The following is a 71,499-nucleotide window of genomic DNA, read 5'->3' as shown; positions in this document are numbered from 1 at the left end:
TCCTTATTAAAGTTCATATTTTATTAATCTTGAATAAAAATTCATTTAATTGAATTAGAATAAGCTTTAAGCTATTGCTTTCTGTCTTGTAAAACAACACATAAGAAAATAAATGTGAAATTTTGGGTTTCATTTTGCTCATTTCTGAGGGGAGTCAGTGAACAAAACGCCCTGGGAATCTGACTTCAAGGACAAGGAAGGTGAGCAGAGCTGGCAGATCTTTAAGAAAGCTTTCCTTACAGCACAAGAGTTCTCTATCCCTAGGCATAGGAAATCAGGAAAGGAAGGCAAGAGACTGACATGGCTAAACCAAGACCTCCTGGTCAAACAGAAGATCAAAAAGAAAATACACAGGCAGTGGAAGCAGGGACAAGTAACCTGGAAGAAGTACAGGGATGCTGCTAGGCTGTGCAGAATCAGGAAGGCCAAAGCCCAGCTGGAACTGGACTTGGCAAGGGGTATAAAGAAAAATAAGAAAGGTTTCTACAGCGAGAAAGGAAAGTCAAAGAGGGTGTATCCTCACTAGTGAGCAACACAGGCAAGCTAGTAACAATAAACAAGGAAAAGGCTGAGGCATTCAGGTTCACAACTGCCTGTGGAACCTGCTCAAGGATAAATCCACGGGTCATAATGAGATGTATCCTAGAGTTCTTGAAGGAATTTGCTGACATAGCCGCTCTTGTTATTTGAAAAGTCCTGGAGGTCAGGTGAAGACCACAGTGATTGGAAAAAGGCAACATCACATCCATTTTTAAGAAGTGAAGAAAGGATGACTCAGGGAACTACCAACTAATTAGCCTCACCTCTGTGCCAGAAAAGACCACAAAGCAGATCCTCCTGGAAGCTATGTGTATGGGAACTTTTGAATGACAGCCTGAACCTCTGATTGACCACCTGAGGCAAGCACTGACACAGCCATGGGAGAACAGGTGAAGGCAATTCACCTGTGTGACTGGAAAGGGTGGAGACTGGCTCCATCTCTCCTAGACCCCATTTAAGAGCTGACTTCCACTAAGGAAGGATCTCTTTCTGGAGATTGCTTGCTTGCTTGCTTTTTTTTTTTTTTTTTTTTTTTTTTTTTTTTTTTTTTTTTTTGTGTGTGTGAGGCTAGGATCCAGGTGAGTATTTTAATTTTTATAATCCCTTTCCACTGCGATAATCCTTCTAGTTATGCTGCCTGTAGAATACCAGCCTAACTACACCACTCTGCTAATGGTATATTACTTGAATGCACACTGTGCTAAGGCACATAGAAGAGAGGGAGGTGATACAGGATAGCCAGCATGACTTCATTAATGTCAGGTCCTGCCTGACCAATCTAATGACCATTTATCATGGTGTTGCTCTGTCAGTGGACAATGGAAAAGCCACTGATGTCATCTGTCTTGACTTCAGTACTGTCTCTGACATGCTCCCATATCACTTTCTCCAAATTTGAAAGATATAGATTTTTTGTAATGGACCTTTTGATGGATGAGCAACTGGTTGCAAGATTGCACCCAAAGAATGATGGTCAATGGCTCACTGATCAGATGAAGGTTGGTGTCCCTCAGGGAACTGTACAGGAATAGGTGCTGTTTAATGTCTTCATCAATTACCTCAACAGTGGGATTGAGTTCTCCCTCAGCAAGATTGCAGATTATGTCAAATTGTGTGATGATGTCAACATGCCTGAGGGATGGGATGTCATCCAGAATGATCCAGACAGCTTTGAGCAGTGGGTCTGGGTGAACCTCATGAGGTAATCCCCACTATCAATACAAGCTGGAGTATAAAAGAATAGAGCACAGCCCTGCTGAAAAGGACTTGGGGGCACTGGGGGATGGCAGGCTGGACTTGAGCCAGCAATGTGCCCTAGCAGCCTGGTTAAAGCCAATCATATTCTGGATTGCATCAAAAAAAGTGTGGTCAGCAAGTCAAGAGAGGTGATCCTGTGTCCTCAGTACAGGAGAGATATTGACCTGTTGGAGTGTATCCAGAGGAGGGCCACAAAAACTGTTCAAGGGATGGAACATCTCCCCTACAAGGACAGGCTGAAAGAACCGGGGCTGTTCAGCCTGGAGAAGAAAAAGCTCTGGGGAGACTTGATAGCAGCCTTTCAGTACCTAAAGGGGGCTACAAGGAAGAAGGGTCTACTGTAATATATGACAAGGGAAATTGTCCATAACTAAAAAGAAGGAAGATTTTTGATTGGATGTAAGGAAAAAGCTTTTGAAAACAAATGTGAGGCACTGGAACAGGTTGCCCAGAGGTGTGAATGCCCAGTCCCTGAAGATAATGAAGATCAGGCTGTACCATGCTTTGAGTAACCCAATCTATCTGTCTAGATGTCCCTGTTCATTGCAGGGGAATGTGACTAGGTGATCTAAAAGGGTCCCTTCCAACTCTAACAATTCTATAATTCTATATGAAGTCATAGGTAGGAGATACATTGTTGGTTCTTTCTTCTTTCCCTATTTTTCTCTGCTTGCTGCTATGAACAGTTCATGCTGGCTTGCTACATCTGCTCAGATGACAATATTTGCATTCTCAGCAAAGTAACTGATGATCTACTTTGCCTGCTTTTGCTACTAGTGGCTGGCCATTCCTCCCTTCAATTCAAGAAAAATCAGAAAAGGTCAATGAAGCCAGAATTTGCTCATGTAAAGCAAAACCCCTTCTGAAGCCCTAGCATGAACAGTGACACCCATCTGGATTGCACTGCAAAAGCTGCAGCTGTGACTGCACCTGGAAAAATCTCACCACAGGCCCCCAGTCAGAAACAAAGCCGGAACCATGTTTGTTCCTTTTAAAGTAGGCAGTAGCTTATAACAAGGTGAACTGTTGGGCAATGACAGGGCTAAATGGATGCATGCAAACAAAAATACACTTTTTGGCTCCTTATGTAGCTGATATGCAGGGAGACTCTAGCTGAGCTTGGAGACTCCAGGTGAGCCCTTTCTCTTGTATTTCTAACAGTAGACTGTCTCTTGCAGAGAGCCTGAAGTCCTATCCTTTTCTCTGAAGTTTCTCATAAGCACCTATAAGAAAGCAGTGTGTAGCAAGCAAGCCATCTAGAACAATGGCCCTGTTTGTACATCAGTCAAGACCACTGCTATTATTTTGGAAGAAACGTCTGCAACACAGTAAACAAGCCACTAGTTCTTAATCTATTTTCTTAGGATATGCATGCTCCCTGACAATACAGATTACTGTTTCAGGACTACTGTTATAAATACATATCATTTCAGTAATTTGGTTTTATAACAAGTTTCACATAGGAAAACATATCTAGCCCTGTAATCCAGTTCTGAATTTTCTTAACTCCTTCAGTTATTCCTGAGTTATTCAGTTATTCCTGAACTTAATTTGGAACAATTTTCAGGAAAGATCTCAGAAACCAGTACTTGATTATGTTAACTGTATTTCTTGAACTTCAAGGACAAGCAACACCCCGCCAGTCAATAGTAGATATTTGCTATTACAGTTGTATTCACAATTGTAATAGAAGCAGATTTGGATTAAGACAGGCCCAAACCCATTTCCAGAAATGAGGAGCTACTGTGAGAGTACACAAAAGCTCAACATATGCTGCTTTCTATCTGCTGCCATGTAGGGAAATCAGAGCATGACAGGCACCTGAATCTGAAGGGGGGGGGGGGGAAGGGCAGCTCAAATCTGCATCTCTGGAAGATGGTTTCCATTCTGAAACAGTTTAATATTTCATTAACTTCTTTCTGCCCCGCCACGGTGAATCCAAAGAGATGACTATAGGAATCTAGATGTAAGTCATGACAATATTGCTAAGGCTATATTCAAGATAGTAACAAAAAAGCTGAGTGGACTGTGTAATCCTGGCAATATATTCTTTTTTGCTCAAGTACTTGCTCTAATTGAGTAAGGTGCTGACACCTACAAACCCAAGAAAAGCATGGAACCTGTAGCACTACCAGCACTGGCTCTTAAATTTCCTCACAGAGTCCATCAGCTATTGGCCAAAAATGTTGACTCACTGTAGCTCATACTGCTCGAGAGGATGAGGAGGAGTACTCCCAGCATGGGATTGGACCTCTTCTGTTCATAATGTGGTGCTCCAGACATGCAGAGTTCTAAAACAAAACCACTTGTACTGCAAGGGTGGCTAAACTAGTACAGGTTGCTAAGAGAAGTCATGGAGTCTATGCTCTTGGAGATGTTTAAAACCATCTGTTCTGATCATGATCCCGAGCAGCCTGCTCCAGCTAATCCTGATCTGAAAGGGGAGCCTGAGCTGTCTGATCTTCAGAGGTGCCTTCTAATCCCATTGATTCTGAGCTCATAGCATACTTATTCTTCACTGACCTTTCTTTTGTGCTACTGATGGAAGAAGTACCTCAATTGCATTTCAGGAATTTTCATGCAGGCACACAAGTTAAGTTACAGAAGGAGAGCTGTCCCACGGAAGGATGTAGATACTGCGACACCGAGAGCTGCATGTTATTATTTTTAGGCATTTCTTCCCCTTAGACAACACACAAAGAAAACTTAGGTGCTCCAATTCCCTGTGCAATAGATAGGGAAAGCAAGATATCTCAAGATATGATTCACAAAAGCAGAAAAGAAAACTGCCTCTAGAGCCACTGGAGGTGCCAAGGAGAAGGATGAAGGTTAAGCCCTTCTTAGACAATAAATCATCCTTTTCTGGATGACAGAGTGCCATTTCTTAGTAGCTACTGGAGTGGGGTTGGAGCTCCATCCCACTGCCTACTGCTAGTTGCTTATAAAAACGCAGCAGGAAGAATCATTGCCTATGTAGATAATGGTCCAAAGGTTTGTGCAACAACCCAAAATACACACCATCCAGAGTTGGTTTCCCTAGTCTCATTTGGGAATTTGGGGTATACATTTCTTCCTAGTTGACTGTAAATGCTGTGATATGGAACAGAAGTCTCAACTGCATAAGCTGCTCCACTATGAAGAAATTATTCATCCACACAACTGAAGGAAAATATTAGTTGTATAAGAAAGCAGTACCAAGCACAGGTAGGATTATCACAGGCTGGGTAGAGGTTTTGCCTGGCCACTTCTGAAATGAGTTTTCCTGACAGAGAGATCTTGCGGGGAAGGGAGAAATGAGGAATACTCAGATGTGGGCTACTGAGTTTCTCAAGTGGTTTGCTCAAACTTCCCCTCTCTTTTGTTCCACAGTGGCCTGGTGGATACGCATCAGCAAGCCTTATGAAAAGGAAAAAAGATTCAGGGAAGGGACAGTACTGAATATCAGTTCAAGGAGACTGCAAATGTATTATAGATAACTCCTTCCTCACTCACCTGTCTAGCAAAATTCTTTACAGTTTTGGATCTAGTCATACTCCTCTTTTCTCTACTGGCCTCTGTCCCACTCTGCCAAGTCAGGGAAACTTCCCTACAGTCTGTCCCCATGGCTACAGTTGTGCTGGTAGATAATGACAGAACTTATTTCACTGAGAACTGATATGCTGTGCCATTCCAGTGCACAGTTAAACATGACAACCACAGTAACCATAGAAAGCTTTTATGCAGCTAGGTTTCCCAGGGATATTTATTTGTGTACTCAGAAAGACAGGATGCCTGAGAATGACTGTTGTGGATTCAGACTTTTGGTACAAATTAGTTTTTCTATTCAAATGCTGCTCAATTTCATCTTTAGTAAGCTGTTTAATTCACTCACTCCTATATGACAGTCCAGGACATAATGTTAGGATCTCTGAGATCTACTGCAGGGGCTGAGCTGTTCTCTATGCTGTGAGGACAACAATTCTAGTACCTGGTGCTTTCCCTTGAAATCCTGGCCATTCGTTGTGGGGAGGAAACACAGAGAAGGGTTCACATATGCAAGAATGACGACCTTAAGCGGCAGGAAGAAAGACTCGGGTAATGAAGAAGGTTGTAAAAAAAAAAAAAAAAAAAAATGTCATAGTTCGTGTTTCTGGAACCACGGATGACAGGGGGCAGGTATGCTGGCTCTGCTGTCGCCTTCAAGACTGAAAAAACAAAAACAAAACCAAACAACAAAACAAAACAAAAACCAAAAAAACAGCGTTAAGTGTGTTTTCCACTCCGAGTTACGCAGAGGAGCATTTTTCGTCGTGCTCCGAACCACCGCACAGCCAGCTCCAACACCGAGATGACTCCAGTGTGAGAGCTCACCAGGAAGAGGACGAAGACGACTCTCCTCGCGCCCAGCCCCGCACCCACCAGCGGGGGTGCGAGCCCCGCTGTCAGCCCCGCACGCCAATCAGGCAGCCTGCCTGCCTTCCTGTAGGTGTGTCCGGCTCACCTGGGAGCCGCGGTGCTGATGACATACCTGCAGCCCTGCGGGAAGCGCAGAGATCTGAGTCTGCTGTAGCCCAGGGCAGGGGGGTCCCAGCCTGAGCGGTGCTGGGGGTAGCGTTGGCCCCGGCCCGGCCGCCGCAGGTAAGGGCACTGTGAGAGTGGCGTTGCTGTTTGCCTGGAGATGCGAAGGCCTGGCGCCGATCCCGCACGGGCCGGGCTGAGACCGGGCTGGAAGGGCGCTGTTCCTGGGGCCGGTGCGATAGGGAGAGGACGGCCGAGAGAGCGGCCCGCCGTTTCAGGATCCGACGGGGAGGAGGCGTAGGAAGAATCTCGGGGGAAGGAAGTCGCCCTCATCCCGCTGTGGGACGACGGGCCTGCTGCCCTCCTCTGGGACGCGGGGCTCGGCCTGATGCGCGTAGGTGTGGATGAATGTGTGGGGAATCGCCGTTCGGGGAAGCCCCGCAGAGCCAGGTGCGGGGATGCCCGCTCTGGTGCCTACAGGGAGAAGGAGCAATGAGCTTATACCCTCGGGGGGCCTTCCGCAGCCTTTTCTTGATGCTCCTGCCCCTCACAGGTAGAAATGTGGGCCCGACCCCGGGCCCGGCAGCTGGAGTGCTTTTCCGCACTGCCGCTGTGCCTCCCACATGAGATTTAGGTCTTGCGCTGGTCACTGGACTGTGGACTTCAGAAACCTTGGTGTCTCAGGGCTGCATTTGAACTCTGGACACCTTGTTTTTCTCTCTGGTTTGCTCATTTGTGTCTTGTGACTTTTATGGCCTGTCATGGAGGAACGGAAGATGAGACGGGTGCTTGCTGCACATTTCCCTTCTCCCCACTTGGAGCTTACCCCAGAGCTGTGGTTACACCCTTGGTGCCTCAAGCAACTTGCCTAGCCTTTCAAGCTCCTGCAGCTCTTCCCCGGCCCACCCAGCACCCTTGTTATCCTTATGCTTTGTGCTTTAACTTACTTTCAGAAGTTGGATGGATCAAATCTGGCAGATAATACAAGGGCAGGGGAGCACCTTTGCCAAGGGATTACTGGATATGGATGCTGTTGCCTTGTCCTTCCCCCTCATTTGCTGGCCAAATCACATCCATAACATGCTACTGAAGTTTTGTGACAGCATTCACTGATGTTTTAGAATTTCTTGAAATCTAAAAGGCTTATTGAAGGTAACTTGTATAAGGATAAAGTCCTCTTAAAAGGTTGCATAGGAGGGAGGTGGCTTGTTTTGGAGTGATTATATAAGTGACCTGGGTTTCTGAAGTGCAGCTGAACTGGGTGAGGAGAAGGCATTGAAAACATGATTTGAAGTTGTTCTACATCTGAATTATTCTTAAGTCTCAGTTGTTAATATTTGGTTTCCATGCACAGTCTCATTTTGCCAGCTCATGGCTGATGAAGTATTTGTAGTCCTATCCGTGCAGTAGCTTGGTAGTCTTGATTAATCTGAGTGGGAAGGGGGATCACATGCTATAATCACTGGTGGCAGCATGGACTAGAACTAAGCCTGGTGCTACTGCTGAAGCTCTGTCTTCTTAATGTCTGAAACTGAGACCTGGGTACTTCCTTTGAGGAACTCTTCTGAGAGCCTTTGATGTTTATAGCCTCATTTCTGGGCCTTGTTTTTTTCATCGTGTTAAACTTGGATATTCTTGCTCTTGTCCCTTGAGCCTTCTTTTTTTTTGTGGATTACTTTTTTTTTTTTTTTTTTTTTTTTTTTCAAGTCCTTTCCAGGTGTGAAAAACAAAATTTTCCTGAGGTTTTTATTTCTTATTTATTTACTTATTTTGTATCATTGCTCCAACTAAAAATCAGCCCACATCCTTGGGAAAAAAAATTGTCTCCATGGCCAGACAGTGCTGGTGCAGAACGGTAGCTTGAAGCCAGGCATGAATAGCCCTTGTGCTAAATTGAATAAAAGAAGGAATCATATATTTAATTCCTATATTTCTGGGCTGAGGCAGTAGGTTGTGGTTGCACAGATCCTCTCAGCTAGCACTGCCACTGGAAGATGCTGTTATGCTACCATTTGTCATCTGTGCCAGTTCCTCAGTCTGGTTTGTTGTGAAGCTACATGTGCATGTGTGCCAGAAGAGAAAGAGCAATGTCGGATGGGAGTAAGGAGGATGGCATCTGTGTCAGTTTTTGACAAATTAGGGAATTTGTGAAACTAAGGCTTGAGGTACAGGAATTGTCACAAGCACAGTCTACCTTAAGTATTTATGGAAGATACATATTTTTCTTTTTTTCTTTCAATATTTCCTTTAAAGCAAGTGTTTAAAACCAGCTGCCCGGATTCACTCATTAGCCCAAGTTTACTCAGTTGCCAGACTTGGTTGGTCAGATGAGTTTAGGTCTATTGCATGGAAGTCCAACCTTTTGGTTTGCCTGAGTTGAACTGAGTGAAGAGGAATTGTCTTGGGCCACGTATAAAACACATGATATCATTAATGTGGATAAGTAACGCAACTTATTTTTTAATGTATTTTTTATTAAAACACGAAAAAGAATAACATAAATATAAGACTAGTGGGATATTTTTCCTTTTTCAGTGGAAGTATTTGCAATTCTTTGTGAGTTCTCAAAGTGCTCGTCAGAGATTTCTGATGAAATATTACACTTCCTGTGCTTCATCCTTGAAAACAGTTGTTCACAAACATATAAGCCACTGAAAGGCAATGCATGAATAAGTTGTGATTGTGAAGTGAAGGTTATTTTTCTCTGGTAAAATAGGTCTTGTAAAAGTGTAGTAAAAAGACATAATCAAACTTTTATTTGCAACTTGATACATTACATGTGAGAATTCACAGGTAACGTATTTTTGTCAGCTGAAAAAGGAGTCAAAATACATTAAAAAATCTGGTTTTGTTTTTGTTTTTTTTTTTTTTAAATCTTCAAACCTATCTCAAATTTCTTTATCAAAATAGAAAGCATGGCTGTATATTTTGTACTGTTTACAAGAATGTATTTAGCCAATGCATCAAAATGCTCATTTGCCATAACTTGAACTTGCTGTAATTTTGAACACTGTTATGATTTGAAATAAGCACAGATAAGTGGATTTTCATCTTGAAGACACGTTTAATTCATTCAAATGAGCGGTCAAATCCACCAAAAGTGGTAGACCTCTGAGCCATTTTTCATCTTTAAGTTCTGGTGCAGAATTTCTTTTTGATTCCATAAATGACTTGGTTTCATTTTTCAAATCATGAAATCTTTTTAGCATTTTACCCCAACTTAGCCACCTCCCTTCAGAAAAGTAAATGATATTCCCATAATCAGCATCCGAATTTTTAAGAAACTCCTGGAACTGGCAATGATTAGAATTCATGAAATTCTCGGATTTGATGATCATTTGCATTATGTTATCCATTTTTAAAGCTTGCACATGTCAATTTTCTTCATGTCTGATGCAGTGCTGTTTCATCAAACACGAACTGCTGGTGGTAATTGCATTGTCTTCTATTAATCGTGTAGGTCCCTCTTTTTTTACCAGTTATCTATGTGGAACCATCAGTAGCTATACTAGATATATTGACAAAAGTTGAAGAAAATTGCTTTAATGTATTTTTTACTGCTTCTTACAGATCAAGATAATTATAATCTTTGAAAATTGACACAGTTTCCTTGCAAATTAAGTATAGTACCATATTATTTATCTTGACAAGAAAGAACTCATCAGTCTATTTTTTGTTGAACACTCTTCCTTCATCCATAATTTTCCTTTTTTGGGGTTCTTGTTTTCTTTTGAGACACCATTAGGTATGTTGAAATATCAGTATCAGCAGTCACTATTTTTTGTTCAACAAGTGACAAAAGCACATGCCACGTGTAATACATGTGGGTTGAGTGCATGTGATGGGTGTAAGAAGAAAAGTTTGTTCTGCACTATGCCCCCCCTGTTTTGGTTAGTATATGAAAAGTGAACAGGAGTAGCTGGCTGTAAATTAACTTCCTGAGACTGTATCCTGTTTGCAGAAAGTCACATAGAAGTGTGTGATGACTAGGACCACGGAAATATTCAGACATCAAAGTACTTCTGTAGCCTCTAATTAAATGTTTAAGTTCTTATTGAGTGAGAGCTTTCTTGGAGCTCAGTTTCTACCACTGGAGTTCTTGCCACTTATTATACACAAAAATTCCCAAATCCAATTCCACTATATCAAATGGGAACACAGTATTTCCAAATGGAAATACTAGGTTACAGCCTAAAACAGTGGTTGAGTACCTGGTGGGAAGACAGGATCAACCCAGTGCATGCAATGCACCTGAGTGACCAGAAGGAGTAGGATGGGGATCCACTCCTTCCCAGACTTCATTTAAGATTTGGCAGTGCAGGGCAGCTATTGCTGTAGATCTCTGCCTACCTGAGGCCTTCTGAATGTAAGCAGCTCTTTTCTTTCATTTCTGCATCCGTGGCTGCTGCATTAGGGCTCATTCTCATTTGCTGGAGCCAGAGACTTTGCCACTCTGCTATTATCATCCTGTTATAGCATTACACTGGGTCATGCTGCGGTGTCTGTGGGGATTCACAATCTTAGTGGTCCCTTGCATGTGTGGGCAGGGCACAGTCTTGCTGATGAGATTAAGCCTTGCACAGTGTGTCTGAAGAGGGAAGGATGAATGCTACTTCATCCAGTGGTAGTTTGAGGTTTCAAAATATTCCAATCTAGAGGGAAGGATTAGGATTACAGGATTTCTTCATATTAGAAAATGGGATTCAGGTTGCTTTCCCATAGCAGATGAAATGGGGAGTTGGAAGCACCTCAGTGTGTTCCAGGTGACTGGTTCCATCAGTGAAAAAATTGATGGGTTAAACTGAAGAGCACACTAAACACAAATCCTGCCCCACCTAAATAGTGTCCTCATAACGCTGAGTATAAGGGGTGAAGGGAGAAAATAACCACTGGAGATGCATAGTCACAGAGGAAAGCTACTAAATAACATATGAAATTTGCTTCAGTTCAGACTAGAAAGTGCATCTGCCTGAGGAAGCAGAAGGTCAGATACAGTACTTTTGGATTGTGGGAGCCCTATGCATGTGGCACAAAGTCTGAGCTGAGTTCAATGCAGTGACCTGTTGGACATGGTCATTGTTTGCAGCTGCTGCAAGATGGCTACAATGGCTACATCTACATATTCACTTAATGATAGAAATAGATACATAAACCAGTGTTAACTAATGCACACTAGGCAGTGGGAGTAGGAGTGACAAGAAGATTCTTTGCCTTCAGATATTGCTGAGCAGCTACAAAAAATCAGAGGATGCCAGCTAAAGTATGTACCCTTTATATTCACAGAAATTAGAGGTCTGGTAATTAAAAGTGCCTGCAAATACTCTTTGAATAGCCTGAGTCTTAACTAGAACCTTACTTGGTTACAGATTCCTGTCCTGTGAGGTGGTGCTAGTGGAAAATTAAGTGTATAATAGCAAGAGTATGTCTTTGCTGGCATACTTTATTTCATAGCTGAAGGAAAGGTACAGCAGCCTTACTGATGCCTAGCAAAGCACTTGATGTTGTCTTCAGAGGACCTTTAAAGGGCTATAAGCAAGATGATTTTGGTATAGATTAAGCCTGTGCTGCTGTTAAGACATACAAATTGTACTGTAGGTATTCCTTAGTACAAGTGTATAAGGGTAACTAGCCCTGTGAAATATAATCTAGCTGCAACATTTGAGTCAGCCTTCTTTCTAAAGTGCTCAGAGATTCCTATTCAGGTTTACAAGGTAAAGGTTGTCAGGTTGCATAACAGCAAAGATGAAAAGGTGTGGTGTGCATGTTTCCCTTCTAGATTTATACAAGAATAGATATTACAGGCATACTGTCAGCCTTATAGGATGGGGTCAGTGTCTCACTGCACAATATTTTGGAGAGCAAGTGTTAAATCACAGAATCGTAGAATCGTAGGTCCTGATGATTTATATTCTATGTGGCTTGGATAAATCTTGCCACTGTCTGTTGCCTTTCTGTGTCTGTTTCTGTAACTCGCTTTGCCCTGTCACTCTTCCTCATCTGTGGGCACTGCTGCGAAGAGGGGACCTTCTCTTAGTACATCTGGATGGGGGATTGAAAAGGAAACTAAGATAGTCACAGAGTCAGTGCTACCTTCTGTTGTCTTGCTACAGGTTATTTCAGCCTATGTTCTGTGCCGTATTGCTCTGTACAGTGTGTAAAACAAGCTGTTTCCTTCCAAAGAGGTGCAGAGGAAGGTACATGAGCAGCTTGGACTGCACTGGAGCAACAATCATGCTGCGACCAGTCACATGGCAGGGCAATAAGAACCCATGTGAAATTATGTCTCCGTGTATATAAAAATAATAGCAACTGTATTGTCAGGCATATTGGAGCTCTTTACTTCAATTCTGAATGTTGCTTCATGCTTACCTATTTGGCTGCTGAGTGTATAGTAACAGATACTAAAAGAATAAAAGTAGGCATTGGAGTGGAAAATGGAATAGCTCTTTGATAGTCACAGCAAAATAGTTTTAAAGAAAAAAGTATAATAAGAAAATATGGGGTTTTATGGACTCCACATGCAATGAAAAAAAATCCTGAAAATGAGGAATTTCAACTTCAGCAGAGCAGTATGAAATCAAAGCTGCCCTGAAATACGTTATCTTTTACTAACATGTTCCCTTTGATAAGTTAATTTGTAATTCAGTACTGTACAAATTTTGATTGTGACAGTGGAAAATAGTGTAGTGCATTTGAATTTTTTTCATTTGTATTCACAGAATTACAGTATTGCAGAGGTTGGGAAGACCTCAAGAGATCACTGAGTCCACCCCCCTACTAAAGCAAATTCCCTACAATAGGTCGCACATCCAGACAGGTCTTGAATCTCCATAGAAGGAGACTTCACAACCACTGTCGGCAATCCATTTCCATAAGCTCTGTCATGCTTACCATAAAGAAGTTCTGCATGTTTATATGGAACTTCCCATGTTCAAGCTTTAGACCATTGCTCCTTGACCTATCACTACACACGAATGAGATGAGCCTGGCCTCATTCGTTTGCCTCCAGCCTCCCTTGAGATTTTTATAAACATTTATCCATGTCCCTCCTTAGTTGTGTTTCCCAGGCTGAACAGACCCAGGTTACTCAGCCTTTCCTCATGAGGGAGATGCTCCAGGCCTTCAAGTACTGAAAATAAGGCCGAATTTCTCCAATTTGGAAGCACGGTATTATGATACATAACTCTCCAATGTGTATTATTACTTCAGTAATATATTGTCTTTAAATAATTGTCTGGGGATGTGGTAGAACTGCAGTTTTGTGCTGAAGTGATGCAGTAATCCTGAGCGAAGAGTTTAAGACCTGAAATTAAATAGCTGGATCTATTCAAAACAATTAGATATACTCAGTCTGCCCAAACAATTCCAATGTAACCAAAATATTATTGGTTTGTGTTCTGTGGGCTTCTTAAAGCCATAGGTTCAGAATTATAGATTATTTGAGAATAAGAGTGGAGGGGGGAGTGTTGGATTTTGGTGGTTTTGTTTTGTTTTCGAAAAAAGAAACCCTTTAACTGTCTTGATTGTGGGAAAGGTTTGAAGTGGGACAGAAGTGTGATATGGCTTCTGCAGCAGAAGACATTTAAAAAGTAATCCCAAACTTCCTTTGTCTCTCAGATAAGAGATTTAAAAAGAAATTGTATAGGAGAGACCTATACACCTAAGTTCAAGTTTATTTGTGAAGAGTTGGTTTTCAAGAATGGTTTGGTGGAGATACTTGTTTTGTGCTTAGAGATGCCAAGAACTATTTGATGCTGTATGTCTTGAGCTCATAAAATTGTTGGAATTGCAAAAGTGGGTTTATCTGAATATGGACAGAGTGAAAAATAAGCTGCTGTGAATACCTGACATTCGTGAAGTTATCGGGCATGTACTTTCATCATGCGGGTCACTAGAATGTAAGCATGATAAAAGAGTAAAACTGGTCCAGAATGAGTTGAAACAATTAATTATGAATACTATATCTGTATGTATCTGTTGTTTATGTAAAGCATCTACAGTACAAAAGTAAAATACATTAGGAACACCTTTCATATCTTGAAGAATTTGGAGGCAATAGACAAAGTGAGGGATCTGAATGAACAATTAATACTTTTTCTGTTGGTGAAGGGATGGTTTAAGTAAGACTTTACTTACAATTGCAGTCTGTTACAGAATTTAAAACAGGGCTTTGTGTGTTGATCACACTGAGTGGGCACTGACTTACTAATCCTGAGAGCACATCTCAGCACTGTGAGGTAGGAGGGGTTGTGGTTCCCTCAGCTGCTGAGGTGGGCAGGAGCTGCTAATCAAAGAGCCAGAACTGGGAATTCTGTTGGGGAGAGTTAGGGGGTAAAGTTGCGGTTCTCAATTGCCTTGAAAAATCACTGATCATCCAAGCCATTTATAGATTTTTTTTTTTTTTCTTTTTTTTTTTCCTTTTTTTAAAATCAAATGGTAACAGTGGGTAATTGAAGGAATGAGAACTCCTACTATCCTAATGTGCACAGTTCCATTTCCGTTATGTTACCGATGTCACCCTTTGTGGACCCATCAACTTGAACTTTGTGGGTGACCACAACTGTTGAAGTGTTCACGGGCTATAGCTGTAGATAGAAGCACGATTTCATGAACAGTCATGTTAGTGCATCTTTATCACTTTTTATTAGGATAAATGCTAGCAGAGCAGGAGTACATAAACATTTGCAGTGCAGGGTATTTTTCTTTTTGAAACAAAAGCAGGAATACTGCTAATTCCTGGTGTGAGTATAGCTGTGATCATTCTTTGTCTACTTTCTCTCTGTTTCTTGAGAGCAGGTCTAAAATCACCCATTGTAACTCCTGCGTATGCCAAGGGGTACAAAAGTGGTTTGTTATCTCATGATGTGTCACTGCAATTGTTCTCACTAGCATACTGAAATAACGAGCTTGTACTGTCCTTCAGTCCTGCAGTAGGCAATCATAGCCAGATAGAATGCGAACCTGATACTGAGGAAAGACAAAGACCTCTGAAACAGTGGCTGGATGTTGGTTGTTAAGCGCCCCTGTCCTGTGTGGGTGAGACCTCACTTGCTGCAATGTTAGCTCTCAGCATCATGTGTGCTGTGGAGAGCGGGCGATGTGCAGAAGTTGCTTGCTTCTTGCTCCTACCTGACCACTGATACACTGTGACACATGAGAGGTACAGGGTTCATTAATTGTCAGCAATAATTTGTTCTTTGAGCTAGGTTCGCTAAGACTGGCAGAGGAAAGATGGAAGACCTGTTCTCAGTACGGGAGTACATTTGAGAAGAGAGATTTGACTTCCCTCCCTTTCTGTCATGGTCTATGGACTACACCAGCCGTTTCTTCTGTGCCATCCTGATCTTTCCCCCTTCAGACATCCCCTGTAGCTTGGCTTTCCCAAGACAGAACTGCTGTACCTCACTACATGCTGCAGTGACTGCTAAGTGCAATAAAGTGGTTTGCTATATATCAAGTCTGATAATCTGTGAGTCTGATGAGCAGTGTCAGGAGTTAGGACAGAAAGCTATCTAAGTTTAACTCTGCTAAACTCCACTGAATCTAGGAGAGAGAGGATGTTTGTGTGTTGTTTATTTATGCCTCACTGATTGAAGTTTTTGCAGGTAATGGGAAAGACCGTGAGCTGAGCCTTGGATTTCATGAACTACTGCCTGTAACTTCCCAGGGGAAGTTACTTATGCTAAAGTATGCACAGTCCCAATTAGAATATAGTATGCATGCTTGCGTAGGTTGGTGGATCCGAATACGTCAAGGATTTTGCATTCCTTAGCTTGACATTACTGTATGATAGTGTTGTGAAAGAGGCAGAGGAAATGATATAAATTTTCTGTTGCACAATTAGTCATGATGACTGTTAGGAGACAAATTGTCTCATGTTCCAACTTCTCACTAGCATACTGAAATTGTAAGCTTGGGGGTGAATTTAAGGCGCAAAGGACTGACTTCTCTGTATTTCTTTTTGGAGGTGTGTGGCCTAGGAGGAGAAAAAGAAGCAGTTTTGTGTGTTTTAGGGCTGAGGACAGAGAGGCTATAGGTCAGTCAAGAGTTGGAGCTGTTTTCTTCAAAGATTGCCAAAGGGCAATCTCAGGATTTAAACTGTTTAGTTGAAGAGCTGTGGAGCTGTAAAACCATATTGTTTTAAGGGATCTTGGTGGGTGAAAATGTGAAGCAGACTCTGCCTCCTCATTCATATGCAAAAGAATGAAAATAGATGAAGGATTAAAATGTCTGTAATTGTTCCTTATACATTTAAACTTATTTAATTATTATTGTAGGAAAAATACTATAATTAGTTAGTGATAGAAAAGCTAGAAATATTTCTAGCTGGTATATGTTCTGTGCATTGAAATAATACAATCTAATTCTATCATTTTTCCCCCCATTTTTTCACTTTTGTTCCCCCACTTCTTTGCTTGCTTCCTTGCTTCCCCAGCACTTCCTTTTCTGCTTTTTTTTTTTTTTTGCCTTAATCTGTTCTACACTGTACATACAGTGTGTCCCCCTTTCCTCCTTCCTTTTCTTTTTTTTTTTTTTTTTTTTTTGCCTTTTTATGTTCTAATTCTACATTCAGTGTGTCATGTTGAGTCCTAATCTAAATTCACTTGGACCTGTGTATCCTTTGTTCTAATTAGTCAGGAATGAAGCCTTAACATTTTTTGGTTTAAAAGGCTAAGATAAACCCAGACAGTAAGATCTTGTCTTTGAGCCTTATTTATTTATTTATTTCCCCAGACCTTTTCCAAACCGGTATGTGGGGAAGTCTCTGGACTCTCAGGACGCACTAGAGACATAACAGCACACCAATGTGGTTAAAAGCTATTAGTCTGCTTTATTGTTAAGCACTGCTCTATTTATACACGTTAACAGAGCATTCTTCAAAACACTCTTCAACCGTTCACACAGGCACTTAGCCAATCAGAGCCGTGAGATGTTCTTTCTTCTTCCAAAGGTGTCCTTGGTTCTCATGCCACTATCTTGCTCCACAGCTTCTGCTCTGAACAGTTTTTTCTTACATTCACACATTTCCCCCTTTTTTGTTTATTCGCAAACTTCTACCATAATATAAAATAATAATTATATTAATAATACAATCATTGTAACTCAATCAAGGCCTCGATTGATGATACTATAAGTGTGAGAAAGGAGACAAGGCAAACATAGTATCATGGCAAGAAATACTGTTGATCTACTAAGAAGAACAAACACTTGTTCAGTCTGCAGCTCAACTTTCTGCAACCCGGAAATAAATCCCGGAGGGCCCAATTCTGTGTTAATCTCTTGCTGCCTTGAAAGAGGTCTTCAACTTCTATGTATTCTATTACATTGATTTTGAAACATCACTAAGAATTGTACAATAGATGCTTTTAGAGTGCTCATAATTATGTCTTTGGGCTAATAGAGAATTAATAGTTGGGCAACTTTTGCATGCCAGATAGAACTGGGGGCATTATTACTTACTGACCCTCGAGAACCAACAATCTGCAGAAAAAGAGAGAGAAAAAACATGGTGGTGGTGAATGCGATAGGCAGTGCCAGCAGGGCATCCCCTGCTTCAAGGTGCTCTTTTCCTCTCTCATTCTCTCACCCACCCCAGATTCTCTCTTATATTCTTCTCTGGGTCTGAAGGGAATTTTCCATTTGTACGCTGCATCTGTATGGCCAGTGCGTGATACAGAGGCCAAACGGAATGCCTGCTTGCAAAACAGAATAAACTATTGAGGTTAACTCTCTTAGCATGCGCCTTTGGCTCAGGTGTTGCATGATCATATTTTAAATTCCTGATTAGTGGGATGAAAGAGAGTTAATCATTCTATATAATATAGGGTCATCCCTTTGCTTGGGATTCCTTTTCAGGTTTTGTCTCAGCACTACTAAAACATTAAAATAGCTATTTCCATAGATTCCAGCATTGGTAACATTAAATCCTGTTAATTCACATTCAATCTATTACTAAAATAAAAAATAATTTAAAAAAACCCACACAACAACCATTACTACTGTTGCTATTTGCAATACAACAAGTTACAAAGCAATACCAAACAACAAGAAGCACACAATCCCAATCATTATGAGTTCATGGTCATTTCAAGCCTGGTTTCAGTCTTTCTCATCGTTTCACATCCTGACACTGTTCTTTTTGTGGGTTCCGTGAGCTGCAATGGGGGTATGCACAACCATTCCCCCCTTTTCCTTTTGTGCAAGCAAAATAGTAGTGGAAATTTTGTTAAGTAAGCATTTTACAATACCAATAACTATACTAATAGTTATAATACCTATTCCCAGCAACAGCCCCTGGTATAAGGACAGCTAAAGCTACATGTGTGCTGCATTTAGGGTGGATGTCACGCATGTCCTGGAAAGTGAGAGAAAATATAGTGAGTTTAGCAATGTAACATGGACCCCCAAAAGCATTTCCTGGTATTTCCAAACATAAAACATGTTTTCTTCCATCCCTTAGATGTGTTACTGATCTGTTGAGTTCCAAGATTTAACTCCTGTAGGTCCCAGGGTATAGTGGTATTTAGACCACTAAAGAAGCTTGAAAGAACAATCATCTGGAGTATCCGATACATTGCAACTACCTGTGGAGTAAGCAGAAAAGTCAGAATCATTGAGAAACAATATCCCTATAAAACAAGTTTGGAAGGGATCAGTGGCAGAAGCAAGCTCTAAGCAGAAGTTGGTCCAGCCTGTTGATTTAGCCTAAGTGACCCACATATTTTGGGTTGATTTGGTGCAGTTCAGGTAGTGCTTCCGCGCCAAGGACAAACACTGCAAGCATGAATCCAAATAGGGCCATCATCTGTGGAAAGACAAAAATAACCTCTTCCTACAAATATAGTACTTGGGCCCTTCCAATCTTCTGCCAGCGGATCTTTGTAAGGTACTTTAGCAGACTCAGATAGCACTCCCATGCTAGAACCTGAATGATACAAGGCTATAGCAGATACCAATGAACCTCCTTGTACAGAAAGGAAATTAAGGGAGAAAAGAGTGCTCATGAGGAGATCTGATACATCACGTATATCGCTCATTTGGTTTAGTTGTGTTTTTAGTGTAGCATGTGTGCGTTCTATAATAGCCTGACCTGTAGGAGTATGTGGGATCCCGAACTTATGTTGAACTCCCCACTTTTGCAAAAAAGACTGTACTGAACAGCAACTTATAGGCTGGCCCATTATCTGTTTTAATTTGTTTCAGAACTCTCAAGATAGCAAAACATGCTATCCCATGTTTAATGACATATTTAGCAGATTAACGTGCTAATGGAAAAGCCCATAAAAACCCAGAGTAGGTGTCGATAGTGACATCTGCATATCACAGTCAGCCAAACTGCAATATGGGTGACATCTGTTTGCCACACTTCCAATGCTTGCAAACCTCAGGGATTAGTCCCGAGCCCAAAGCCACCGTTACGGTGTCAGCACTGTGGATATGTTTGTACTATCAACCTTGCATCATTCACGCCAATATTAAACTGTTTTATGTAAACCACGGGCATTTTGATGAAACATCTCATGAGAGCTACGAGCAGCATCAAACAGATTAACAGGGATCACTATAACCAATTTATCAGTGACAGCATTACCCTCCCCTAAACCATGTGTGTTTAGTGGTTGTGAATATGGATGACACAATATGTTTCCTTTCTTTGCTGTTATGTGTGTTTAAGATGTAAAAAACAGAGATAAGGCACACGTTATTGTTATCTCTAATGTGAGCATCCTCAGTTCTTTGACATACGCGAGCTGCGTAGAGGGAATCAGTTACAACTTTAAAGGTTCATTTGGCCACACAGTAAAGGCCCATGAAATTGCTTTTAGTTCCATAGTTTATAAACTGTCCCGTGGCTCCGTTGGCACAAACTGATGCTTCCAGCTATTGTTCCACCACACACAGACATCTCTGTGGCTCCAGCATCTAGCATTAGTACATACGGTGCGACCATCCACTGGTTGTCTCGAATATTGGTATTCCAATCCAGTCAGTTTTTTCCAGGAACTGTGCTACTCGCTGATCTGGGCGTTCTGTATGCAAATGGCCACAATACCCTTTTAAAGCCAACTGTAAGGAGAGGGAGTTATGGTACACCCACTCTGCCCACCACGAGGTAAAGGATAAACTAATATCGTCAGGTTCTCGCCCTGCTATTTAGAGAACTCTGTCTCTGCCCATACAAATCAGTTCAGCTACTATATTGATACAAGTCATAAGGATGACCGAGGCTGAACAGGGGAAAACAACCATTCCAGCAAAAAAAAAACAAAAAACAAAAAACAAACACACACACAAAAAAAAACACAGGAGAAGCAGAGAATTGTTTATTAGGCCTGTTTTGAGGAGAAGTGTGCCTTTTTCTCTGTTGACAAATGACTGCGAAAGCATGCTTCTCCTGGACATACACAACAAGGGAAAAGTCATGAAATAAGGATTGATGATGGCTAGCTGCCGATTGAATTTGGACAGTAATCTGAATTACAGCCTGCTTAGCCTCAGGCGTCAGTATGATCGCATCATTAGCACATTTTCCCCTTAACAACTGAAACAACGGCTCTAGTTGAGCATTAGAAATGCCAACCGATGGCCTTAGCCATTGTAAGTGACCTAAAAGAGTTTGTAAGTTGACGAGTGTGGAAATGTCAATTTTCAATTCTACAGTCTGAGGGTATATCATAGCATCTGACAATTTCCAAAAACCCAGATAAGGAAATGTGTGTTGCACTTTCTCCAGTGCCACCGGAAGGCCAAATTGAGAGATGGGAGATTAATTGTATTTCCCAGCTATTATCAAAAGCCTGTTCCTGTCAGCACAGTATGCCATCCATGTAATAATAAATGATCACATGAGGGTTTGCTTTACGAGTAGGTTGCAAGGCTGTGGCTATGAATGGGTGACACACAGTCAGAGAATTCTTCATGCCTTGAGGCAGTACAACCCATTCATACTGAGAGGCTTTATTGACAGATGGCACAGAGAAAGCAATACGCTTACAGTCTTTCTTGTGGTGTGCCTCCCATATTCCCCCTTTTTTGTTTATTAAGAATGGATTTCAATGTTAGATGAGTATACTCAGTGATAGCTTGTCTAGGGGGAGAATGAGGAATGCCTGTAATATGTCTAACACCCTATTCTTGGAGGAAGGTTCGAATGGCTTTAGAAATATAAGCAGGTCCGTTATTGGCTCTAAGTAAGTTACACGCAGGCTGCAGAGACGCAGCAACAGGCGACGTAGGCGGCGCGGAGGAAAGCAGCGTCACGGTGAGCAACGGGGGCGGGGCGGAGGGCGGGAGCGGCGCGGCGAGAGTCAGTGGCAAAGCCGAAGGCGAGAGCGGGATGAGCTTCGGGGGCGGAGCCAAGGGCAGCAGTGATGAGGGGGGTTGTGATTTCTCTTCCCCTCGGTCAGGGGTGGGGTAGTAGCCGCGGATCGAATCCGGACCAGGGCTGCTTTCTGCACGGAGGGGTAGCGGCGGGGGTGGGAGGGAGGGGAGGTGGGAGGGCGGGCGGCTGATGGGGAATAGTCGGAAGAAATTTTTCCTTGTCGGATTGGTTTAAGCCCATTCATAATTTGGTGCCAAACAGATAAAAGTTTAGCAGCTGTTTTGTCTTTAGTAATAGAAGCTTCCTGGAGTTTTGTGCCAATTTTGTCCCGAAGCTCTCCATAAAAAGAGAATCCAGTTTTCGGAAATTCAAGGACATTTTTGCTTTACCATTTGAGAAAAGTAACTAATGCTACAGTAAATACAGGCTGATTCTGATTCTGCAAGATTTACCTGCTGCTTCCTCTCCAGTGAACGCCCCATAGTTTCCGACTGCTAACCCCCTGTCCCGCAGAACGGTGTGGATGCGCAAAACAATCTCTGCGTAGTTCAGTCAGGCGGGCGGCGCTGCCGGATGAGTCGATGGAGCAACGGGCGCTATTGGTAGGACAGGACCCGTAGAAGGCACTAGATGAGAGCCTCGGTCAGGCCCTGTATCCCTTTTTTTTGCCACATACAGATTTCCAGATCACGTAATCTCTCTGTTAATATTTTAACCTTGCAATCCAGTTTTTCCAGCCCCTCGCCCCCGTCGTCGCTCACTGATTCTGCACGAGACTGCTCCTGGCAGTGTTCATCAGGGGTGATGTCAGGTATAGCCCCTTTTACCTGCTGCAATACTGCAGATGACTCAATAGCAGTGTTATTTCAAAGATCAGGGGCTGCTGCCTCTACTGATGCTTTTACCTGACCTGCCAAGGAACACACATGGTGTGTGATACCCTGAACAGGCACGTCAAACTCTGAAGACAAATTAGTTGTTGTACCAGCCAGTGCCTGTAGCTGCAGCAGCTACCTGTCATTCAGCTTGCATAGCTTTCAAAGAGTTAATAATAGACCTACACAAGGGGTCAAGGGTCCGCAATAGTTTTTCTTCCTTTCCACCATTAATAACTGAGTCCCACATGCGGTCCCCAATATCACACCATTCATCGATGCTGAACAGCAGTGCCACTTCCTACAAATGTCCCTTCTTCCAAGCCCAATGCATGAGGGTCTCAGTCATGCCTTTAGGAGATGACTGCTCCTCTCTCTTAAAGAGTTAACAGCAATTTCACTGCAGCTTCCCACTCCATCATGGGTACAGAGGGTGAGTTGCGACCCTGCTTCCAGCTAACCGCAACACTTACGTCGGTGCCTAATCCAGCTACCACAACACGGTGCCAACCTCTGTCGCGACCGTCCTGACATTGTCCATTTCTCTGAATTGTCCCACGAAGTGTCCCTGTTGGGTGCCAAATTTGGGGAAGTCTCTGGACTCTCAGGACGTGCTGGAGACATAACAGCACACCAATGTGGTTAAAAGCTATTAGTCTGCTTTATTGTTAAGCACTGCTCTATTTATACACGTTAACAGAGCATTCTTCAAAACACTCTTCAGCCGTTCACACAGGCGCTTAGCCAATCAGAGCCGTGAGATGTTCTTTCTTCTTCCAAAGGTGTCCTTGGTTCTCATGCCACTTATCTTGCTCCACAGCTTCTGCTCTGAACAGATTTTTCTTACATTCCCACACTGGTAGAGGCCAGACATACATTTTTCTTGATTGTAAGCCAGAATTCTTGCATATCCACATGATTCTAGGAAGTATATGTAAAACAAAATACTGTGATGCACACAATGAGCTTATCCCAGTTGTTACTCACAGTGCAATGCCTGAGCATCCAAGATTTCCATGTCTTTGCATTAGTACCTTCCTGTTCAGCACCCACACAATTCCTGTGGCTTTGGGTGTGTGATGCTGTTTTTTCCATGGGGAGAGAGAGGGGGTCCTCACTGGTGCTTTCCCACATTTACATTGTTTGAAACATTTTATTTATATCTAATACTTGCATCAGACAGGATAACTTCAGAAGCTCTTTCTGCAAGGGAGGACAGTTTGTTCAGGTTGTTGAATATTGTTCATCCTTATCTGTCCGTAGCTTAACTGTATTCAAGACTGGTACAGGTAATGTGGTGGTAACTGTGCTTAGCAATGATTCCACTGAGCAGCTGGGGCAAGGCCACACTTTCAAGTCTGTTTCCAAGCTCTTTGATGTTTTAATGGCATTTCTATATGTCAATGTGGTTTTAGTATAAACATCAGCATTCTTTAATCTGAAACTCAAAAACAGCAGCATGGGTGCATGTTTCTGTAACGTAGTAGGAGACTGTGAAATTTCGACAGCTAGCTGGAGATCTTCTTACATCTAGGTCCTGAAATGCTTTGTTTAAAGAGAAACTGGAACTCCTGTGATTTATAGCAAAACTTTTGTCTAGGAATGTGTGTAGTGTGTAGCGTTCATCATAGCATACATTTCAGAAGTCCTTGCTTCCTTTTGGGCACCAGATGTTTCTGTTGGTTGTTTTGTTTTGTTGTTTGTAGAGACACCTGTATGGTGCAACTGGAAGTGACTATACATTGCTTTCACTGATGCTTCCTCTCTGAGTCCAGTAGTATAAACAATCGTACTGCTAAGCTATGTCAGTGAGCACTGTTTACTGTTCCTGTTTATTCTTAAAGACTGTACTAAAGATTACGAAGTGTCAAGACTTATCCAGAACTTTTATGAATATAAAACTGAAGCTCTGCTTCAAATGAACCAATTCTCCTGATGTATAGATGGCCTAATGGTTGTCATAAGACTGAATCATTTTACTTGGGAAGTGCAATATGCTGTCCAAGCTGCGGGCATCACTTGCTGTTTAGATTAACATTCTGTAGCAATTTCTGAGGTGAAATTCTGTACTACTAATTTTGTTTCTTTGATATTTTTAAAAATTTATTATTTAGTCTTATAATCCATTTAAGAGAAAACAAATATAGAATAAATATCCTTTTTCTCCCAGTTAGTGAGTAATTTGATAATTAATATGCTCAGTACATCTTCAGTATGCCTACTATTGGTGAAAAACAGTGAGATACTGAATGTTAAAACTCATCAAACTATACCCATATGACAGAGGTCTTACATTTTCCTGAGGTTCAGTAGCAACTTGGATGTATTTTCCCTTTTTTTTTTTTTTTTCCCCTGCCCAAAACATTAGAGGAGGCAACTTTTTCCCAGCATGCCAGTAGCACACAGGCTTTTTAGCATAGTGGAAGATGCTACATTATCTTGACTCATGCTTTTTATGTAACGACCTTTTATTCTTTATGTTATTTCCTTTGGCAAGCTCCAAATCTGCTTTCCTTCACTCTAGTGCTCTGTGAAATCTCTCCCTGAGTTCAAGGGTTTTGACCCTGCTACTTCACCTTTCTCAATGTACAGTGCAGTAGCCTGATGGTTTGCGAAGATCATGAACTAGGCCTCAGCCTGGTATCCATTTTCTGGTGTGTTTTTGTTGTTGTTGGTGGTGTGTTGGTGTGGCTTTTTTTTTTTTTTTTTAAACATTTATTTATTTATTTATTGCAGATGCACATATGCAGTAGGCTTCATACAAGAAGCATTGAGCTGTGGAAATGGATTAAAGCAAGATGTTTAGTTATAGGGGTGCCCTTCTGGGGAACAGCCCACTGAAAACTGAGTTTTGTGGTGGGGTAGGTTTTGTGCTAGCACAGCCCTGGCCATTGTACTGAGTTTTTTCTTGAGTGCCTCACCAAACCAAAGGATATGCAGCCTCCAGGTAGAAGTGGAGATTTTCCTACATGGATCAGGATTTTGGATGGAGGAGGCTAGAGTGAGCCAGCCTCTGCCATCCTGGCTCCTTTGAAGTATGCTTGAGCTGTGTGGCAGCCCAGCTGGGGCCAGACATCCATTCACCACCCATCAGGAAGCTTGTCTGCCCCATAGGAAAGGCACAGCAAGATTCCTGCAGACCTTGTGGGCTGCAGAGGGCCAGTAGGCCAGGCAGACAACCCAACTAGTAGTGTGTGTTAGTGCAGCTCCAGTTGTCAGACCTGTAATTGCAGGGCAGGGCTTTCTCAGGCGTGAGGCTGTTTACAACAACATGGGTGTATGCACCTCGTGCTGCCACCTCTATGCACCTTGTGCTTCTACCTCTCTGCCCTGGCACAGGCTGGGGAGCTGGCTGGAAGCACTTTCAGATTCTCCGCAGAGGGAAGGCAAGGTGAGGGCACAAGAGGCGGAGTCTATCCCCAGGTTGGCAGGAGGAGGATCTCAGCACTCATCTAAGTCTTGGTTTTCTTAGGATTAGTGCTCTATTTAGTTCCCTGGAGTTGTTGCACCTTGTTTCCTGGCTGACTGTAGAGCCTGTCTGTGCTAGACAGCACTTGTTATTTCTTCTTTTTTTGTTTGGGGGAGGAGGTGGGGAGGGGGAGTGAGTACTTTCTGTTTAAAAACTTAAGAGTTTGTCATCTCCATCCAGGTAATAAACACAGGCTGGAAAGAAGACTGATACGTTGTTTTTTGTAATCTGGGAAAACTGCATAAACGTACCATCACAGAATTGCCTTGTCTGCTAGTGCTTTCACTGCTATCTAGTTTTGAGTAGCTGGCCAACTTATTCATCCTTCCACCCTAAAATTTAGTGTTGCCTGTTGCAGTAAGAGCAAGTATTACACCTTTTTTTTCCCATGCTGCTCTGCAGCTCACTGCCCTCTCATTTCCAGCTTGTAGCTGTTTTGCTAGCATCTGTTAGCATCACTGTGCACTGTTGTGTGCATACAATCTCTGAAGTCTTAGAGTTTTAGGTCCTCTTGGCAAAAAAAAAGTATGCTATGCTTCTGTGCTGGAGTGTCTTCCTGATGCTTTTGGAAAGGTAAAAGATATAATAAGCATTGGCAGCAGTAAGATACAACAGAAGCCCTCTGGGAAAGTTTTGAATGGACCTATCAATTTATAGTTTCAAAAAACAGTATGTTTTAAATATTTACAGCTATTCTCAATTTCAGAAATCCAAATGCTGAGGGATCTATTTTTATCTGATTTTGGAAAAAATAAGTTTTCAAAAAAGAAAACCCACAAAAACAAACATGGAAAAAAGGAACAAAGTTAACTGATTAACTCTTTTTTTTTTTTTGTAAATTTTTCTAAGCCTTAAAATGATGAAAATCCCCACGAAGCTGCATCAGCGAGGGTGAAGTTGGACATTACGAAAAGGTTCTCAGCTGGGAGGGTGGTTGGCCACTGGAGCAGGCTCCACAGGGCAGTTTTGGTGGCTGATGGAGTTCAAGAAGCATTTGTACAATGCTCTCAGAAGTATGATTTAATTTCAGAGTGGTTTTGTGTAGAGCCAGGAGCTTTACTTAGTGATCTTTGAGGGCCCACTTCAGAATACTCTGTAACTGCATGATTGAGATGTATACATGTGTATAAATATATATGTATATATATAAAGCTTCAGGTCTGGAATCACTGATTTCAGAGCAGGTATGCTGTTTCACTTGACATAAGAAAAAATATTAGTGAAACCAACTTAAAGGTCAGGTCAATCCTGGCCATGGAGTTGGATGGGGCAATTAGTCCAGATATAATCATGCTCGTAGTGCTTTTACCTTCTGTATGGAATAAGCATAATTAAATTGTCACTGATCTCAAAGACTGTGCTTTCCATGCAGAGACTTATCTTGCTCTGTGAGTTTCCCTAGTTGAAATTGTTGTCCCCCTCCATTGCACAAAGCAGTTGAATTTCTGGAAAAAAACCCAAACAACAATAGTCTTAAAATTGGGAAAAGGGAAGGTGGAGAGCCAGAGAGAGAAAAAGTAATTTAATGAACTCTGCACACTCTCCGGACTCAGGCCTTAGAGCTATTCTACTGCTAAACTGTTAGTAGGTTTTTATGTGAAGAAGTGTGGAATGGTTTGTTTGATCAAAAAGATACAGAACTATGCATCTAGAAATCTTAACAGGATGAAGGAGGAGAACACTGAAGCTTTGTTCAGGGAGAAATCTTCACTGTGGTTACATGTTGCAGCAGATTCTTGAAAGATAATTTACAAACTAGTGTGACTGTAGGTGTACCTAGCGCACATGAAGCAATGTCAACGGTTTACCAACTGGTTCGACCTGATTCTGTGACTATCCATTTCTGATAAGCAGGGAATTGAAAATAGGGAAGAAAGCATGGAACACGAGGAAGTGCATCCCTGAAGCCAAAGAAAGGAGGGGGAGCCACTCAAGTTTGTCTGTTTCTTACATCTTTTTAAATTTGAGATTTTTGATCATGGGATAAGCAGAATCCAGAAAAAGTAAAGCAATGAATCAGATTCTACCATCGTTGTAATAGACATTTCTCAGATGCGATGTCTGAACTTCAAATGCAGTAATGGATAGGAAATTCTACTATGTCCTTAGAGAAACTGTCCAACAATCCTGTGATTTTTTTTTAAACTAAAACTGATAATGTGAATTTTCATTTTGTTTCTCTTTGTTATCTGTAGTTATGTCTGTGTGCATCAGGAGTACTCCTCTCCACCTGTATAGCTTATACAGCCTTCAACTATCTTATGTCATGTGCTTGTTATGTATTAATCACATTCTTATATTCCTACTTCTTAATGAATTCCTGTGATGAGGTGCAGTAAATTCTTCTATTTCACATACATACAAAGAGATCTGTGAAGAGATCCATCAGTTCCACAGTACAGGTGCTGCATTGCTGAAATCAGAGATTTTAAATCTCAGCAAGTCACTACAAGAGATGGTGAATAGTAATCCATTCTGTGACAAAAAAATTAATGGAGACTTTTATTATATTCTTGTCCTGATTTCTGAGTTTCCCTTCTGGGTTTGAGAGGAGTCACCACAGCCAATACTTTTCATAAATTGCACTTTGCCCATGTACAGAATGATCAGTATCTTTACTCCTGGCTGAAGTCACTTTCTGCATTTGCATTTAAAACTTAAAAGGCACTAGTAGTTTTATTTTGGAGTTATAATCCTATACTGCAAGCTCACCTCAAGTGTTTGCCTGTAGTTTTTGCCTCAGTCAGTTTTTTTCAACACGTAAGTATGTATTTTGTTTTCTTTTCCCTCATCAGTGTTAGTATGTTTTTTAAGTCTCTCAAGCCAATTAGTTCTACTAATTCATTCTGCAGTACTAACATAAGAATGATTTTTTCTTTTTTATCTGAATGCATCATGGATGGTCTCTGAAGAAATCAGCAAGGGAAGTATCACTCCCTTGGAAGCTTGCAGCACTGCTGGGGAAGCCTGGAATTCTGCAGTAGCTGAAAGACAGCATCATGCCTTTCATGCATCAGTTGAAATGAGCATCAGCCCACTGGATTCTGCAGAGGGAGCAGAGCTCAGCACACCTGCGGACTGTCTTTCTGCTCCAGGAGAAGCAGCAGAAATGCCAGGCAGACCCTCAAATCCTGTACAAAAAGTGCCAGCAGTACTGGAACAAGAGCATGGTGATGCAGATCCTCATAAGAGACTCTCAGAATGGGATGGAGAAATGATTTTAGAGGGTGGACTGGATTGTTCATTAAAACTTAAGCAAGGGGAACTGGCTGACCTGGAAAGCAACCAGGACTTTTCCTATCTCAGCCCAATCCAGGATGGACCGGCTAATGGCAGTGCCATCCCACAGTCTGTGGACCTCAGCACTGAATGTTCTCATTCCCATACAGAACTGGCTTTTCATGTCTCAGATCCTCAGGCCCAGTATCAAAAATCTCCTTTGGCTGATAACATTTCCTCTCAGAGAGAGGCACCTAAGTGCTTCTTGGTTTTTAAAACGATTTCGGAGGGGCACTATAAGGCTGAGCCATCTCTGGATAAGGTAGAATCTTTGCAGGAGATTGATGCTAGTGCAGAGCAGAAGCAAAACAGCAAAAAGGTGGCACTGGCAATTGATGAATGGCCTACCTTGGAGATAACAGCAGAGGACATGGCTAAACGTTGCACTTCTGAAGATGGTAAGGAAAGAAGAAGAGTGCTCCAGAGTTGGGAAGAAAATACAGAGTCTTGCTATCAATTGACTTCCACCTTAACAAATGACAGCCAAATAAGCTCACTACAAACAGGAGGAAACATCTCAGCTTGTGAAATAACTAGTAGCAAGCTGTTCAAAGACCAGCAGTCAGTAATGATTCCTAAGGAAAACCCATCCACTTCTGAATGCATTCATATTGAAGATGATTGCAGAAAAACAGACAGCAGACCTACCTCTTCAGTATCATGTGTTTTCTACAAAAAGGATACTGCTAAAAAAGCTAAACGAATGAATACTTCACAACATAAGGAAACAGCACAGAAGGAAGCAGTGGCTGAACTTCAGCAGGAACAAGAGAAGAAAGAGTGCAAAGACCAGAACATGCAAGAAGAAGGAAAATTTTTGAAGCCCAAAAAGCAAGAAAAAAAGGAACAAAATGAACAGGAACAGCAACAACAGAGGGAAGAGCTCAGACTGAAGACACTGGCATCAGCTCTCCTTTCAGAGACACTTTATATGCCCAGGCATAAAGTGGACTTCTGTAGTTTGGAAAATGTCTTCTTGGCTGAGCAAACTGGAACAGCACTTCCTGGGGAATGTGATTTCATGAGAGAGCATCTTGGTGAGAGTGTGCTGCTCAAAGCTCAAGTCACAGCAGTGAGTTCTAGATGTCAGACACCTTTTGCCAGCCCTTTCCCATCAGAGAGCCTGAACCTAATGGGTGAAGTTCCAGTGGTGCCTCTGCACGTGTGCCGTATCTCTGACCTGGAAGAGCTGGAAGACACTGTCCGCTTTTCCATGACCAGTCAAAATAGTGTAGAAGTTGACAGGGATGACAACATAAAGCTGGGTGGGAAGGGTGAGCACAGTAGTGAACCTGGAAAGGCTGCCCAGATATTTGACAAAGGAGAAGCTCCACACTGTGGAGGAGTGGCAGCACCTTCTAGCATAGAGGGCCATGAGGCTTCTGTTCAAGTATATTCCTCCACTGGTACTGAGAAGATGGACCCAAATGATCCTGTGGATTCTCATCCCATTGCAGAAAACTTACGAAAAGCTGAGTTTTGTGACTTTGTTTCAAATTTACCCTTAAAGCTCACTTTTGTGGCTTCGATGTCTGGCCCACAGCAAGAGGACGTTGGTGGAGGAGCCCTGGTGAACCCTAAGGACTGTCCTAGTTCCAGCTTGAATAAGTTGTCATACTCTATAGAGAAGCATGCTAACCAAGCTGTTTCTGTGTGCATGCAGGATTTGGCATCAGTGGAAACTATTGTTTTAACTGCTGATCCAGAGGAGGGCAGTGGTTCCTATGAACTGCTTGCTCCTGAGGAAGACTTTCATGAAGACCTTAGTGTCTCATCTTCTTTCTCTGTAGTATATACAAGCTCTCTTCCTGCAAAGAAGAGCCTTCCTGGAGACAGAGAAACACTGTTTTTTGTTACAGAGCCTCTGGAATCAACTCAAACATGGGTCAGGACTTCCACTACCTTGAACCAACCAGGAACAATTCTTCAGTACCAAGATCCACCAGAAGAAAGTGCCATTATGCAAGAAAATGAAACTGGAACAAATGTGTTTCACAAAGCACAACAGATACCTTTATTTGATCAGTCTGACTGGAATCCTGGATCTAGAATCTCAAGCATCCTGAGCACCCTAACTTGGCCCCCTGAAGGAGATACGGTCCTTGCTGTAAACCAGGGAGGACGACCTCTGTCTCCTAAGCCTAACACAAGCCTAACTCTGGTGTCTGAGCCTGATGCCAAACACCTTCCTTCCCATGTCCCAAGCCCTGTTCAAGCTCAGGCCCCTGCACCTAATGCCAGTCACTGTGTCCAGGCTCTAGCTCATGAGAGTCATGAGACACTGACTCCTGTACCCAACTCCAAGCCACATCTGAACTGTAATATGGACGATCATGACTTACTAGCCCTTACTATAAGCCATCCTTTATGGACTGCTGCTATTGTATCTGATGCTAACACTGCCAACTTTTCTCCTGATAAAAGTCTTACAGACGAAGTTGTCTTTGTTCCAGCAACTAAAGAGCACAATTTCTGTGACTTGGGTACCCGAGATACAGAGACTTCTAATGACTCAGGGGTCAGTTTGTTGGCCAAAGGCTTTTCTGCTGTTGGAAATGAGGCATTGGCCAGCTGTTCTGACACCAGCACTGAAACAGTGATTCAGCATGAGGGTATACAGTGTGAAAAATCCTCACCTGACCACCTTTCTTGGTCCTCATTGGAAGATTTGGGAACATTCACAGACTCAGAGAGCAGAGACTCTGTACAGTCCCTTCCAATGCTAGCATTCACCAATCCAATTCACTTTCTCCAGCTAAGCCCTCCATCACCACCAACTGCTCAAACAATCTGCCAAGAAGATGAGGTATCAGGAGAGCTGCAGTGGGTGCAGCGGACAGACCTCTTTGATGTGGACACAAAGAACATCCGCGCTTCAACAATTACAGAGAAAGCAAAAAGTGAGGGAAGAGTAAAACAAAGGCTAGAAGGACAAGAAAAATACCGTTTGGTATCTCAATCAAAAGAAGTACCAAAACATTTACCTTTGGAAAAATCATCAAGCTGGCCAGACAAAAAAACAATTGGGGTAGTTGCAAAAGAGCCAAAAGCCAGTCAAGAAAGTCTGAGTAAGTGCAGAGTGAAAAGCAAGGACTGGCACCGTCAGGGCCTAAAAAGGATATCTGTACCACCAGACATCTTTCAGGGTGAGTCCATCCTCCATCTCTAGCTACTCTTCTTCACTCTGCAAAACTTAATGCAGTTATCAAAAGCCTGTAGTTAAATAGGCAATGTGATAGAAAGTCATGAGAGTTGAAAGTGTGGCAGTGTTTTTGTGCATTTCTGGCAGTACTTGGAACTGCAGCCCCTTGTGCATCTCCTGGCTGCTATCACACTGCTCTCTCCTAAACTCCTGTCTGCTACCCCATGATAGGTGCTTCCTGCTGCACACGGGGAATTAGTTCCCCTGCTTGCACTAACACATGCAGTAGAGACCTTATTTCACTTCCTATTCCTTCTCTGTCTTTATTGATCTGCTGCCCTTACACAGTAACGTGAGCAATTTTAGCCTACTTGCTAGAGCTGGGTTTTTTGTGGGGCTATTTGCAGCTGTTAATCACCTCTGCTGCCATCATATAGCCATTGTGTTTTGTTGCACTTAAATAACAGCCCCAGGGTCAGTGACTCCACCCTGGGCAGCCCATTCCAGTGCCTGATCACTTTTTCAGAAAAATTGTATTTCCTAATGTCCAGCCTAAATCTCCCTTGGTGCAGCTTGAAGCCATTCCCTCTAGTTCTATCACTAGTTACAGGAGAGAAGAGGCCGACCCCCTGCTCACTACAACCTCCCTTCAGGTAGTTATAGAGAGCAATAAGGTCTCCCCTGAGCCTCCTCTTCCCCAGACTAAACAATCCCAGCTCCTTCAGCTGCTCCTCATAAGCCCTGTGCTTCAGACCCCTCACCAGCTTTGTTGCCCGTCTTTGAACCTGCTTCAGGGCCTCAATGTCTTTCTTGCAATGAGGGGCCCAAAACTGGACACAGTACTCGAGGTGTGGCCTCACCAGAGCTGAGTACAGGGGGACAATCACTTCCCTGTCCCTGCTGGCAACACCGTTCCTGATGCAAGCCAAGATGCCATTGGCCTTCTTGACCACCTGGGCACACTGCTGGCTCATATTCAGCCAAGCATCAATCAATACCCGCAGGTCCATTCCCTCTACACAGTCTTCCAGCCACTCTGCCCCAAGCCTGTAGCGTTGCCTGGGGTTGTTGCAGCCCAAGTGCAATAGGGAATGGATCTAAATCCAGCTGGCGACCTGTCACGAATGGTGTTCCCCAGGGGTCGGTGCTGGGGCCTATCCTCTTCAATATCTTTGTTGATGACCTGGATGAGGGCATTGAGTGCACCCTCAGTAAGTTTGCAGATGACACCAAGTTGCTCTGAAAGTTCCTCCTATTTATTTGAAATGCCTCCTATATATTATATGTATATTATATGAAAATGCCTCCTATTTATTTCCATGTAAACTACAACAAAGAGAGCAATAATGCTATTTGATAGAGCTAATTCTTAGCTGCAAAACACTGTTTTTCAGTATAGCCACCACCAATAGCTATGCATTTTTGCCAGCAATGAACGAAGCCTGCATGATGCACTTGTAAAGTCTTTACTAGTGGAGGTGACCCTGTTGTGCCTGCTTTAACACACCACCCACTGCCTCACTTTGCTAACATCCATTGTTCGATCTCCATAAACATGAGCAAATGTCAATGAATATCAGAAGGTGCAATTTTTTCTGTATGAAAGAATTCAGTTCCATACCTTGGCATCTGACCTGGAGCATATGAAGCCATTTTATCAGACTGCCCTCTGCTGCCATCTACTACATGGCAACAAAATGTAACAGAATATTGGTGGAAAGGTTGAATCTGGATTGAATCTCTATATCTCTCACACCATCATGATCTGCCTTGGATGTTGTGGGCCAGCATAATAAAATAGAAGGCAGTAGTTTTGGAGTAGCCCTCATACAATATTTTAAACATGCTGGCTTTTTTTCTTAGAAATTAATAAGTTTATTTTCCAACCTCCACAATGTGCTGGAGTTCTGTTATGGAGGGAAAGGAGGGAATGGCTGAGGGGTGCAAAGAGTTTGGTGGCACACTCAAATCAAAATTTCTTCATGTATTCGACCTGTACATTTTTTGTTCAATATTTTAAAACATTCAAAGCAGCAGTTCTTTTCCCTGACTTATATTTACAGCTCAGTCTCTAGTCTCACTTCCTTTTTCTGCTTCTGATGAATGTATATGTAATTTCTCCACTCATTTAATTAAACCTCTCACAGAATGAAAGGGAAGCCCTTTTCTTCATTTTATAATATAAACAGATGCTGTCTCAAACAGCAGTTTGTAAGCAATCAGGGCACATAAATGCAAGTTTTGGATAACACCTATCATACTCATGCAGGTGTCATCCTTTATAAGACTCTAGGAATGTGTAATTTTGTTAGGTGTTTGGTATTTCTGTTCTGGATGCTACTGGGAGTTTTTGGAGCTCAACATCTGCAAAAGCAAGTCTAGATTCTCACATACTTGGCCCAAGTTGCTGAAAGGCAAGGAAAGGAAAAGGCATCTTGCAAATATAGGGCCTGCAGGCAGTAGCTTTGCTTAGGCAACTGAAAGTCTGTGCTCTTAGAGATACTGTCACTTCTGAAAGTATCAACCTTTCTATTGGTATGAAAAGCAAATGTAACTAAGTTATAGTTCTAAAGTATAAGTAATGCCAAGGATTACAAAAACCAGAAATAAAGTTCAGGAGGGCATTTGTGCTGTAGACTTAAGACTGTTGCATAGATAGGGTATGATAAGGGGTATCTGTGTCTTTTGTGATTCTAGCTCGACTCTACATTTGTATTTGTGTTTACCTTCTAATTATCTTATGTAACAGAAGTCTGTCCTGTTCATTCAGAGGAAGAAGTACACAAGGTGCACAGGGAACCACCAGTCAATTCAGAAACAGTTATATTGCGGTAAGTCTCTTAAAGGCTCCATGCTCCATTGATTTTGGCCTCATGCCTGTGTAGCACAGATACCTGATGCTCTACCATTGTTTCTAAGGGATCCAAATGAAGATAATAAGTAGAACACTATGCTAAAGTGACTTACAGCTGTGTTCCTCTCCATGTCCTGTAGGAGAGGACTCCATTGCAGCAGAAGTATTTCTGTCCAGTGGACAGTATTTCCATCAAGCCAAACTTTGTTCTTTCTAACGTAAAGTATGTGGAGCTTGAGCTTGTTAGAGAGGGCCTTGTGTCAGATCCATTACTAAGATTTGGGTTATCCATCACTGGCACTGTGCTCTTCATTTTCTCTGTGTTTGCAAATCCTTACTTCCTAACAGAGAAAAGAAACCTGCAGATACAATGGGGACCTTCAAACGTCGGCACTCCAAACTCATCAACTCCTGTAAGTACCTTCTGCTTGAAGTGCTATGGCAGACCACTATCTTCTGTCATCTCCCACCCTTGCTGTTGGTTTTGTCACTTGGGAGCATTAGAAAGGAGTGTTTAGTGGAGGCAGTGAAGCCATAGTCATGGTCACCACTTGGCTGATAGTAGATACATATGGTTTAATGTTATCCTAACAGTTTTCTCCAGACTGAAGTAGAGGGCAGATAGCTTCATAGAAAGTGTAAAAATATATGCCTCTCTTCACAGCAAAGTTGCTATATCAGGAGTACAGTGATGTGGTTCTGAACAAGGCCATTCAAAGCCAGAAGAGAGTGGATTCTTTTACAGAGGATGCAGAATCGAGTTTGCCAAGCTCCCCGAGGCTACGAAGGAAAGTGTTGTCTCCCCAGGACTCATATTTGCAACGTCTGTCAGTGTCATCAAACGCATCCCTCTGGCAGGATATCCCCATGATCCGGGGCAGCAGAATATTACTCAATATGTCCCGTGATGAGCAGAAGCTGCAAGAGGTAATGGATAGATGTAATAAGGTAGATTGGTGGCTTGTAGTCAAGGAGGATGGAGGACGGTGGTTAAAGTGGAAAGCAAAAATGCCTGATGTGGGAATGCAGTGGTTGAATGCAGAGGTCACCGTGTCATGTAAGCAGTTTGGGAATGTGGTGTCAGTACTTATGAAGTAATACAATGCTGAAGTTCTGCATTGTTGGTAGAAGAAGCACAGAAATAAGATAAAAATTCTATCACTTAACTTCATGAAAACAGATGTTAGGAAATTGGAACAAGAGAAAACAAGGAATTTTGAACAAATTTGATGCAAAATAGAATCTTAAATAGAAAACTGAGCTTTCTCCCACACTTAAGCTTATGAGAGAATTGACCCACATGTGCTGCAGGGCTGAGGGGGAATGAGAAGATATATGTATGTATTCGGCAAATTGGTACATGGAGTAACAGGTTAAGGAAGATTGGAGGGACAAACAAGTGGATGGGAGAACCCTGAGAAAGAGGAAGAAAACAACAGCATGTGAAACATGAAGGAGAAAAAGAACATAGGCAGTGTTGATGCTGGATAATTTATGGGAGCACATAACATAGGGGAAAGTGGAGTCTAAGAATGAAAACTAAAATTAGAACAGGTAACTATTGTTTTAAGTCATACTGCAAGCTGTCTTTCATTCCTGAAGTTTCTCTTCTTTTGTAATTAATTGCACACATCGCATACTAAAAAGTTTTCTTGCTTTATCCCATCTCCACCTAATAAGATTCCTTGCAGGCTTGCCTGGTCTGCTGATGTTCTGCTCCCTTTTTTCTTCTCTCAAGGCCAAATTTGAGTTGATAATGTCTGAGGCTTCCTATCTGCGCAGTTTAAATGTGGCAGTGGATCACTTCCAGCGATCAACAGAACTCCAGGCAATTCTCAGCAATCAGGAGCGTCAGTGGCTTTTCTCACGCCTTCAGGATGTACGTGATGTCAGTGCCAGGTGAGATTACAGCCCCTTACTTCCACATCTAACACCCTCCATGAAGTGCAAATTACAGCCTTCAAACAACTGGAAATGATATAACTGTGCTCAGAGATCATTACAGAGTCAGAATATTCAAAATGCTGCCATGTCTTAGTGGCACTGACTGCAAACAAGTAACTAGACCTCAGTCCAAACCAAATGCAGCTTTTACAAAATATATGTGCAGACGGTGCAGCTGCACAATCCTGAATCAAATATAAGTAAATAAGATTACAGACATAATATGACAGTACCTGATTTGAAATCAATTAAATGTAAGTCATTAAACATAGATTTCTCTCTCCTTCTATGGCACCACAACTGTGTGCTGCAGTTTCCTTTTTGACTTGGAAGAGAAGTTTGAAGAGGACATGTTCACCTTCCATGTATGTGATGTGGCTCTGAAACATGCTCCTGAGTTCCGCAGGGTCTATCTACCGTATGTAACAAACCAGACATACCAGGAGCAAACCTTCCAGCGGTTACTGTAAGTTTTTAAAATTTGTTGAAACCTTCTACAGCCTCCTGTTTGCTTGCTGCACTTCTGATGTGCACTGTTTCAAGTGACAGGCATACAGCAAGTATGATCTGTTGTACATCTGCTGGTACATCTGTTTGCAGTACATCTCCAGAAGAAAAGGTAGAAGCCTTCTTCAATTCAGTAGCATTTGGAACAGAAGGTCTGAGATTCTGTAAGGCTCCTCTTTTGAGAGGAGAAAAAGAACAACTGAGATAATGTAAGAGAATAACATTCAGTAGAAATACTCTATTGAAGGCAATTGCCACAACCTTAGAGCAAAAATGATTGTTCTAGACAGTTGTTGTCAGTATGTGGTTTTCAGACTATTAAGAACCTGAAAGTGATAGTTAAGAAAAGTATGGTTGCTGCCATTAAATCTGAACTGGCTATTCAAGAGTGTTTGAAATGGATTGAAAATCTTAAGGCCAGAGCATCATGAGTTTCTCTTGCTGTTGTCTTCTGCACTCAGTGGCACAATCAAGCACTGCTCAGGCTCAGTCATGAGCAAAGTTTCCTTAGGACTTCTGCACTATAATCAGTAAAAAAACAATCCTAGTTGATGTCACTGTTTGAAACAAGTCATTCAGGCATTGGGTGCTCTGGGTGCTGCTGACTGGGAGACATTTAGTCTTACCATTGGTTTCCTTCAGTGAAGGCTCAGTTCTGCACAGAAAGAACCTTCAGAATATCATCTAGGGTATTGTGGGCCCAATGGCTACTTGTGAGATACTACTGGGCATAAAAGCTTCTTTTCCAACTCTTCAGGGATATAGAATTTGACTGTTCTGGCAGTAGATGCCACTTGCGTACCATTGTTCTTGTATCTGCTGCTGCTGAAGACAGAAAACTGGATGGCAGTGGCTGTTTCTAAGACATTAAGCAACACATTAGAGAGGAAGGCAGGTGTAATACTCTTCCCAGCAGTAGCAAGATTGTGGGAGCAGCTTTTCCACTCCCTGGGTAAAGCCCCTGGAGCTAGGCCATTTGGTATTAAGAAAGGATACAAACCACAACTATTTTGTGAAAGGTACCCTTTTTGTAGGTGAGACTGAAACATAGATGCTACTTCTGGTTGTTCCAGAGTACTAAACCACAAAGAGGAAAGATCAAACAAGATCTTTATTGTAGTGCTGCCCTCCTATAGCTGTTAGAAACCTATACTTATTCTGACTATGCTGAGTGGTCCAGTTTCTTGACATTTCTTGCTCCAGGACCAAAACATGACTGCAGTGACTGGCATACCTCAACATTCACTGAAATCTGGTACTCTTTCTCTGCTAGAAAGACTATTTATTTGCTCTGATGCCTGCATATGCTTTCTCATTTACTTTCCCACAGGAGTGGAAATGCAGGATTTCAACAAGTCCTGGAAAGATTGGAAAGTGATCCAGTATGCCAGCGCCTCTCACTTAAATCCTTCCTCATCCTCCCTTTCCAGCGCATCACTCGACTTAAACTCCTCCTGCAGGTTACTGCTCATTTATCAGTTTTTCTACACTTTCTTTTAATCTGACCCTTCTTCAAGTCCGAAAGTCACTAAATATGAACTAGCATCAAGCACTAGCAGGACGGGCTGCATAGAGCTCTTCATGCTCTGTGTGATAAGCTTGGCTAGATGCACTAAAGCAACTCCATTGCATTTATTATGAATATGCATTTCAAAAAATAAAGCAGGCATTTGTACAATGATAAATGGGTGTGTGTTAGATCAATGCCATTAATTGGATACAGTCTCTCTTGTGAGGCAATATATTTTTGTATATTATTAGGACTTAGTTGTAACACTACAACAATTACATACCAATGAATAATTAATTGAGTAACTCTGAACGTGTTTTAAATTTTTTTTTGTCAGTTTTTTTTGTTTTTTTTTTTTTTTTTTGTTTGTTTGTTTTTTGTTTTTTGTTTTTTTGCTTCCTTCTAGAAGGGACATGTTCCCTGGCTGCCCTCTGGAAGGCGGTCTGTCTCTATTCTTTGCCTGCAACACTGTCTCTCTGGGACACTCCTATTAAGTCAACATGCAAGTCCCCAGTGAATCAACCTTGAGCACTTCCATGGAACTTTTTTTTTTTGTTATTTGAGCCTCTTTTGGAAAGGAGAAAAGGGGTATCAGGCAAAGAATTATTCTGCACTTAAGACTGTGCTCAGAGTAGTGGTTGTCTCCTATATCATGTAACATACAGAGGATAGTTAACTCCATTTAAATTTTCAGGGATGCCCTGTTCAGTGCAGCTTGTCAACTGCATCCTGCATCTTAAATTTCTGGCCTTGTTATCTCCACATCTCCTACCACTACTTCAGTCTCTCTTGAGGCTATATCTTAATGTCTCCTTGTTTCTTGAGCCCTTCTGAGAGCTCTGCTCTTCTTGTCTACATTATGAAAAATGCTTTTTCTCATGCAGAATATCCTGAAGAGAACTCGGCCTGGGTCTGAGGAGGAAGTGCAAGCAACACAGGCCTATGATGCACTTGAAAAGGTAAGGCTGTCAACCTGTTCTCCACAGCCATACACAGTTGGAGAGCTTCAGAATGTCGGTATATGCTTTTTCTATTGACTCTCACACTTGTCACCCCTGCCAATGGCCCATATTACTGATTGTCACCTATAATAAATTACTATGTTCCTGTGCATCTTCTGCATTGAGCACTAAGACAGGACCTAGCTGGGATGCAACTGAATCTTTGCCAATAACACTTAAGTCAGGATTCATCTTTCCAGTTGTCCAATCAGTGGGTTGCAAGGGAGGTAAATCTTTGGAGACCCCAAAATAGGGCACTCCCTTCTCTGCATGAGTCACCAAAGCGGTGGAGTCAGATAGTTACTCACAGGAACTATGCAAGAAGATTCATTGAAGTTTCAAATAACAGTCCAGGGCAAAATTAAACAAGTTTCTAACAAGGATAAATCAACTACTTCAAGTCAAGATTAGGCAACTTTCTAACAACAGTTAATCAATGTTATGGGTAAAGGATACTTTGGCACTTATCAAGTGTTTCAAGGTAAATTTAGGCAATGGCTACTAAACAAAATGAGTAAAAGAAGATCAAGAGGAAAAAGAAGGGGAGAGAGAGAAGTAGAGAAAGAATGAGAGACAAAGAAAGACATCACTGGTCCATTTCAAGGAGTTCTAGTGCTTGCCCACCAGTGCTGGAGAATAGATGAGGGGAAGGGGTGAGCTCATCCAAAGGTTGAATTCTCTAACTAGAAAATAGAAGAAAGTTAAAAGCCCCCTGAAGCTTCTCTCAGGCATCCTTTTATGCCTGCTGGACTTGCAGGTACACCATCCCAAGGTTGTAAACAAGCAAGTTTGCAACAGTAAGTTTGTAGCAAGAACTTTATTGTGGGGAAAGTAGGTCTCTTTTTTGGACAGAGACTACCCTGTTATTTCACATGATCCCATACTTCGCTGTTATCAGTCTTTGGTTTGTAGTCATAGCCATGGCCTTGTCCTAAGGTGTTGGAAACCTACCAAACATACCACAGGAAGCCTGAAAGCATTTTTCACTGGTCCTTTATACCAGTCTCCTAAATGTTATCTCTCCTTGTGCTCTTTATCTTTGTCTCTATTTAGCTATCAACTTATCACTCACTTCTTCAAGAAGATCTTGCTCTTTAAAAAAAAAAAAAAAAAAATCTCAAGGTGTTTAATTCATTCATCCTTACTCTCTGTTTATTAAAGAGGCAAGACTTAATGTCTTCTGAGAGTATTTGTTACCTGCAAATTGTACTGCAAAATTGACTTTTTCCTTGGTAGCCCTTGTGCCCTTGTTTTGTCTAGTCTTCATTTGACCTTCTTGGAGTGTCACTCCCTTTCTTGTAATTACTCTGCAACTATACCACAAATCTAAAAACCAGTTCTACATGATGCATAGCTCCTTAAAATCTGAAGAACTGCACTTGCCTTCTGCACAGATCCCAGAATACTACGGTCTGAGACAGGTGAGTAAGATATCATACATGGAATTCTGCAATTTAGTTGTGTTTAAGCCACCTCTGCTACGCTGTCATCCTCCTGTCTTTACAGTGGAGCATCAAATAAAAGCTCCATCCAAATAACTGGTAATTAAACTTCTGTTATCTGAAAGGAGAAGGAAGTCTCTACTATCCCTCCTAGTATCCCCAAGTTAAAACAATATGTATAGAATATCCTCAGTTGGAAGGAACCCAGAAGGATTATTAAGATCACAGAGACTTCTTAAGAAATTCAGATGAAAACTTCAATGAAAAAAAAAAAAAACAGTCATTGTAGGTATGGATAAGTTTTAGTATGCTTGCCTGAAATTTTCTTTTTTTTTTTCCCCTCAGGAGGATGCCCAAGAATTGTAATTTAATGATTCTTCATAGGTTCCTGGGAACAATACTGATTCCAGTAGGCAGTGCTGCACCTCACTATCACCTGTTTTCCTCTGCAGCTCATCAAGGACTGCAATGAAAATGTTCAACGCATGAAAAGCACTGAAGAGTTGATTTACCTCAGCCAGAAGATAGAATTTGAGTGCAAGGTGAGATTGTCCATGCCCTTGGCCTTCCTCTAGCCTACTATCTTTCATCTCATTCCTTACAAAGTCACTTGTGCTTTCTTTTGTTTTCCTCCCTTGTATACATTGATATGCTGGTTCAACAGCTTACACAGCTCAATTCTTCATCAGTGCTTCCCTTACCCAAACACTTGTGTCAGAATTCAGTTGAAGGTCTCTAGACAAATTGACTTGGTCCAGCTGAAGAAATGAAAGTATGCTTCCTCTATAGAAAGATCAAAATCCAAAATTCATGGATACTTTTTTCCTTGCATACAACTCACATAAATATTACTTCTGTCTTGTAGATATTCCCACTCGTTTCACAGTCAAGGCGACTTGTGAAGTGTGGTGAATTAACAGCACTGGACTTCAATACTCCAAGTCCAAAATGGAAAGTCACCACGCGTCCTATCTACCTACATCTCTTCAATGACTGTCTGCTCCTATCTCGGCCAAAGGAGTGAGTGCTTCAGCCACAGTTCTTGCTGTCCCTTCTAAAATGCATCCTTCTGGGTCTGTGCTTTAATTAGAGTCAGTTCCTTCTGGCTGCCAGCAAGTGGCGGCATTTGTCAAGTCATTTCCTAACCTTGCATTACGTGAGTATCACTTAAGTGACATTCCTGATGTTTTATCAAAATATAAACAAAACAATATAACTGGGCACTTCATTGTACAATATTTCCATTCTGTCTATCTCTACAATATGAAACGCTTTAATAGCAATTTATTATAGTTATACTCTGTATGGTAACTATGGAGTTATGGCCTGAACCATTGATTGAGCACCTGGGGAAAGGACTTGGTCAGCTCTGGGAGCGCAGGCACAGACAGCTTGGCTCCACCTCTCTTAGACCTCCTGTAAGGGCTATCTGCCACTGTGGAAGGATCTCTTTCAGAAGATCCCTCCTTTGTGGAGTTTTCCCCTGTGAGCCTAATCTTTGAGACAGGTAAGCAGTCCTTTTTCATTGCCTTACAACATCTTTCTATTGCATTAGTCCCCCTGTCATTATACCTCCAGTATCACCTTTCCATCTTGTTGATCTTTCTGATTGTTACATACTCAGAGAATAATTTCCTCCTAAATGATAGTATGAAGTCTCATGAATGTACAAATTAATGAAACAGAAAAAGTAGTTTAAAAAGGTGGGTGAAAAGATGATGTTTTTATTATGCTGTAATCTATTACATAAAATCTTGACAGAGTTTGCAAAGGTTGTATTTCTACCCTTTTAGTTAAATCTTCTCTTGCCTTCTCAGATTTCCAGCAAAAACAAAGCTTACGGTGTCTGAAGCAGATCAGTAATCATTAAAAGCTTCTTGCTTTCCTAACATCAGGCAATTACATGTACTTACTTGTTAGCCTTTATCACCTTAATACTCACAATTTTTGTTCCTCCTCTTTACCTGCAGGGGTGGACGTTTTGTTGTGTTTGATCATGCTGCTTTCTCAGATGTGCGTGGGGAAAAGTGTGAGATGAAACTGCATGGAACAAACAAAAATGTTTTCCGTCTCTTTCTACTTCAGAATTGCCAGGGAAAGAGAGTGGAGTTTCTATTTCGCACAGAGACACAGTGAGTTCACTCAAGGTTACCTTAATATGTCCCAATGCCATAACCAGTCACCTCCTATGAGCCTAGTGGTTGTCCCTTAACTACCAATATGCTGAAATATAAAGCACAGCTGCTGAATGGAAACTCAGAAATCATCCTTTTGCCATAACGAGTTCCTAATGAATCATGTTGCTCCTCTCTCATCACAGCTGCTTATAGAATACTACAATGTCATTTCATACCATCAGCCTGAAAAAATGGGAGTTTTGCCTTGTCCCACCCTTTTTTCCACTTCTTCCCCTACTTCTGTAAGGACCCACTTGCTGACCCTCCTGTGAGGATGGACATGTGCACACATACACGTGCACTCTTACACTGCTGTCCCTCACACTGAAATCTGACACATACCTGGTGATGTTTTTCAGCAGTGAGAAACTGAGGTGGATCTCTGCTTTGGTTCCTCCACAAGGGGAATTGGACCTCCTGGAATGTCCTGGTAAGACTGCTCTGCTATTATTACCAAGGAGAGTGGGCAACTTGGAATTACTGCAAGGTGGATTATCCCAGAATGACTCCATGGCAGAATATTTTCCTTTACGTAATTAAAATATATTCATGTTTTTTTCTCCTCAGTTCCAGGTTCTGTCAGTCATTCTACTTATTTTTTATTCCTCATTTGGTAGAAGATGTGTATTCTCCCATCCAATTCTCTGCTCTTCAGTGGTTGGGCAATCTTTTATCCCCTTCCTCATCTGGGCTGATACATAGAGATTTACTGTTACTTTCTTGTATACTGTTATGATCTTTCCTCTCCTATTAGATGCACCACAGGTTCAATGCATAAGGATGTACAAAGCTCGGGAAAATGATGAGCTAGCTTTGGAGAAAGCAGATATCATCATGGTTATGCAATACAGCAATGATGGTGAGCAGAATGAACGATATCTAAAATTATGGTTAGCAAGTTACTTAAGTAGCGTAAAGCTTTTAACAGCACAATCCAGCTTCAGAAGGAGCTTCACATTTGTGGTTGTTCATCTGAAAGAATGAAGAGACTTTTTATCTTCATTAAAGAATTTTATATGGAAGCTGAAAGGGGCTTTAGGGCTTTGTTGGAGTGAGGTTTGAGGGAAGAGTAATGGAAAAATCCTCACCTATTTTGCCTCATGTTGTGTTTGTCCCCACTCCTACAGGATGGATGGAAGGAGTGAGACTTTCAGACAGGGAGAGGGGATGGTTCCCCTCAGAACATGTGGAGCTCATCTCCAGCAAACATGCACGGCAGAAGAACCTGAAAGAAGAACAACGTGTGAAGAATGCCAAGCAGCAAGTCTTCTGCAGGAAATAATTCTACCTTTCTTGAACCTGTGCAGTCTCTCTGCTACAGAGAAACCATCTTTTTTCTATTGTTTCTAGGAATAAGCACCTCTGCAAAGAGTGTATTACAGATGAATCTTTTGCCAAAGAAAGTGGGAATTCAACCGGGAAAATATATTCACTTCCTTCCTGTCACCAGAATCACAGCAGCAGAAGGGAAAAATGTTGCATGTATTGCTTGCTTTGTGTTAGTAGGGAGTGACTTTAATTGTACAGAGCAATGGAATCTGGATTCCTGGAAATGTATTCTGATTTTACCACTGGCAAGTTACTTCAGAATTCTGCCTTAGTTTTCCTATCTGTGAAATGGGTTTATACTTACCTACCTCACTGGATGTTGTGAGGCTAAATTGATTATTATTAGCCTACTGAGAGCTTTGAGTTTCTGAGAAAGAAGGCGCTAAGCACAAAGCACAACATAAGATGAGGAAAATTTTCCATTTGAATATCCTCTTCATGTCTTGAGAGTATTGATCTCCTTTCTATAATTTCTACTTGGAACAATGGATCTATTTGATCATACACATCTACTGTTTTCTTTTCTTTTTAAAAGGTACAGATACAATGAAGCGCTAAGTCTTAGCATGCTATAAAGAATCCTCAGTAGCATTAGAATACACACTTGAGTTTTAGAAAGTTTTTGGAAGTCACTGTTATGATTTTCTGCACCTTAAGAAGTATAAAGCTGAATTACAGAATTGTAGGAGCTGGAAGGAACCTCCAGAGATCGAGTACAACTCCCCTGCAAAGCAGGTCCCCTACTGCCAGCTACACAGATAGGTGTCCAGGGAGGTCTTGAATATCTCCAGAGAAGGAGATTTCACAACCTCCCTGGACAGCTTGTTCCAGTGCTCCATCACCCTTACCATGAAGAAGGTCCTTTGCATGCTAGTACGGAACTTCCTATGCTCAAGTTTATGGCTGTCCTGTCCCTACTGACTGCTGAAGAACCTGTTTCACAGCAGTCCCCCTCTTTCCTGAATCAGAGTTCCACTAAGCCATCTGAAATGGCCCTGTTTTCTACTCTACCTCCCACTCAAAGTAGAACAGTTACTTTTTATAAAGATCTGACATGTAGGTACATGCACTGTACAAAATAACCATGTCTCTAGGCATTTGGAATGAAGTTGCATTTTCCTGCTGTCCTAACTATTACAGCTGATATGATACTGCATGCACCATTTTGCACACTTGTGGTAGACACTGAGATATTTTGCCACTGTAGATAAAGTCAAAATATGTGCCAGGGACTCTGTTGTATTTGTAGAACTCTCCAGTTGTAAGTCCAGTTTACATGTAGTCCTGCTTTTGTGCAGAACCTGTCTGAGCACATGCCTTCAACTGTAAAATATTGTTGCTGCTGCAGTTATGTTAATACAACATCACGTATATGAATCAATACACCAAAGAAAACTCTGTATCTTTCTTGCATTTAATATGTTTAAAGAATTATCTTCATATTTCCAGCTTTCCTTTTGTATAACATTCTGCCTTTACAGAATCACAGAATGGCCAGGATTGGAAGGGACCTCAAGGATCGTGAATCTCCATGCCCGCTGCCACAGGCAGGGCCACCAACCTCCTCATTTAATACTAGACCAGGACCCCATCCAATCCGGTCTTGAACACCTCCAGGGATGGGGCATCCACAACCTCTCTGGGCTTGCAGCACCTCATCACTCATAGTAAAGAACTTGCCCCTGACATCCAACCTAAATCTTCCCTCTCTCAACTTAAAACCATTTCCCCTTGTCCTGGTGTTATCTACTCTTTAAAAGACTTGATTCCCCTCATATTTATAGGCTCCCTTTAGGTATTGAAAGGCTGCAATGAGGTCACCCTGCAGCCTTCTTTTCTCCAGGCTGAACAAGCCCAGCTCCCTCAGCCTGTGCTCGTAGGGGAGGTGCTCCAGTCCCCTGATCATCTTTGTGGCTCTCCTCTGGACCCTCTCCACCAGCTCTTTCTGGTACTGGGGGCTCCACACAGTTGGACACAGTACTCCAGATGGGACCTCACAAGAGCAGAGTAGAGGGGGACAATCACCTCCCTGTCCCTGTTGGCCATCCCTCTTCTGACAGAGCCCAGGATACCATTTGCTTTCTGAGCTGCAAGAGCACACTGCTGGCTCATGTTAAGTTTTTCATCTATCCAGACCCCCAGGTCCTTCTCTGCAGGGCTGCTGTCTGGAAGGACCGCTCCTTCCAGTCTGTATGGATGCCTGGGATTCCTCAGTCCCAAGTGCAAAACTCTGCACTTTGCTGTGTTGAACCTCATTAGGTTCACCTGGGCCCATCTTTTGTGTCTGTTGAGGTCTCTCTGAATGACATCCCTTCTTTCCTTCCGCTGTGTCTACCACACCACTCAGCACTTGCTGAGGATGTACTCAATTACATCATTGATAAAGATGTTAAAGAGCACTGGTCCCAAGACAGCCCCTGCGGGTGCCGCATTTTACCAGCCTCCACCTGGACATAAACCCATTAATCACCACCCTCTGTCTGTGGCCTTTCAACCAGTTTTTTATCCATTGAGTGGTCCACCCATCAAATCCACATTCCTCCAATTTGGAGACAAGGATGTGGTGGGGAACCATGTCAAAGGCCTTGCTCAAGTCCAGGTAAGTGACATAGGTCACATTTCCCTTGTCCACCAAGCCATCACTCCATCATAGAAGGCCACAGATCGATTAAGCATGACTTTCCTCTGGTGAAGCTGTGCTGGCTGTCTCCGATCACACGCTCATTCCTCATGTGATCCAGCATGTCATCCAGGATGATCTGTTCCATGATCTTCCCAGGTACAGAGGTGAGACTCACCCACCTGTAGTTCCCAGGGTCCTCCTTGCTCCCTTTCTTATAAACGGGAGTGACATGACCCTTCCTCCAGTCATTCGGGATCTCACCTGACAGCCATGATTTTTCAAATATGATGGAGAGCAGCTCAGCAACAACCTCAGCCAGCTCCTTCAGAACCCTGTGTTGCATGCCCCATAGACTTGCATACATTCAGTCTCATGAGGTGGTCTTGGACTTGCTCTGCCCTTACAGTGCCCTCCATGGGGATTTACCATCCTGGTCCCCACCTAGAGGTTTAGGGATGCAGGGCTCAGGGATGTGAGAAATACTGGAATCCTGGCCACCAGTGAAGACCAAGGCAAAGAACTCATTCAGTACCTCAGCCTTCTCTTCTCCCGTTGAAGCCAGTTCTCCTTTTACCAAAGGAGGTACACTCGCTTTGGCCTGTCTCTTCTGGCCAATGTACCTGTAGAATGTCTTCCTATTGTTTTTCACATCCCTCTCCAAGTTCAGTTCTGCCTGCACCTTGGCTTTCCTAATCCCACCTCTGCAAGTCTGGACGGCATCCCTCTATTCTTCACAAGTGACACGCCCTTGCTTCCAGAGCTTGTACACACCTTTCTTTGCCTTCAGCACACCCAGCAGGTCCTTTGCCAAGCCATGCCAGTTTCCTACCTCCTCAGCCCACTTCCTTATTCAGAGGGACGGAGAGCTCTTGTGCTCTCAGAAAGGCATCCTGGATTCTTTACCCTTTAATTCCCATGTGCACTGTGGTATAGCTTATTTTAGCCTATTTATGTCAGTAATTGTAGCTGGATTAATAAATAAATAAATAAATAAATAAAGTTTTCATCCTAGTAAATTCATGCACTTCTCCCATTAAAATAAAATATAAAAAAAAAGTCTGCTTCCTTGATTTTAGATTTTCATATTAAATGAGAGTAGCTGACTATTTTCTGAATATTTTCAGAAATATATTCAGTATTTTAGTTTATTTTTTCCATAAACACTCCTTTCTAAATTAAGTACAAATTGCTATACTTAGCAAAGTTAGTTAAGAAAACTTGCTTTACTAGCCGTGGTAATGATTTCAAGAGACTTATGGTGTAAGTTTGTGAATGTTCTGGAATAGTTGCTGCTGCAGGTTTCCTAGTGGTATTAGTCATCAGCATATAAGGATAAGCTAAAAGAATGACCTAGAGAAGATGGGATTTGGACCTACTAGTAATGTGGAATTTTTGAGCCCCTCACTAAAAGAAAGATACTGAGTTACTAGAATGCTTGCAAAGAAGAGCAGCAGAGCTGGTGAAGGGACTAGGAAACTAGATATACAAGGTTACGGAACAGGGCTGTTTAGTCTGGAGAAAAGGAGAGTAGGGGAAGACCTCTTAGATCTCTACAACTACCTGAAAGGAGGTTGCAGCAAGGTGGATGCTGGTCTTTTCTCAAGTGACAACTGATGGGGTGCAAGGAAATGGCCTCAAGTTGTGCCAGAAGAAAGTTAGACTGGATATCAGGAAGTTTCTTCACAGAAAGAATAGCAACACATTAGAACAAGCTATCTGATGGAAGTGGTGGAGTCACGGTTCCTGGAGGTATCTAAGTGATGTGTGGATGAGATACTTAGGGGCGTGGTTTACTGGTGGATTTGTAGGGTTAAATTGATGGTTGGACTTCATGATCTTAAGGTTTTTTCCAACCTGAAAGTTTCTAGGTTTGTCTTTTTAATTTACGGTCCAGACTACAGTATGCATACTTTTCTTGCCTAGAAGAACTGAAGCTGATTCATAACTTTGCTCAGAGCAGAAGTAAAGCCCTATCTCAAACTACGTAGTGACATAAGAAAAGTTATAAGCCTCACCAAGATCCACAGATGTTTAAAGATCCAAAATATCTACTAATTCAAGTCTTATGAAATGTAAAGCGATCACAATCACTGATGTTTCAACCGTGTCTGTGTAAGGTCATCTTTTACAAGCAGTCCCAGGCGTATCGTATTTTATCAGCTTATTCTTTGTTACCTGTATCTTGGAAAGAAATGCTATAGATATTGCCAATTTCAGTTAGAAGTCATATTGTTAACAATGTGTAAACCAAGAATTCTTTACTCTTTCAACTTCTGCTCTCAAGAACAAGTGGGCATATTATTTGTTAGTCTTCCAAGGTGGTTTTTAAGTTAAACTGTGGAGACACTATTGTTGTGAGGGATAGAATGCTTATACTGTTTAACTATTTGTATCAAAGGTTAACTTCTCCCTTTTAAAATACACGCATCCTGTTGTCATGATTTTGTTTAGGAATATTTAATTATCTACTTATGCTTTTAAGTGATTGTATCCTGTTTTACTTTGCTTACATTTCAGATAGTTCTCAGCTTCTCACTGTCTCTAATTAACTAGTTAGCTGCAGCACCATCCTACCTCTAAAATCCATAAAAAATCTCCACTGACTTGGTTCATGCTTTTTGAGACTAACTTTGTAAAAGCCAAGGACTTGTTAATTAAGCTACTGCAATTCTTCTCAACAGCTCTTAGCACCTTCAACTGTACATTCAGTTGATCAGAATCAAGTTGACAATCTTCTGAATCCTATTAATCTTAAGTCAGGATCTCTCCCTTACATTATCTAAGAGGGCCAGCCTGCCTTCCCAGAAAATTGATATTAAACAGGCGTAGGTTAGAGCTTATCTGCTCCTTCTCTATACTCTGCTTATAAGCCAAAGAAGGTCCACTGAACAAGAACACTGAATGAGAAATGACCTTTAAACATATGTCAGCAAGATCTGGGACTCAAACACCAGTGCTGTTTATATCTGGTCTCCTGTGTAATTAGCTTGAGGCATCTATTTGACATCACAGAGGCTACAGAAAGGAGTAGCCATGTGCATAAACAAGAACCTTATAGCCATATGTAGAGCCCATCTGAAGAGCCATAAAATACGTGGTTTTAAAACACATCCCTTCCACAGAATCACAACACACATCCTAGTAAAATCTATTATTTGAACAAGAATCTGCTAATGTTTTACACTATAAACCAGTATGTTTATTGCTGAAGCCTGAGAAAGAAAAAAAATTTCTGTTTCTAAATGTGAATGGTTCTATTTCTAAATGTGAATAATCTTAAGAGGTAACCCTTCTTGCCTCCTTGTCATGGCTCCAAGTGCACCAACAGGCTTCTATTAACCTGAATGGTTTCCTACACCAAATAATTTATTCCTTATTGTCTCTGGAAGTATATTTGAGCTTAAGCATAGGGACATAGGAACCACATTCCTATGTAGGCTTGTAGGCCTGTGCCTACAGAGACAGAAATACCTGCCTCTCACTGCAATTCCTTCTACTTGTGACTGCAGCCTCCAGACAGACCAGGGCCATGATTCATCACCTCACCCTGCCTGAGGCTGTCAATGGGCCCTGCTATCATCACCCTGCTCTGACGCTCTAGCTGCGCATTCTGGTCAGCAAGGACACCACCTCTGCCTGTACTGGGGTCATCCCTGGCTCCAGGCTGGTCTTCACTTACAAAGCTGCACCAATCTTGCAATCTTGCTGTTCCCAATGTGCTCTATCAGCTGGAAAGATTCAAATTCTCTCATAATCTATCCAATTAAGTGTTCCTGTCAATGTCAGACATGATTCTAAATGCCATATAAGCTAAATTTCTCCAATGAGTTTCACACTGTATATATATATATATATATTCATTTATATATATATATATTATAGATAGATAGATATAGATTTTCATTTTTTGTTATATGGTACTCCAGCACATAGAAAATTTAAGGGTAATCATTAGAACAATTAAGATCTGGAAAGTAACCACATGGAAAGAAGAAAAAATTGAGACTGTAAGATTCAATTCTTAATTCCAACTGCACAGAGCCAGTGTTCACTCACTGGGAACCTAAAACCCATTTATTTGGAATAAGATGCATCTGACAACAGCAAACTAAAAGTAGTAAGGTTTACAGTAGATAAAAGAACTTTAAACCAAATATAATGGAACAACACTCGACAGTGAAAACAAACACATGAAAAGCAAACACATCAGCATCACCTCACTAACAACAACAACAAAAAAAAACAAAACAAAAAAAAACACCTTAGGTTTTGCACATAAGCATAGTCAGGAAAGGGACAAATTTATCTATAGAGAGCGATTCAAGACAAAAACCTAAATTAGGGTTCCGACAAATCAGATTAGGATCAATCATAATGATTCTCTTTTGCAGACTTTCCCACTACTGCTACAGGAACAGCTGGAATGGTGATGGCCGTTAAAGATTGTGGCTTGAGTGAAGGAAGAAATCAAACTCAGTGCTAACTTACTTTAAAAGGTGGGCTGTAAAAAGAAGCATGAATCTTTCACAGGAACCTTTTTAGACATATCTGGACAAAAAATATAAATAAGTAAACCAGCATTTCCATGCTGATGTGAGAAAAAAAGAACTTTAAAGCTAACCCACAGTAGAGGGCAATTATACTTGTTTCTTTTTGTGGTAAGAACAGCAATGAAATACAGGCATGAGCTACATTTGAAAAATTTTGTCAAGAACCTGGGAAAATCTTGGTTTATGTCTAAAAATAAAACGTTTTAGGTGACGGAGACCAGCTCAAGATGCCTGGGACAGATGGGCTTAAGGCTCTGGTGGCGCAAAAGCAATCTTTATTGTTGTTACAGAGTTTTTATATCTTTTAGCTACAGGAGTATACAATACTTAAATCAGATAACATTCATGCAGCTGACAGCAATACATCATTACTTAATTAGCTCTTTGTGGATTATGGTCAGTACAGTGATCAAAAGGTGTTCTCTTCACAGTATGAAGACATACTCTTCACGTATTCTGCTCTTGGTCACGGAACGAAGAAGCTGTAGCTTATGCTTGCCAGTTTCACATGGCAGTCCTTCCCTTTCAGGAGGGGCCGTGTGTTCCCTGTTTGACCCTTTCAGGCCAGCCAGGTCTGTTTTGCTTAACAGTCTTCCTCATTTAGGTACTGTTTTTTTGATTTGTTTGCTTGGGTTTTTTTTTTCATTTTTAAAAAGTTTGAAATACATAAATATATACGTTGCTCTAAAAACTAGAGGGTCACAGCCCTGAAAATCTTGTATTTGCTCCTTCTAAAGAAAGAAAGCATTCTCCATAGTTCTTTGTCTTCTTCAGAATACTAGAAAAAGCTAATATTTGAGCCAGATACCAGAGTCAGCCAAACTTCATGCAGTAAGTAAACACAGTTTTGATTAGAGACAAGAACCTCTAAAGCAGTCTTTATTTTTTATTTTTTATTTTTTTATTTTTTTATTTTTTTTTTCCCTTTGGTTTAATATTTAAGAGGTTCTATCCACTCTAAGATCAGATTTGTCAGCTGGATGCCTCTGAGAAATTAAGCATCATTTTAGCTTCGTTAACACTCCAGCCAGCATGCTTTACATTTACTATCTGAATCAGCTGTACTATCATACCAATTGTACTTCATTTACACAACGCTGCTACACCTGCTTCATTTTATACTCATTTAACACTGTAAAATTACTCTTGGGTCAAAGCATCTCACCAGCAGAGGATAGAAGAAGGATCACTTCTTTTGACCTGCTGGCCATGCTTCTTTTGATACAGCCCAAGATATGGTTGGCTTTAACTGGGCTACAAGAGTACATTACTGCCTCTTGTCCAGCTTGTCATCTGTTAGTATTCCCAAGTCCATTTCAGCAGGGCTGTGCTCTATTCTTTTATACCCCAGCTTGTACTGATAGCGGGGATTATCACAACCCAGGTGCAAGACCATGCACTTGGCTTTGTTGAACCTTGTAAGATTCATCTGGGGCCACTGTTTGAGTCTCTCTGAATGGCATCCTATTCCTCAGGTGTGTAGATCACACCACAGAGCTTGCTGTCATCCACAGATTTGCTGAGCATGGATCCCACTGTAGTTGATGATGAAGATATGAAATAGCACCGGTTAGACCCATGAGTGGCATCAGCCTTCACTCCATCCAGGTATTGAGCCACTGACCAACTCTCTCCAAGCACGATTTTGCAACCAATAGGAGCCGTGCCTCACCACTAGCTCCATGTCAGGGATTTACTGTTGCCTCTCCATTACATGTGGTTCTATTGGGAGTCCTTGCATCTGCTCAGGAGTTGCCCGCCTACTGCTACCCCTTCCTTGGCCAAGTGGCTGAGATAGGTCTCTCAGATAGCGGCTTCTGGGCAGCGCTTTCCCATCACTGGCACCGCAGCTGGCTTTGATTAGCTGGCTGGCCCCGCAGTCCTCACAAGTCTTGCTGCTGGGCGGGGCACTAACAAGGTCGTGCCTGGCTGTGGCGGGTTGGATGTGCGGCAGCTGTCCAGCCGGCAGGGACGCGGTGGGCATGGAGGAGGAGCGAACGCTGAAAGGGACAGGTAAGGGTAGAGTTTCAGGAATACAGCGCTAGCTCATGTTATTCACCAGAGAGAAAGCACCCGACAATAAACCTAACGAGCAGCCCCAGGAGAAAATAACAACCCCGGTTGTCTCCTCCTCCAAGCTGTTATCTGGGCAGTAATCCCACCAAACCTGGACCGGTACTTGCAAGATGGGTGATAAGAGCTCTTGCCCTAGGGATAGCTGCCATCTTATCCAGTGTGCTGTCTCGAGGCTATGGGCTTCTGTCTGCTAGCTCAGTGTCTGTGTGTGGCCATGGAGTCACAGGGCTTGTAAAAGTATAGGGCAAACTGGTGAGGAGGCTGAGGTTGCTGATCTTCCCGTTTTAGCTCTCCAGTGTGATCCTGCTACCTCAGAGTTTCCAGGCTGGTGGTGCTTATGTCCCCAGTTCTCTTTCTCTTTGTCTCAGTTGCATGGATGTTTATGGTTTTCCCTGCATGCCTGGGATGCTTTGCACCAAATGCTCAAAGCACCCTTGAAATCTTGCTGTCACTGTGCAAATGCTTACCTTGTTCTAGGAACTCTGAGGAGGTGATTGCAAGAAAAAAGGACAATTTTGCCGCTTGTTCATATGACTTTAGACTTTCTGAACTCCACTAGTATGATCTACCTGTTCACTTAAGATCTCTTTTATTTCAGATTATTTATCCAAAAAAATGTGACGTTGAATCAGGTCTCTTGCTGTAGCAATGATGAAAGGAGAGGGCTGGCAACCCTCTCTGGTTGTTACTGCGAAGGTTTTTTTTTGTGTGGGTTTTTTTTTTTTTTTTTTTTTTTTTTCTTCCCAAGTTTTACTTTCATTTCAGGTATCTTCATGTTGATACCAAGTTTTGAGTTGTTAGGTCTTTGCTTTGTGTCTAAGAAATAGAGGTGGCAGATTTTCTTTTTTTTTGATGAAAGAATTATTCCTGCTGGTGGTGCAAAAATCCTTGCTTTTGATCCATCTCTACTAAGGATACAAGGAATGGGCAAACAACTTCAAAACAGGTTTTGTGATTTAAATGCATACTAGTTCATAAAAAAAAAATAAAAATTAGTTGGAAGGGTCTTTAATCATGAAGCTGAAAGTATTATTTCTAATTTGAGGCACAGTATGAGAGGATGAATGATGTGAAAATACTAGTTTTATCATGTAATCAGCAAGAACAGGACTGAAACAAGATAAAGCAGGAAGGACAGTGGAAAAGGGAATTACATAGCATATGTATACATGGCTTTTCCCTCCCTTAGTTCTTAGCCCCTCCTATCCGCGCTTGTAATTTCATCTCATCTCATGTAATAGCAAAGGAAACTTGCTGCTTAACAAGTACATAGTTTTTTGCTACTGTCTTTTTCCTATAGTACTGATTCAGTTCTCTTAATCCTGTAAAAAGGCAAATTGAGAGGTCTTGGAAGCAGTCTGGTGTCTATTTGTATGAATGCTTTCCATGAATGCTTACCCAATTGACTGATGTTGTGAGTTTCCTACTCAATTAACAATTGTTTAAGAAAGAGGCTTTGGATCAGAAAGCAAGTTCTTTATTTTGACATTGTGTTATTGTAAGTAAAAAGTAGGAGAGAATGAATTTTTTTTTTTTTTTCATCTATTTTTGTCTTCAGGTACCTTCTTCACTGCCCGTTCTTAGGTCTGTTATTCATTACTGTTGTGTCTGAAGCTGAAGAAAGTTAAGTCAGTTAAATAAATAAATGTTCATACAATTTGTTTTTTGTTGTTGTTGTTTTTTTTTTAACTTTGATCAACTTCAGTATGATAGAAACAGAAGCCTCTATAATGAAATGTGGTGCCATTTGTCAGATAATCCCTGCTGACAGAATAGACCAGACTCTGGCTTTCATTTGTCTTTAGCTTATTTTTGTAAGGAGTCATTTGGTGTCTTGACATATCATAGATTTTTTTATTATGTTCTTTATTCCAAAGGCCTCTGTTATTCACAGTGCTGTTTTCCTTAAAAGTACTATTGTTAGTTACATACAGCTTTCTCTTGATTTTTCTTTTTTTTGGTGTGCGTGTGTGCTTAGTATTAATTACTCCTATAGTTTGCAGTTGAACGTTTTTGCAGGCATCTTTTCTCTCAAGACAAGGCTTTTCTAAGATCAGATGTTTAAATATCTCTATGTTGACCATATTGTATTCTTTTTTCTTTTTCTATCTTGGTCACTGTCTTATTTTGAACACTCAAAGTATGTTTGTCTTTGTTTACACTGTTAATTTTTATTGCAGTGTTTCCCCTTTTCCATGACTGAAACTTATCTTGGTGCACCTGGGTAAGAAAGCATACATGTGAGTCAGTCTGGGGAACACCTTTCTTTTTTTTTCTTCCTTGTAGAGTGTAAGAACAGCAAGGAGAGCGTATCACTGAACACCTTTGTGATTGATGCTGATCCTCTTGGTGGACACAGTACGGGGAGTAATGCGCTAGTTACATTCCAACTTGCAACTATAAAAGAAGTTGGGGATACCCTGGGAACAGAAGATAAGGCTAGCCTTGTGAAGGAGAAAGATGGTAGTTACTGCATGCTGCAAGCCACTGAGTCAACTTCTCAAGACTCAACAGCCCTTCCTCTCAACCTTGCCTCAGTGTGTGGGCAGTTGTCAAATTTCCTCAGCAACATAAATTCTGTGCCTCCTCTTCCTGTGGTTATGTTTGCACAGGCACCCACGGATAATTCAGGGTCATTCAAAAAGAATGAAGGTTATTACTCTGATGTGACTGAAAATGTGGCAAAGAAAAAAAATAATTGCATAAGTGGAGTATGTGCTGAGAAGTTACCTGGTGCAATCTCTGGAGATTTCTGCAGGCTAGCACTGTTAGAGGATGTATATGGCCCAACTAATTGCAGGTCAGTGCTCTGTACTTCAGCCAGTATTGGAGGTCAGCAGTCCTACACAACAACTTCATTCCTGAAATCTGGAAGTAGTCATGGTGAGAACAAGCAGAAAAAAGATTTATGTGAGGATCCAGAAATTCTACTGCCAGTCAAGAAGAAGACACGCACCTTCTATAGCTCAGGTAGATAATGCGGAACCCAGTGGCAGGCAGTGATACTTGTAGTGATAATGGCACTAATGTTTCTTACATCATCCTGAAGGCACAGCATGGAGATGCTGAACTGCCCTAAATAGTATTTTCATTGCATTTTGCAGTACTAGAGGTTGAGAACTTCAGTTAAAAAATTTGCCAAGTCTTTGTGCTTGAAATATTGCTAGCAATACTATTTGTTTTACTGTGGAAGGAGACATTTGCTTACTTCTGTGGTTTGCTTTTAAGAAAATACCACCTATGTTGTTCATGTATGGCTAACTACATAAAAAATTTGGGGTTTTATCTGTTGTTTTTTCTTTTTTTTTTTTTAATTGTTGTTTATCTTCTCCTCATATGCTTTCAATCTCTCTCTGTGTCATTTCTAGAGCAACTAGAAGAGTTGGAGAAGGTGTTCCAGGTAGATCACTACCCTGACAATGAAAAGAGGAGGGCAATCGCAGCTGTAGTTGGGGTGACACCACAGCGTATCATGGTAATAATGCCTGTGTGGGTAACAGTGACTTATGGGATTTGTGCCAAAAAAAGTGTCAGGAGGAGGAACTGAAGCAGGGAGAAGTTAATTTTGCTGATGCTCTGTGGAAGCAAGGCTCTTCAAGAGTTCTGGATTCATCTGAGCAAGCTTGGAGGCAGTCATTGCTGTTTCTTTGCCTGTGTTCCTGTGTGTAGATAATTTTCCATCTGAATGTTTCTTTCTATTGATCAGGTGTGGTTTCAGAATCGCAGGGCAAAGTGGAGAAAAACAGAGAAGTTGAATGTCAAAGGCAGCAAAAAATACTCAACATCAGCAGCTCTGGCAGTCCATGCTGGGTCAGACATTTGTGGGTGAGGGACTTGCTCTGTTTACTCATTTCTCCACAATAGATACCTAATGAATTAAATCTTCACCTATTATTTTTAAGCCATGGAGAACTGATCATTGAGATGGTTTATTGCACATCTGTTTTCTCCAGCTAGACAGGTTCCTAGCAAATTATTGTAGTGCATCCTCTTAAGAGAGCTATTGGACACAGTGTAGCACTGTTTTACTGAAGCCATGCAGAGAGCAGTGTTGAATAGAAAGGATAAACAAAATCACTCCTTCGTTTTTATTTTTGTTTTATGTGTTCTTTAGGCCCTTTGTGTGCACACAGGAAGCTTTTTATTTCAGACCTCCTTCCATCATCATTGAACATTTTCATAAATTTGTCACTTGGTGATGGAAAAAGTGCTTGCATGTAACAAATATCATGGAGACATTCTCTGAAGAAATGAAAAACAGCATGTTTCAGAGATGAGGGGGGAACAGAGAGAGAAAGAGAATCTGTTAAGTGACAGATAGGAGACCACCTGATGGATTTCACTGCACTGTCCCTGCTACTTATCCTTTCCACACAAGTAGTCTGAGACTGCTTCCCCAAATATTGGTCGATAGTGTTCCTTGCACTCGTAAGTGCAAAGACAGTGCTTACTGATCTAATGATCTAGGATCTATCTGTTGTAGGATAGCTAAAAAAGTGTGTATTTTGTGGTAATGTCTTGCATTGTGTTCCAGTTCAAGCTCATACCTCTTATGTACAACTCCAGGGCACCTCTTCTGCCAATGCCTCCATTGCCTGATCAGTCTGCCATATTAAGTGTAGACACTACAGCTGGGAACTGCTCCAGTAGGGTCAGTGAACATTCTGCGTTGCTTGCTTCCTCCTCAGGTGAGATCCATATCAGTGCAAATCTTATTGTTGTTATTTTTGGTGATGTTGGCAGGCTCTCAGACACTTCAGAGAGGTCATGTTAGAGTTCAATCACATCAGTACAAAAAGTGACATCAGATTTAGCAGTTCTCTTCTAATCATGTTAATGGCTATATTGGATGGTATCTCTGTACTAGCACTAGAGCTAGATTTACTGTTCTTATTCATTCATGCCATACCACAGCCCAGCAAGCAATTCTGAACATGAGTTCATAAGGATATGTGGTTGAAACATTCTGCTGTTATAGCTGAATGATAACTGTTGCAACTTTGGGTTCTCCCACATGATGACAAAACTATTATTTTGGCTATTATGTGCTCTTCAGGGCAAAAGTACAAATTCGCCTATATTGAGCCATTTGTTTCTGGAAAATCTGTACATTCGGATCCAATTCTTGATATGGAAAAAAAAATCAAGATAAAGATTTATGGGTTTTTACTTCCTGATCCTTTGAACTTGATGCTGTGTGTAAATCTAGCTTTTATGCAATATGCATTTCCCTTACTTGTCTGAAACTCCAGGATCTTTAGTATTAAGGACATGTAGGTGAATTCTCTTTGTTCTCTTTAAATTAAGCTAAGCAAAAAGTATTAAAGACTATTTGTCATCTAAGGCTCGTAAGTATTTTCCAAGTAAATATCTGTGTGACAAAAATATTACCATTTCTAAATTACTTTGCAGAAAAGAGGTGTATGTTTTGCTAGCGAGCATAAATTGTGAAGTTAAGTAATTTATTTATTATTATTATTACTATTATTCATCCTAGTTTCCTGAGGAGAGGGAGTAGTGTGGTTGGTGTAATGATACAGGTTGAACTCACTGTTTATGAAACCCACCCTTCCTTCCAGTCTTAAAGTTACATTCCTACAAGTCATGGGAAAATTGCTGCCCAGGAAAAGTAGAGATCTGAGTTACTGCTCCTTCTGAGTGAAAAGATTGCTATTAAGAGAGTTCTCATAGGAGAGAAATCTGCATATTCCAATCGCAGGAAAGCCTTCAGTCACAGTCGTATCTTAGGACAGTAAAACCATGAAAAATGAGACTTCCTTTTTTTTTCCCCTTCTTCTCGGCAGACCCATTCATCCTCATTCAGAAATAAGTTTGCTCATAAACAAAGCCAATTAGGGCTCACCATTTTTCTTAGAAGACTTCAGAAAATGAAGAAGATAAAACATGGATAGGATAACATGCCAAGTAAAAGGAGGAAAACAAAGAGCGAACAAATGAATAAAAAGGTCATAAATCCACAAGGCAAAGGCCAGGAAAAATGATCTCGGTGGAAAATTACACAATGGCAGATTTCAGCAGAACAATCTGTGACCTATGCAATGATCAGTTATGCTCAGAGACTGGCCTAATTGTTGTTCGGAGTGTTTGTTCAGGTGTTATCCTTGGTAGCAATGTTTCTCCATGTTTCTCCACTTTCAGCTGGACAAGCAAATTACGTGCGTGAGAATGCTACAACCTGTTAACTTTTGTGAAGTACTCAGTGCCTTTTTTTTCCTTTGCTTTTTCCTTGTTCTCTAGACATTGGTGGGTTGTTTTTTTTGGGGTTTTTTTTTTTTTTTTTTTTTTTTGTCTCACAGTTTCATACAGTTATCCAAAGAAGTTGGTGTGGTAATATTTTTCCATTCTGGCAGTTATGGATAACACAGCTAATGCCAAAATCAAAAGACTCAGTTGTGCTTCAGAATTTTTTGCTTGGTCTTAGAATGGTATTATGATTTTTGATAGATAGGTAGCTTGCTTTAAACAAAGTAATGTGCATGTATGTATTTGACATTTCTAATTGTTTGCAGTTTATTTGACTGAGACTTCTGACAGTTATATTACTTTGATTCAGTGATTTAAAACATACATGACCTCTTAGAGATGAAACCTGAATGTCTCTGAGTAGGACTGAACTTCCTTACTGTTATGGAAAGTTTGGATGCATGTATAATTAAATGCCTTTTACATGAAAAACAAGAACATGTTTATGCAGGTAGGCACTGGACGTGCACGTACATAAACTTCCAGTTATAAAAGTTCCTTGAGCAAAATCAGGCAGTTGTGTTTTTGATAAAGTTGTGGTTTGGATCCAAAGTTTGGAAATTTTGTGTATTTTATGAGATTTCTGGTGATTTAGCTGCTGATGCTAACTTTTCAGAAGCTGTTTGTAAGCTTATATACAAATAAGTATTTACCCCCATAGAAATAAAAGCTACTTTCTATGCTTCTGTTAATTGAAGTTTTTTTGTTTTTTTTTTCCCCTTGGTGATTTTGCAGGAAGAGCTTGTAGCTCTTAGGGAAATAACAATGTGATTGATTAGCCAGAAGCAGAAATTTGAATGGGATGGAGGAGCAATTTCATGAAGTTCAATACGATCTGTCAAAGAACAGTAAATAAATCTCATAAGTCCTAATGATTTCACTATTCTTTATTCTGGCCTTTAAACAAATTACTTTAAAACTGGTGATGTATATCTCACATGGCAAACAAGATTCACAACTTTTAAACAAGTAGTAGGTTCTGTTCTACCATCCATAAGATCAGACCAATGCACTTCTCCTAGCATTATAGTTATAACCTGAAATTGGTATACTCATCTTTAGTTAATTAATTGAAGAATGCTTGTGCTCCTAACTTTAAGATTTTCTCTGCTTTGAAAATGCCATTTGCAAGAAAGATGCATTTTTTTACAGAACTTATAGTAATTTCAGGAAGAGACTGTGTATGAGACAAGCTTTATGATGGTCCTTAAAGTTCCAGTAAGTGCTGTGATTACTATTACACAGGCATATTTTCTTTACAAGAAACTGGATTGTTCAGTGTGTAACTGACACTCATAGTAACAGAGACTTTTGCTGAAGTCTTGATGCTTGAGAAAGCAGTTCTAGTATAAGTACATTGTCTGAGGTTAGCTTTGTTGCTCAACATCAGCTGCACTGTACCCAACACTGTGCTTTTTGAGCAACTGGTCATGTTCCCCAGAGCTACTGAGCAGTCTGCAACCAACTGCTTGGTTATCTGCCAGAACAGTGACAGTTGTCTTATACTGAGGCCTTCTGGAGTCAGTATGATGAGAAAGTAATGTATAGCAGATACTGGGAGAAAGGGCTCCAAAGCAGATAGGTGTCACCCTAATACCAAAGATTTTGGAGGTAATCTGATCTGATGACAGTGAAAGCAACTCCCTAAAACAGTCTTATAGTTAAAACCGTGCCCAGTTTTAAGTTCATGGACAGATCTGTAGCATAAGAAGATGCATCTTCCTATGTTATCCCCTAAAGTTTAGTAAAAGACTGAAAACAGTTATCTTGAGAGTAGCATACATATCCTTCACATCTTTTTCTTTCCTTTTCACTTAAGACTCTGTTTCAGTCATTGGAAAATCTTGCCTTGATGAATGGCTTTCATAGTTCTGCCAGGATGCTGAGAAAGAAGCTATACTACAGCAAAGACATTACTCATAGTTCTAATGTCACAATCCACAAGGGCTATTTTGTACTAAATGTTTTTAAATATTTTTTTTTTTAAAGATACAGAACATATTTCTCATTATGTGTGAAAGTGGGTTTAAAATTGTTTTTCTGGGATATCTTATTAACACTGCTCACATTTGCCCTGAGCATGGATAAGGCCAACTTCAAAATAGCTAATTGTAATATTATTGTTTAACTGAAATTTATCTGGATATAGACAATTTTTCAGATAAGTTGTACCCAGTATGGCTATGGCTTCATGAAGTTTGTGCAAAATATTACATTCTGGGGCGTTGCAATCAAAGGCTTTTGTAAACGAAAACAGAGCTTCAGCTCTGTTTCTGGCCAAGTTACTTTGTCTTGTTATGAAACTAAAAGTTGTTTTGACTTGTTTTACAAACCTTGGACTGTATGCTATGTCAAAAGAATTGTGGACGTGCAACGTAAATGCTGCCTGAAACAGAAAGATCATATTCAAATAGCAAACTAAACCACTGGGAATTGCCTGGGAGTGTGAATGGTTTAGAGATGTCGTGTCTTGATCTAGTTTTTGAAATTATCCCAAACTCAGGGCTCTTCAAGTTTTCACTGAAAGATCCTGTCTCTTTTCATAGTTGCAGTTAGTTGGAAAAAAAATCATAAAGGAAGATATATTAAGATAAATGCAATTGCACAGCTCACTGGAGAATCTTAGAAATGGAACTGCAGATGATTGAAGTGGAATCTTATTAGCTCTTTGGACACACATTCCAAAATTTTATAAAGGTTGCTCATTCTAGCTGCAGCAGTATTATGTTTAGGTTTTATGCCAAAGGCATACATCTGGTAGAGTGCATCTGATGTTCCTCTATGCCTGTGAGAGTGAAGTACAGCTGTAAACTATTCACACTGCTATAGCATTCTCTGAGTGCTTTGCCATGTGTGGAAGTAGACCAATTGTTCTTGAGTAATAATGCCTGAGATATATTTTCATATCTGCTCATCCTTATTCTGGTTTGGCCTAACTAGTCCTGAAAAATCATTTCCATTGCCCTAAATGCCTAAAGATAGTTAAATTTCTCTAAACAGAAATAATTTGATGTTTGGCTTAATGGAAGAGCATTTTGTTAACATACAAAGTTCTTGAAGACCACATATAAAATTCTTGAACATCTGTGCATACATGTTCTGGATCACTAGCATATATGCTTATAAAGTTTTCCTATCATGTCCTCTTTCCACAGAGGTAGCTTGGTAAGAAACTACTCCATTCTTCTTTTCCAGCAGTGCCTGAAGAGACAGACTACCAAACAAGACTAGCTACTGAAATATGTTGTTGTGCTTTCTCATCTCCCAGCTTCCTTTTCCCAAGGCTGACATCTATGTTATCTATCTTTTTGCTTTGTTTGTTTTAGTGTTTGGCATGATTCATCAAATGCATATCAGGAATGAAAGTTGTGTTTTTAAGACACGGCCGAGATTTTATGTCTATAAAGGCATGCTTTTTGTTTCTTCCAAACTAGTTGAATTTTTCGAAAGGATAATCTGTGCAGCACATTCTTCCCAGAGGACAATAGATGTGGAAGAAGGCTGAGGGATCCTGTCTTTCTTTCCATTAAGTACTTATTTTCATTTGGCTGCCTTCTTGAGAGCTGAATAAATCTACTATATGGAGACTAAAATTCTGAGAGTAATCTTAGTTAATTAATAAACATAACTGTATGTTCCAGAGAGCTTGTTACTGCTTGTTTTTCATCCCAGAAGAAATGCTGCTACTTATTCACTTTTATTCACATCAGTTAACCTATACTCCTTCACTGGCATCTTGCCTTTCTGTTTTGATACTTTTATTCGACTGATCCTTTGCTTACTCCTTTCAATTTTTAGTATGACAGTCTCTCTTTTTATTCACAGTCTCTCCAGTGACAGGGATGATAGGATCTTGTGAAGCAGTTCAGACAAAGGCGTTGCTGCAGCTTGACTTCAGTTCCAGCAGAGTGGAGTGCTTCCCAAGCCTTCCTAGTCCTCCACCCATTCGTAGGGCCAGCCTGCCTCTCAGTCTTTCCTTCAGCCCCTACGGTCACATTGTCCCATTGATGCTGGATGCTCCCAACAGTGAATGCGGCTTGTCCAGTCAGGAAAACAGCTCCAAGGAGGCCTTCGCTTATAGCATCCAGGATCAAGGGTAGGAATAGATGAGACTCTCATTGAAGAAGACAAAGAAAGTGAATTTTGGGAGGGCAAAGCTGGGACATAGGACAAGGAAATATATGGGAATGTAACTAAGAATTCAAAAGAAAACAAACCCTTTAAATAGAGTATGGAAAAGTGAATAATGATGTTGTAGGACTATGCACTTACCTCCAGAAAACTGATAGCCATAATAATTGCATGTACATCAAGTGGTAGTGAAGTTCAGAAGCACGTCCTTGAGATTAAGTATTGGTGTTTGCCACTTAGAGAGTGGAAAAAACTAAAAGGTACTCCCCATCAATGTGCTATGTTAGAGAATCTTGCTGTTAATGCTCTATCTCTTTTTTCCTGTGTCTGGGATTTGGAAGAAAACGTTGGATTCAGATAAGGATTTGATGGTTGTCAAGGGTGAATAAAACAATAGTTGTATATGTTAGAAGGTGATGTTTGGGGTTGACTCTACTTTGAACTCTGAATTGCTTCTCTTCTTGCTTTCCACAGCTTGTGTTCAGCAGTTTCTTCTAAGCAGCTGGACTTTATAGGTAGTCTAGAGATGCCGTACTGTCAGTATGGCAGCCAGGGTGGAACTTACCAGCTGTCCCAACATCCCCAGCAGCATCAGTGTTCCCAGTTCCACCGTCTGCCATTTCACCGACCCAGCAATGTCTCCAGCATTCACCTCACTTCTACAACACCAACTGAATCCTGTTCAGCTTTCCTTGCCTCACCTAGCAGCAGTGGAATGGTAACCTATGGGCCAGCAGGAGACACACAGGACTATGTACAAAACCATGTGGAGGAACAATTTGTGTTACAGTGGCAGAATGGAAACGCAGATAAATTTCTGAAATCTTGACGTGTCACTCCTCAGGAGTGTCACCTGAAAGCCTCAGGGTGATCAGTAGTTTTACTGGTGACTGAGAGAAAGAAGGAATGTGCATGTACATGCATAATATATATAAACTGTTTTTTCTCCTTTCCCCATAATCTTTTGCTCTCTTAATAGGTCACTTACCACTTAATTTGAATGCAAAGTTACTTCTTAGGTTATATGTTATAGAGAATGTTAGTGTGTGTGTATATTAGCTACTACAATGGTTTCATCTAGATTGGAGAGCAACTTACGTTTTTTCGAAGAATATTGAATAAACTAACGTGCCTATGGTGTATGTAAGGTAGTGGTCAAGAATGAAAAATGAAGAGGTGTCACAGGAAATTAAGTAGTGGGAGGGAACAAGAAAAAGAGGATTCTAAATCTACTGGGCTTCTGCAGAGATCATTTTGAAAGAACTTATGTATCTTAGGGTAGTATAGTAGAAGGCAGAAACAAAGGCCAAGAGAATATTGCTATGGCTTTTTTTTTTTTTTTTTTTTTTTTTTTTTAATTCCCTATGGGAATTTGTGATATCACTTATAAAATTATGCTGAAATGCTTTATTCTAAGTAACAAAGTAGAAATGGCAATATTGGTATCTTTTTGTATCTGTATTCTGAATTTGTTCAAGTCCTGGTAGGATCAAAAGACAATACTACAGCCATGTATTTAGTTTGTCTGTCAGGTTTGTTAAAATAAAATTACAGTCCAAAAAACACCTCTGATCAAATAAGAGAACAAAATGCTTTCAGACTGCAGATGCTGCTCTTGTACCATTTTTGTGGAGGTCCTTTTGTCAAGGAAAAAGTCTGACTCACAGGATGACTGGTGCAAGCTGACTCGCTTTTCATGGCAAACATTTTCTAGAACAGTTGGCAGCAACTCTTTCTAGCACTAGGCCTGGTTCTCCCCTCTGGTTGTAAGGCAAAACTATTATTTTCTGTGGTTTTTCAGTTTAAATTTTCAGAAGTAAGGGCTGTATTCCAGCATACAAAGTTATTATTTTTATAGCATGATGACAATAGAGTGTGTTACCTATCTTAGAGCATGTCATGCAAGCATAGAGGGGTTTGTAAAGGTGTAAGATTTCCTAGGACTGATGAAGGGGTATTGCTGAAGAAACAGTCCCAGAGTCTTACTTCTGTCTGGAGCACAACAGGTAGTGAATTAAAAGTGGTGTGGCTCTTTCCTGATAAGTAGGGCCGGAGATACAGAAATACAGTGGGGAGAGAACCAAATTAATGTAGCTACACCACAAATTCTTACTTCAGCATGTAACCCAGTGAATAACTTAGTTGTATTAATGTATACAAATACAACAAACATTCAAGGTTCAGGAATTGCAGCTTTCAAAGTGATCAAAGTGGATCAAAGGATGATTAAGCATCCAGCTCATGTTTTGCAGAGCTCACTTGGAAAACTGGAGTGGAGGAATAAAAAACAATATTGTGGAGTCTCCAATATCATTACACACACCCTGTATCTGTGCCGAAGTGACATCTTGTTATTTACATTGTAGTAATGATATAGCTTGAGTTTTCTCTGAATATAAATGTTCTGAATAGATAGACTGCAATGTAAACAAAACTAATCTTCATATGCGTATGATATCTGCTCTATTGCACTAACTGTTAAGGAATAATTGTTTTGCAGTGAGTGCGCTGTCAGAAGCAGAACATGCATTTTTACATACACATGATTTTAATTCTATTTTCCTTGTTGTCATGATTTTTTCCATTCTTGCTTTTTACTCAGTGGGCATCACTGCCAATCAGATTGTCCCCTGGAATGACTGCTACATGCAGGGAGCTCTGTTCTTGCATCAGCTGTGCTCTCAAATGCCATTTTCTAGCACAGCAGGAGGAGAGTCTTTCACAGAGCAGATTTTGTACACTCAGCTGCCTTGCCTGTCTTCTTCTACATATTGCCTTCAAGTGCTCCATGGAGCAACATTAGGATCCATGCCACATACTGGAAACAAAAGGGAGCCATCAAGCCAAAGTTCATACCAGAATCACCAAAAAGAACTAGAGTTGACATCACTTGCTGAAAGCGAGGAAATAGGGAGCAGCATCAAGAAGGAAGAGAGTACTGTTGGTAATGGAAATGGAGAATAAATGGTATGAGTAAAATAGACGGCAAAATTCTGTGTTTTATCAGACTTACTGCGTTATAAGTTGAGCAGCTACATAGGATTGATTTTCTACATGTCTCTTCAAGGCAGAACTTCTTGAGAAAGAAGAGAGGAAAGGATGGCTTTTTTTGTTTGATTTCCCAAATGACTTTTCAGAAAAAAGACATTTATTTTAGATACAAAATTACGTTGCTCTAGATTTGCTGTAAAGAGTTGAGGGAGGATGTTTGTCTAATTTTGCAATGTGAATTATTTGAAAAAAATCCAGGCAATTCTAGGCCATGTAAGAATTGAATTTTCTTAATCTGTTTTTCTTCAGATATTAAAGAAGAATTGATTGATGCTGTGTTCTGAGAAAAGAGGAAACATTACTATTTGAACTGCAAAATAAGAATAAAGAAGAGAATATCATACCATTTACTTTTTTTTTTTTTTTTTTTTTTTTCAATTGCCATTATTGTTTTCCTGCTCAGGAAAGAAGCTGGAAAATTTAAATCGATCTAACTTCTAGTCTACGTTGGGTTTTTTTGTTTGTTTGTTTGTTTGTTTGTTTTTTTCAAAATCTGACTTTATTCTTAATAATATTCTTAATGAGCATGCAGAAAAAAAAAGAGCTGATACAGGCAGCACAGTCCCCTGGATAGGTGGAAATTCTCAAAAGTTTGAAAGTATGGCTCTCCTGGGAAGAGAGCCCAGGGAGATTAAGTTGCATACAAAACGAGGAGGAACTCCAGCACATACAGCTAATTTTAGGAACTACAGACAGTACAAGAAGTGTTGTGGGAAGTCCAATCCATTATTTGTTTCATGTTTGCCAGCTTTAAAATGCAAATACTATAAAAATTAATATATTCAAACTATAAGTGTCAGCGATATAACCGAATCTCCATCAGCTATTAGTCGATTTGCTTCTAGTCTGAATTGCTGAGAATTATGTTGTTCAAACTTAGGAATTGGTAACTTAAATATTAGGTGGGTAACACTTCCATGAGATACTAAGATGACACAACACTTGAAGTGACTCAGTTACTGCAAGATGGGTTAATACTTTTAACTGTCTTTTTCAGTTAATAGAAACTGTGAACTGTTCAGTGTTTTGCCTTGCATTCGCACCTGCATCCTTTTAGGATGTGTAGCAATTTAATCTGATGGGATGTTTCAGCTATGGCTTTTCTCTCACATTCTTGCAAATCCTAATGCGGGAACATCAACCTGCAGTGTTATTATGAGTAATTTAGTACAGCAAGTGATCTTGATTCAGTAGTCATGGCTGCTGCTTTACCTGGGGCTGTCCTCTTAGGAAATAGATAAAAATACACCTCTGAAATTAGCCATCAGTTGTAGTAGCAGAGGACTTTACTGAAGAGGTTTTATACCTTGGTTCATAAACAAATGGTTACAATTCCTATGAACTGTGGCTTCCAAATAAGATTTAACCAGATGAATGCATAGGATGTATAAGGAGTGTCTAAAATATCAGGATCTTGCCATGTCCTTCTGAGGACAAACAATTGTCTTACAGAGTTGACAGTGCATTTCCTCTGATGATTTCTGTGTTGAACTGTGAGCCTTTTCATTGTCTTTTAGACACAGGCATGGCTTAAGTAATTTTTACATTACCATGTTCTATATACTTCTATTATACTCTATGAAATTAAGCATTGTCAGGTCTTCTGCTTCATTTTTTCTTCTGTACCATGAAGGATGTTGGTAGGAGTTGAACGGTGCTGATCCACTTTTTTTTTTTCTTTCCCATTTCAATGTATTGTACAACATTATCAGTGGCCAAAGGCTAAGCAATGTAGGCAGAAACAGATTTATATCACGAATCTACAAAATTGAGAAGGAATTTTCTTTTCCTAAAGCAAACACTTATTATTGACTGCAGAAGGTTAGGAATATGGCGGGGAATGAGTATCAGTTCAGTTCATGCTTGTTTCACTCATCCACAGCTGAACAGTCTAAACCAATATTTCTAAGAAGCATGAAAAAGAATTTTCACTGCAATTACAACTGTGACCTGAAAACTGTTAGTGATGACTGCAGTATTCTTTTTAGCTTGTTTTGTTTTTAAATATTGTCTGAGTCCAAAACCAACCGTTCCAGGAGATAACAAGGACAAGAATAACAACAAAATATTGGCTTGTCTGCTCCTACTTGCCTCTTTTCTCACCCTGAATTGTTTTTCTCTTTACTGCATATTCTTGAAAAATTTTTAGCTTCAGAAATAGGCCTTTTGGTTGTCGTTTGATGAGTTACACAGTGAACTTGCATATTCTGCTTGTGATATATCCCATAAAAATTATATGGGCATTCAGGATCACAATGTAAAGCAATTTCAGAAATTACTGGGATTGAGTAATTTTAATGGATTTTAAATAGAAAATCTTTTGTTTTCAAGCCTTTGAATAAAGTGTAGGCATTTCCAAGTATTTTCAGTGGAACAGTAAGATTCATTTCTGTACTTGCACCTTAGATTTGCCAAGTTAATTTGGCTTGAAGTTTTGAAGTTCTTTTGCCCCTGTAGAAAACAGGGTAGGTACTTGACAGTATGCAGGAGGCCAAATTCATCCCTCCTGCAGTTCCACTGACTTAGCTGGAGCTAAACCAAGTTTAATCTACTCCAAAGATACAAAGGTAATTTTTTGCCACTTGTGAAAATAATGACAGTTTGCATGAGCTGTGCTCACATAACACCAAGAGTTGGTCTGCTACATCTGCAATAGCAGATACACTAGTAGCTTAAACTCTCATAATTTCTTAGGCTCCTCTTGTTATTCTCTCTGCTGCAGCTTCTCTTAGTAGAATTGGATTATGTTTTACAAATGCACTGCTTGTTTTCTGTTTACAAGATTCTTTGCATGCCATCTGCTCAAGAGAAAGTCTAATGAAATAACACATGTTTTAATGAAGAGGAATATTCTTAGTTTCTTTGAAGAAGGATGAATTACAAAGTATCAACGTTTATTCAGCTGATCAGTTGAAATTCCAGTTTTTATCACTTATAAGGATTATTAAAAAAATATAATCTATTGCTGCATGGTAAGTATTGATTTTCCTCTTCATTTGGTTATGTCTGCATGAGAATAATACATAGAAATAATCAAGTCCATTATCTGACAGCATCATGCATCTTCACAGATAAATGCTGACAAGCATGGAAACACCTGTGATAACTCATTTAGCTTAGTGATAATCAGATCCTCAGAACTGATAATAAATCAACCAGAACAGTATGCAGAGCATAAGATGCATGGTGTAAGTCATGCATGCACTGTGGGACTTTCAGATGTGTTGCTCAGTTGTCTTATTTAAGATAACAGAGCTGAGCATTGAAAAATTAGGAAATGTTGCTGTAAAAGTGCAGCTGCTTTTGTGCCTATCTATTATAATAGTAGGTGACCTTGTAATTAATTAGTATTTTAGCTCACAGCCTCTGTTTCAGCCAGTGGATATGTAGGCAGTAATTTGGATTTTAGGGGGCTTTCCAGGCAGTGTATGACTGAGATCATATTTACTTGGTGTAATCTTTATTAACAACATAGTAAGTAATTATTCCTACATGGCATTTTTGATGATGCTCACAGCATTGTTGGTAAGTGGTACAGAGACATGAATCCTACATGAATAGGAGCCACTACAACAATTCTTTCCTGTATCTTTTTTTGCAGCTTATGAATGCAGGCACAAAAATGATTAAGTTCAGAAATGGGCACTGGCATTAAACTA

General features: G+C 40.8%; 2 protein-coding genes and 1 long non-coding RNA gene across 3 annotated transcripts in view; 2 read left to right on the top strand and 1 right to left on the bottom strand.

Annotated features, from left to right (window-relative positions):
- The window catches only part of LOC122169133, a 10,811-nt gene extending 3,902 nt beyond the window's left edge, over positions 1-6,909 (bottom strand). The window contains exon 1 of the long non-coding RNA XR_006171481.1: positions 6,305-6,909. This is a non-coding gene — a long non-coding RNA (uncharacterized LOC122169133). The remainder of the gene's footprint in view (positions 1-6,304) is intronic.
- A 21,950-nt stretch (positions 6,910-28,859) lies between these two features.
- ARHGEF5 (Rho guanine nucleotide exchange factor 5) lies at positions 28,860-46,547 on the top strand. Its single transcript, XM_042834891.1, has 15 exons — positions 28,860-29,894; positions 30,003-32,385; positions 35,131-35,212; positions 35,584-35,648; positions 35,900-36,162; positions 36,974-37,134; positions 37,493-37,645; positions 39,017-39,146; positions 40,081-40,155; positions 42,092-42,181; positions 42,505-42,659; positions 43,610-43,771; positions 44,176-44,246; positions 44,571-44,675; positions 44,944-46,547. Exons 1-15 carry the CDS (start codon positions 28,860-28,862, stop codon positions 45,096-45,098), a joined length of 5,085 nt encoding a protein of 1,694 aa, XP_042690825.1. The 3' UTR covers positions 45,099-46,547.
- Positions 46,548-51,711: 5,164 nt separating this feature from the next.
- On the top strand, positions 51,712-65,618 carry NOBOX (NOBOX oogenesis homeobox). The gene is made up of 7 exons (XM_042834890.1): positions 51,712-52,264; positions 56,681-57,364; positions 57,763-57,869; positions 58,101-58,219; positions 58,961-59,082; positions 64,484-64,754; positions 65,264-65,618. The coding sequence occupies exons 2-7, from the start codon at positions 56,869-56,871 to the stop codon at positions 65,616-65,618; spliced, it is 1,470 nt and encodes a 489-aa protein (XP_042690824.1). The 5' UTR covers positions 51,712-52,264; positions 56,681-56,868.
- The last annotated feature ends 5,881 nt before the right edge of the window (positions 65,619-71,499 follow it).

The sequence above is a fragment of the Centrocercus urophasianus genome, unplaced genomic scaffold, assembly GCF_019232065.1.
Source record: "Centrocercus urophasianus isolate 14NV4802_14NV808 unplaced genomic scaffold, USGS_Curo_1.0 seq_5, whole genome shotgun sequence".
In the NCBI taxonomy this organism is placed as follows: domain Eukaryota; kingdom Metazoa; phylum Chordata; class Aves; order Galliformes; family Phasianidae; genus Centrocercus; species Centrocercus urophasianus.
Note: the sequence above shows the minus strand (reverse complement) of the source record. Positions and strands in the feature narration are given on the sequence as shown.

What these genes read in the sequence shown, in the direction of transcription:
- ARHGEF5 (XM_042834891.1), top strand. Translation starts at nt 28,860, where the DNA reads ATGGTCTCTGAAGAAATCAGCAAGGGAAGTATCACTCCCTTGGAAGCT. An exon ending in CAAACCTTCCAGCGGTTACT is followed by an intron (nt 37,646 to 39,016) that starts GTAAGTTTTTAA and finishes ACTTTCCCACAG; the next exon opens with GAGTGGAAATGCAGGATTTC. An exon ending in CTATTTCGCACAGAGACACA is followed by an intron (nt 43,772 to 44,175) that starts GTGAGTTCACTC and finishes GATGTTTTTCAG; the next exon opens with CAGTGAGAAACTGAGGTGGA.
- NOBOX (XM_042834890.1), top strand. Translation starts at nt 56,869, where the DNA reads ATGCTGCAAGCCACTGAGTCAACTTCTCAAGACTCAACAGCCCTTCCT. An exon ending in GCTGGGTCAGACATTTGTGG is followed by an intron (nt 58,220 to 58,960) that starts GTGAGGGACTTG and finishes GTACAACTCCAG; the next exon opens with GGCACCTCTTCTGCCAATGC. An exon ending in TATAGCATCCAGGATCAAGG is followed by an intron (nt 64,755 to 65,263) that starts GTAGGAATAGAT and finishes TGCTTTCCACAG; the next exon opens with CTTGTGTTCAGCAGTTTCTT.